General features: G+C 46.4%; 1 long non-coding RNA gene across 2 annotated transcripts; it reads right to left on the bottom strand.

The window, feature by feature from the left end:
* Positions 1–45,458: 45,458 nt before the first annotated feature.
* On the bottom strand, positions 45,459–51,179 carry LOC149121252 (uncharacterized). 2 transcript variants are annotated; one of them, XR_016223984.1, is made up of 3 exons: positions 51,039–51,179; positions 48,147–48,318; positions 45,459–45,683 (listed from the first exon to the last, which is right to left on the bottom strand). It is a non-coding gene; the product is annotated as an uncharacterized LOC149121252 (long non-coding RNA). The 2 variants fall into 2 exon arrangements; XR_016223983.1 differs by having other exon boundaries at positions 48,147–48,201.
* Between the last annotated feature and the right edge of the window lie 20,689 nt (positions 51,180–71,868).

Raw genomic sequence — 71,868 nt, 5'->3', positions numbered from 1 at the left:
TGTAACTTTGTCTTTCAAATAAACAAATAAATCTTAAAAAAAAAAAAAAAAAAAAAAAAGGCCAGCGCCACGGCTCACTAGGCTAATCCTCTACCTGCGGTGCCAGCACACCGGGTTCTAGTCCCGGTCTGGGTGCCGGATTCTGTCCCGGTTGCTCCTCTTCCAGTCCAGCCCGGGAGTGCAGTGGAGGATGGCCCAAGTCCTTGGGCCCTGCACCCGCATGGGAGACCAGGAGGAAGCACCTGGCTCCTGGCTTCAGATCAGTGCGCCTGCCGTAGCGGCCATTTTGGGGGGTGAACCAGTGGAAGGAAGACCTTCCTCTCTGTCTCTCTCTCACTGTGTAACTCTGCCTGTCAAAAAAAGGGGGGGCAGTACTGAGAGCTGAGGAAAAGGAGGCCAGATGATGGGGTTCAGAACACACTGCCCCCCAAATAGGGCGCCTTGGCATTTGAGAACACTGCAGAAGCAGGAAAGCCAGTCTCATCTTCCCCTCCTGGTTGCTGGAGGCAAACAACATCCTTAGCTTTGAAGACACAGGAAGGATCTGAGTAGTTCCCCCTCCCCTGACCCCAACGGACATCCAAGGCAGGGCAAGGTTAGCTCATGGATACTTGCACATGCTCTGTCATCCTGGCTGTGGGCAGGGCTCATTCCAGCTGGTTCTTGTCGGTTGAAGCCGGGGCCTGAAAAACAATTTGGGGGACTCTTTTAGGCTGATCACCCAGCGGGATGAGGTTCCTCAGACTTTTGTTATGTGGGTCACAAAACCAAGCATTTTAAAAAGTCAGATCATCTGTTTATCTGGTGAGGGGGAACAGAAGCCCTCATTTCTGGTGGTTTCCATGTCTTGTGAATCGTGTGTGAAATAAATGTATGTGATTGAGGGCCAGCGCTGTAGCACCGCAGGTTAAGGCTCTGCCTGCAGTGCCGGCATCCCATATGGGTGTCGGTTTGAGTCCCAGCTGCTCCACTTCCAATCCAGCTCCCAGCTGATGGGCCCAAAAAAGCAGCAAAGCATGGCCCAAGTCCCTGGGTCCCTGCTACCCATGTGGGAAACACAAAGAAGCTCCTGGGCCGGCGCCGCGGCTCACTAGGCTAATCCTCCACCTGGCGGCGCCGGCACACCGGGTTCTAGTCCCGGTCGGGGCGCCGGATTCTGTCCCGGTTGCCCCTCTTCCAGGCCAGCTCTCTGCTGTGGCCAGGGAGTGCAGTGGAGGATGGCCCAAGTCCTTGGGCCCTGCACCCCATGGGAGACCAGGAGAAGTACCTGGCTCCTGTCATTGGATCAGCACAGTGCGCCGGCCGCAGTGTGCCAGCTGCGGCAGCCATTGGAGGGTGAACCAACGGCAAAGGAAGACCTTTCGCTCTGTCTCTCTCTCTCACTGTCCACTCTGCCTGTCAAAAAAAGAAGAAGAAGAAGAAGAAGAAGAAGAAGAAGAAGAAGAAGCAGCAGCTCCTGGCTCCCAGCATCAGCCTGGCCCAGCCCTAGACATGGAGCCATTTAGGGAGTAAACCAGCAGATGGAAGTCTGTGTGTGTGTGTGTGTGTGTGTCTCCTTCTCTCTGTGTAACTCTGACTTTCAAATAAGTAAATAATTTTTTAAAATCTTTTTAAAAATTAAATAAATGTATAAGATTTTGTCTTGTTAATCTGCCTTTCGTTACGGGGTCTAGTAATGAGTGAGCAAAGATTTATTTTTCTCCTAAGATTTATTTATTTACTTACTTATTTATTTATTTGAAAGGTAGATTCAGGGCTGGCGCTGAGGCATAGTGGGGTAAAGCCACCGCCTGAAGTGCCAGCATCCCATATGGGTGCCAGTTCAAGTCCCGGTGCTCCACTTCCAATCCAGCTCTCTGCTATGAACTGGGAAAGCAGTAGAAGATGGCCCAAGTCCTTGGGCCCCTTTACCTGCATGGGAGACCTGGAAGAGGCTCCTGGCTCCTGGCTTCGGATTGGCGAGGCTCCGGCCGTTGCGGCCAATTGGGGAGTGAACCAGCGGATGGAAGACCTCTCTCTGTCTCTCTCTCTCTCTCTCTCTCTCACTGCCTCTGCCTCTCTGTAACTCTGCCTTTCAAATAAATAAATAAATATTTTTTTAAAAATGGCTGCAAAAGCCAGGAAGGCCTAACTGCCTCCCCTCAGCACACACTACTTCTGTGTGCACCCTGCCTGCCTCCCTCTCGCCCTCAGCACAAGGCCTTTCGGTTTGCAGGCGGCTCAGTGTTCTGCGCAGGCGCTGTTGGCCTTTCGAGGGTTTCCTTGTTTTGTTTCTTTTGCCTACATCTCAAAATGGCAGCATTGCTTCCATCACCCCAGAAAAGTCCCGGGTTGTCACTTTGGGCTATTCTGGGCATGGATGCACATTGGAGACGTCCGTAACAAGGTAGGATGTGGACTTTTGTGATTAGGGTCCAAATGCTCCTTGCTCCCGGTTGGTTTGGAGCTGGAGCTGGACACACAGGTTGGAAGCTGGAGACATGGCAGGTTGGGAGGGGCCTGAGTTAGCAAGTCCTGTTTCCATCCTGCCCTTTCTCGCTCTGCTTTGGAGCTGCTTGTTCAGAATATAGGACGCAAAGGTCATGAGTCCACTGTGTTCTCCAACCAGGAGTTTAATCTGGTCACTGGTTTGGAATTCCCTGACGTTATCTTTCATTTGGAAACAAAAGTTCAAAGAAAAAATCTTAGCTTGCATGGAACAGAAGTTGAGCAGGAATAATTCATGAAGGAGGCAGCTCTCAGAGCCAGCAGGAGTACCGAGAGCTCCAGCCAGCAGCGTGAGCCCTGAGCTTTTATGAACTATAGGCAGAAGCAAGGTAGAAAAGTTGTCTCAGAGGCTGCAGCTCTGCATCTGCCTTCCTGGGCATAGTGGGATCGCTTGGCTCCTGTGGCCAGCCAAAAGGTGATCATGTATTACCAAAATGTATTCCTACTTTAGAGTTGTTTGTGTATTTTGAATTTAGGTTATGATTTATTATGCAGGAACTCAAAGTCTAGAGATAGTCTCAGGCAACTGACATCCTGCTAATTTATTTAACAAAGCTTAGGAAACAATCTTTTTTTAAAAAAAAAAAGATTGATTGATTGATTGATTTGAAAGTCAGAGTTACAGAGAGAGAGAGAGAGAGAGAGAGAGAGAGGTCTTCCATCCGATGGTTCACTCCCCAATTGGCTGCAACAGTCAGAGCTGTTACCAGGTTTCTCTCTCTCTCTCTCTCTCTCTCTCTCTCTCTCTCTCTCTCTCTCCCTCTCCCTCCCTCCCTCCCTTCCTCCCTCCCTCCCCTCCTCCAACCCCTTCTCCTTCAGACAATTCTCTGACCCACTCATAACAAATATTTCTCCATGTGTGGCATTGGTTCACATCCCAGTGGCTCCACTTTCGATGCAGCTTCTTGCTGATGGCCTGGGAAAAAGCAGCAGCAGATGGTCCAAGTGCCTGAGCCCTGCCACCCACATGGGAGACCCAGAAGAAGCTCCTGGCTCTTGGCTTCAGCCTGGGCCAGCCCTGGCCATTGCAGCCATCTGGGGAGTGAACCAGTAAAAGGAAGACCTCTCTCCTCTCTCCCTCTCTCTCTGTAACTCTGACTTTCAAATGATTTTCAAATAAATATATTCTTTAAAAAAAAAAAAAAAGCTTAGATTCAGTTTGAGAGCATTAGCATGAGTGACTTCATTGAGGTTTTCAGTGCTGGGGCCTAATCCAAAGCAATGGCCTTCTGCCATTTTTGCTGAACACCACAGAAAGGACGCTGGAGTGTTGACAGGTGGAGCAGGCACAGCAGTGAGCAGCTGAGAGCGGCAGCTTGGCACACGGTAAGGGAGTCGAGAGAGAAGAAAGGAGACCACCTGCACGATGTAACCCCTGAGAGCAGAAGGGGAGTTGGAGGAAGCGATGCCAGAAACCCAGGGCTGCACTGAAACTCTGCATCTGGTGGGTCTGCTGGCTCCAGCATCCCTCACTTCATACCCCGAGCTCAGACAGCTGATACGTATCCCAAGGCCAAGGAAACCTGAACGGTTCTTTTTTAAAAAGGTACTTGTTAAAAACATTAAATGTAGTCAACAGTCCCTTTAGACAAATTGACTTTTAAAATTTCCTTAAGCACCCCAAATTTGTCTTGCTCCCCTGGTGGGCAGAGGGGAAGGGCAGTGGAAGCTAGAATTGCAAATTCCCTCAAAAGGGGGATTGGATTTTAAACAAATCAATCTATGTTCAGGGAAATTAGCTTCATGAGGCTTACTCTGTTATTCCTGGTTTCTGCTTTGAGTCTAGGCACGTCCAAGCATGCCTAACACAGTTCAGGGGCTGCTGGTCAGAAATCTGTTTTTCAGAAAGGCTGAAGGTCCAGGCAGATTTGAGAGAGGGGAAAGGTGTCGGGCAGGCATTGTGGCCCAACAGAGGCGATGCTTGTGTGTGTAGAAGCAAGCTGCAAACACAGCCCACCCTTCCAGACTCATGTCTGATTTTCAAAGGGACAGACTAGGGGCTGGCGCTGTGGCATAGCAGGTAAAGCCGCCACCTGCAGTGCCAGCATCCCATATGGGTGCCGGTACAAATCTTGGCTGCTCCACTTCCAATCCAGCTCTTTGCTGTCGCCTGGAAAAACAGTAGAAGATGGCCCAAGTCTGTCTTTGGGCCCCTGCACCTGCGTGGGAGACCCGGAAGAAGCTCCTGGCTCCTGGCTTTGGATCAGTGCAGCTCCGACTGTTGCAGCCAATTGGGGAGTGAACCAGCGGATGGAAGACCTCTCTGTCTCTTTCTCTCTCTCTCTCTCTCTCTCTGCCTTTCCTTCTCTCTCTGTGTAACTCTGCCTTTCAAATAAATAAACAAATCTTTAAAAAAAAAATCTCCAAGCTCTAGTTTTGCTGAAAACTCCCAGCACTCTGATAGAGGAAACCCTGTCATATGACCTGCCTAAGAAAGGGCAGTTATCACAGAGTTGGGGGGTGGGATGGAGGTTTCTCTCTGCCTGGGCCCCTCAGGAACCTGGATGTAACAGTGACTGTGGTATCCAGGGGAACACTTTTATTGGAGCACCTAGCTCAGGAAGCTGCGGTTGGAAAGTGCCAGGAGAGCACAGCAAAGAACAAATGCAGCAGGTGCCTCCCCTGAGTACAAACGCCTCCAAGGGCTGGGACCAGTCTGCCACATGAACATAGCTTAGAGACCCCTAGGAACAACATCTGCTATTGCAGGTGGGGGCAAACCCAGAACATAGAGGTAATGAGTTAAACTAATAGCAGCAAGAATCAATGAGTTGATTGATCACTTTTAAGCAACGGAGAAAACAACCTTGTCCAAGCCAAACCTGATGGCCCACTTAGCTCAAGCAAAATTATCTGTAATCAAATTCTCATGCAACAAGAGAACTTTAATAGCCCTTTGGGGTCTTGTTATTTTTGTAAGAAACTAATTCCTTTGCTAAGGAATTGTACAGGATTCAAGTCTCTCAACTAGGTGAATATTTTCCAAAGAGAAGAAAATGGTATGTACTTTTACAGAATAAATATTTGCTACTGATTTGTTAGTGATAAAAGATTGTAACTCATCGCATTACTTCTCATCTCTATTACGTCTTCATCAAATGAGCAGTGAGTGTACAAAGGTTCTTTGCTTGGTCAAACTTTAGGGAAGTTCTTAAACCTTCTCACCTCTGTACTTTGCTGCAAAATCCAGACACAGGGCAGCACTGTGGCACAGCGGGTTAAAACCCCAGCCTGCAGCACTGATAACCCACATGACCACCGATTCCAGTCCCAGCTGCTCCACTTCTGATGCAGCTCCTTGCTAATGTGCCTGGGAAAGCAGCAGAGGATGGGCCCAGTCCTTGGGCCTCTGCACCAATGTGGAAGACCTGGAAGAAGTTCCTGACTCCTGGCTTCCGGTCAGCTCAGCTCCAGCCATTAAGACCATTTGGGGAGTGAACCAGATGGTGGAAGACCTCTCTTTCTCTGTCTCTACCTCTCTCTCTCTGTAACTCTGTCTTTCAAATAAATAGAATAAACCTTTTGTTTAAAAAAAATCCAGATCCAGAGCCTGCCAAGTCAGTTTAGCAAGGACCATTCCCTTAATATCTGATCAGGTCTATTATGGTTTAGGTGTGGCTGGCCCACCAAAGGCTCATGTGTTGGAATCATGGTCCTCAATGTGGCGATGTTGGCAGCTGGTGGAACCTTTAAGGGGTGGAGTCCAGTGGGAGGCTGATGAGGTCATTAGGGGTGCTGCCCTGGGAATAAGTTGATGTTCTCATGGGAACCTGGTTAGTTCTCAGGACAGGGCTGTTATCCAAGAGCAAGATTTGTCCCTCCCACTTCTCCCTGGCTTCTTGTCTCTCTGTGATCTCTCCCTCTCACCCTTATTCCCACCATGATACCATCCAGCAAACCAATTGGGCCATCCAATCTTGGATGTTCAACCTCCAAAACTGTGAGCTAAATAACCCTCTTTTCTTTAGAAAGCCTCTGATGTTTTCTTACAGTAACAGAAAATGAACTAAGACAAGGTTCTTCATCCCCTCCCTTCCCCCAGGTGATATCTGGTCACCCTGGCCTTCGTTCAGCAAAAACCCTATTAGGTCAGTTTAGCCAAAATCCTTCTTATCCCTGATATTTCCTCTTAGTAGTGTTTCAACCATTGAAATGTTTCTTGACTATAAATTCCCATTTGCCTATGCTGTCTCCCTCTCTCTCTCTCTCTCTCTCTCTCTCTCTCTCTCTCTCTCTCTCGTGCACACACACACACACACACACACACCCCTATTATAACACCCCACTGCAATTCTCCCCATGTCTATGCCTGAATAACATCTTCCTGATCATACCTTAATAAGGGCTATCACCTCTTTCTTTCTTTAGCAAGTGTCGTGGTGAAGAGCAAAGGTGAGAATCCCATCTCTGCAAAGTGAACGTAGAAGTTTCTGATTATTCTGGCCTTCAATTCTCACTTGCAAAATGGCGGTGAAAATACTACTTTTACCAAAGCATTGCTGAGCAGAGAAAATGAGTTTATCCCAGGAAACTACTTAAAACAAGACCCTGCCCGAAGCACAGTGAATGGGTTATCATGTTTACAAATTATCAGCATCCTGTAAAGTCATAACTGATAAGGACGTTAAGGGGCCATCAAATCTCTTTGTCCATCACCTGAGAGATCTCAATTTCAAAGAACTGCTGGAAGCCAGAGCCTGGACTTCAAATCAAGTTTCCTTTCATGCGTAACTGAGAATCTCTTTGACACAAAGGACGCCCAAATGAAAGCAAGAGTTGTTTATTCGATGAATACTTTAAAGATGATCTTGAAAAAAAATTCCTAGACAACTGACTTCAATATGTTAAGCTTTCAGGAAACAGGACACAAACAAATCTCTTCACCAGATCTATGGTTCTGTGGGGAGCGGTTTCAGGAGCCGGGAGGTTAGGGGATTTGCTGGTCTCTGAATGTTACAAACCCACAAAGATCTGATCTCTCTCCAAGTAGAGTCCAAGCTGAGTCATCCCGAAGGAACTTGTGGCTTTCACAGAGCCCCAGAATAATCTCTTCTTATGAATAATGCCATTTCTTACAGAGCCTGGGTAAACTTTTTCAAGTTTATGAATTTGAAAAAAGTAAAAGGGAGAGAAAGTAAGTTCTGTCATCTCATTTGCACCCCCAGATAACCACAATGCCTAAGGCTGGTTCTGCCAAACCTGAGAGCTGGGAACTCAGTCCAGGTCTTTATATGAGTAGCTGGGACCCAAGTCCTTGAGCTATCACAATTCTATCTCAGGGTCTGCATTGCCAGGCAGCCGGAGTCAGGAGTGGGGCTGGGCATGGAACCCAGCCACTCCAATACCACCAAATGTCCACCCTCTCGTTTTAAAAAAGAAATGCTTTCAATTCTCTTGTTTGAGATGCTGAGAAAGACAGAAAATCAAATAGAGACCTTGTTGGAAACACTGCAGCCCCTACCAACACCACCTGCTTGAAACAGAAGCTAACCCAGTATTTATCATTAAGATAATAAAATACTTAATTTAAATACCTAAGTTGAAAATTTACTCTTTTCAATCCTTCGAGAAAAATCTCAAGTTTTCCCAGTGTACATATTGTCTTCACTCATCTGCATTCTGGTGTGTCGTTTCCACCAGGAGGCACAGGGCAAGAGTGCGGCTGACAGAGCCAGGTCTGAGCTCATTTGCCAGTTGTTTGTTACACACATCCCCGCCTCCTCTGGCTTGCACTGATAGCCAACACCTGTGACTTTGCAGGTGCGTCATCCTGCTCTTGTTTCTCAAGAAAACCAGTAAAATAGCTGGAGGTGTCTAGAACCAAATTCTGAAATTTTTAGGGAAAGACACGAATGTTCTTCCTGACCTGTTGGAGTCCTGCCTCCAGGCTGGTTGGTGAGGATTCTAGTCTTTGTTTGCAAAGTGCTAGACAAAGGAGTAGCTCCCTATCTTTAAAAGACAAGCAAACAGGGGCCAGTGCTGTGGTGGGTAAGGCCACCACCTGCAGTGCCAGCATCCCATAGAGGTGCCAGTTCAAGTCCCAGCTGCTCCACTTCTGATTCAGCTCTCTGCTATGGCCTGGGAAAGCAGTAGAAGATGTCCCAGGTGCTTGGGCCCCGGCACCCATGTTGGGGACCAGAAGCTCCTGTCTCCTGGCTTCGGATCGGCCCAGCTCTGGCCATTGCAGCCAACTGGGGAGTGAACCAGTGAACGGAAGACCTCTCTCTCTCTCTCTCTCTCTCTCTCTCTCTCCCTTCCAAGTCCTTGGGCCCCTGCACCCACATGGGAGACCTAGAAGAAGCTCTTGGCTCCTGGCTTCAGATCGGCCCAGCTCTGGTCATTGTGGCCAACTGGGGAGTGAATCAGCGGATGTAAAGCCTCTCTCTCTCTCTCTCTCTCTCTCTCTCTCTCTCTCTCTCTGCCTCTGTCTCTCTGTAACGCTGCCTTTCAAATAAATAAATAAATCTTAAAAAAAAATAAAAGACAGAAACAAACAAGCCTGTAAAGTGAGTAGAACGAGAGCAACGCCTCCACTCACAGAGGTTGGGTGACACCAAGATCGTGGACCCCATGAGCAATGGAGCCAGACTCAGTGCTGTAGGCTTCAAGGACTCAAAGCCATAGACTCCCCAAAAAAACCCGAGGGGTCTGGGACGGTGGCATAGGTAAGGACAGCGCCAGACTAGCTCAGATATCTCAAAGACTTCTAGAGAAGAGGTGATAATGTGGCTGGTAATGGAGACTCCATCTTTGCTGCCTAAAACAAGAGGCTTCATGGTTGCACTGTATGGAGGCGAGGGGTGAATAAAGGCATGGAATTCCCACCCCCAAGGACTTCCATGGAAATTGCCTGATCATCCACAATCTGCCATCCTAAGCAGATCCTACAGGAACCTGTGGTTTGGAGGGACCCCCCCCAACAAAGCTCTCCCCTTTAAATGAAACTTCTGCCTTGGTGGCTCAAACCTCAAAGCCTTCATTCCCTCAACTGGCTCTCAACTTCAGCCGTAAACAAACACACCACAAGAAGGGAACGAAGAAGGTGCAAAACCTGAAAGATGCAGACAAGTTAGCGTTTGGTAATCCAAGCAGGAGTCCCACCCTCCAGCAGCCCCTATTTCTAAATCTGTTTGCAGAGCAGGGAGTGGGAAGAGAGAGTTATTGGTGAGCTCAGTAGATGGATTAGAGAACCCTTTTCCTCTTTGGCAAGTTTTTGCCAATTAGCTACTCTTCTGTTTTTTTCCCCAGGGGGACATTTCAGGGGTTTAAGCATTTTTCTGATACCACTGAGCTCTCTGATTTTGCAAAGTTCTTCATCGAGGCACTTAGTCAAGGTTGATTAGGTTTTCATCAGTATCAGGAATGTGGAGCAAGGGCAAGTTCAAGGGGGCCTTTTTTCCCTGTAGCCAAGTAGGGAGAGGAAGTTTGAACTCTCCTAGGGTTCCCAGCCAGGTCCAAACACAAAACTGACAAAGATGAATTAGCAGGAAAAAAGCATGAAACGTTATTTAACTGCAGCTTTCCATGATGCAGTAGCCTTCGGAATTGAAGAGCCAAAGACCTAGTGAAAACTGACTTTTTTAATGCTTAGGTTCGATGAAGTATGGGCAGTCATGCGGAAATGCAGTTGCACAAAGCATGTGATCTCTTGGTGACGGGCTGGGTGGCGGGCACCTAGCACTTCCGCTTCGTTCAGATTATCCTTGGCCTCTCTCTGTAGCATTCCGTTTCCCCAAATACAGAGCAGGGCCCATCTAGAATGAAGATCTCATGACTGACTTTCAGAAGACAGGGTGGGTCGCAGAATATTTTTAAGGTCAGATCTTATACAAAAAGACCGCGAAAAGTCGGACTAATATTTCTAGGTTTCTTGATGTGCTATGGGAAGGGGGCATTCTAGTTTCTGTGGGAGAGAAGAGGGAACAGAGGTCATGGACACCTTGCTCCCAGACCTTTCCAATCTCCGTCAGTTCAGAGTACTCAGCATTCTGAGGCCCCATAGCCACATGGGCAATCGCATGATCAGTCACTTCCTCTCCTTGCAAAAAAATTCTTTTTTTTTTTAAAGAGTTTTTTATTTATTTGAAAGGCATAGTTACAGAGAGGCAGAGAGAGAGAGAAAGAAAGAGAGGTCTTCCATCCACTGGTTTACTCCCAAAATGGCCGCAACAGCCGGAGCTGTGCCTATCAGAAGCCAGGAGCCTGGAGCTTCTTCTGGGTCTGGTGCAGCAGCCCAACGACTTGGGCCATCTTCTACTGCTTTCCCAGGCCATAGCAGAGAGCTGGATTGGAAGTAGAGCAGCTGGGACTTGAACAAGTGCTCATAAGGGATGCTGGCACTGCAGGTGGCGGTCCTACCCATAACACCGCAGCGTTGGCCCCTCACCAACTCTCTCTGAATCTTTATTTCACTACTTAGCAAAATATAATACAATCTTAAAGATGTATTTGTTTATTTGAAAGCAAAGTTACCAAGAAAGAGAGAGACAGAAAGAGATCTTCTGCCCACAGTTTCACTCCCCAAATGGCCGCAATGGTTGGGGCTGGCCCAGGCTGACGCTGGGAACCAGACACTTCTTCTGGGCCTCCCACGTGGGTGTCAGGGGCCCAAACACTTGAGCCATCTTCCGCTGCTTTCCCAGGCCATTAGTAGGGAGCTGGATCAGAAGTGGAGTTGCCGAGACACAAGCCAGTACCTATATTGGATGCCACTGTCAAAGGGGCGAGCTTTAACCTGCTGTGCCACAATGCTGGCTCCAAAATGCATTGCATATCACTGTTGAAATCATGCAAATAAGTTAGTAATTATGTAATAAATTAGGACATCTTCTAAAAAAGCAAACTCCCAAGGAAGGTTTGGTTCATTTTCTGCTGCGCTGAGTCTAGTGTAGTTTATCGTTTATGAAAAAATGACCCTGCCACCTTCGAGATCCTACTGGAGGGAAAAAATAATTACCCCCATAGGTTCTCTCTGCTACAGAATATTGATTAACAAGAAAAAAACAAATTGATTTACTGGGATATTTTATTTACACCTGAGAGACATTCAAAGAATAAGTAACTCAAGGAGATGCCTCTGAATTCCAACTTCTGTAGCAACTCCAACCAAGAACAGTGACTTTTTAGAGAAGTGACAAGACAAAGGAAAAGGACTTTGAGTCTCCTTAGGTGATGAGTGGGGAAAAGGCCAATGGCAGATAAGGGCTTGTTAGTGAAGCTTGTTGATTCCTCTGGGTAACATCTCCAGGCAAATAAGGGTGTGGAGCTGCCTCCAGTAGCCAGTCTTTGTTCTCCCTGGCAGAGAGTGGCCTGCTTACCTTTTGTCTTTGTTAAGTCTCCTTCCTGCATTTAGGAAAATGGAGGAAGGGCAAAGAGCTTTCCTGCACCTGTACCTGCACCTGCCCCACTCGGCCACCCTATTGTTCCACCTTCCCTCTCAGCCCCTCCTCCTGAGGATTGGCCATACTCTCTCCACTTTCTCACTTCTACACACTTGCCCTCTTCAGTCTGGCTTTTATCTCCATCAACTACAAAAACTACTCTTGACCATATTGCCTCTATGTGGGCAAATGCAAGGGACAGGTCTTTCCTCTGTTCTTTTTTAAATGATATTCTTTAAGATTTATCATAGAGAGAGAAAGAGACAGACACACAAAGAGAAGGAGAGAGAGAAAGAGAGAGAGAGCTCTTCCACCTGCTGGTTCATTCCCCCAGATGGCTACAACAACAGGAACTGGACTAGGGCAAAGCCAGGAACCAGGAGTCCCCTCCAGGTATCCCAAGTGGGTGGCAGGGACCCAAGCACCTGACCCATCCTCCACTGCTTTTCCCAGGCCACCAGCAAAGAGCTGGATCAGAAGTGGAACAGCCAAGACTTGAACCTGCACTCATATGGGATGCTGATGTTGCAGCCAGTGGCTTTACCCACTATGCCACAATGCCAGCTCCTCCCCTCTGTTCTTCTCTTGATCTGTGAGACACACTGAGGACACTTAACCACTCTTGCCGCCTGTTGGTTTCCCTGCCCCATTTTAACCTTGTTTTTTCTCCTATCCCTCCATGGAGTTGGCTGATCCTTCTCGATGCAGCCTCCAGGCGTATACTGCCTTCTCCTTTCTACGTCCGTACTCTCTCTAGATGGTTTCATCAGCTCTCCTGGTTGAGATGATCCGTGTGCTGATAATGCCTAAAATACATCCTTGTCTTTCAGGTCGCTCCTCTGAGATTCAGACTTTAATAACTAACTACTTGTCATCTCCACTTTGATGTATCACGAAATGAAATTTCCCCTTCTGGCCCTGCAACCAGCAAACTTATCCATCCCTGTCAATGTCATCACATTCTCCCTGCAAGTACTGGAGGTTCTACTCCAAAAGGCACCTTGGATCTATTCATTTGTCTCTACTTCTGCTGCCCCCTACAGGCCAAGATTGGTCTTCTGGGTTCCACCCTTGACCTCTTCCATCCTTTCTTCAGGGAAGAAAGAGTGACCTTAAATGCAAGTCAGCAATAAATATTCTACCTGCTTAACTCTTCAGTGGCTTCCTGTTTTAGGCTGTTCAGGATGGTATAACAAAAATACCTTAGACCAGGTATTTAATAAGCAACAGAAATTTAATAACAGTTCTAGAGTCAGGGAACTCCAAGACGCCAGCAGCGTGGGTGTCTGGTAAGTGGCCATTCCTCATAGACAGCACTTTGTATGCATCCGCACGTGTCAGAAGGGACAAACAAGCTTCCCTGGCCCCCTTTATAAGGGCACTCATCCTCTTCAGAGACCCCACCTCTAACTTTGGATATTGGGTGTCAACATGGGAAATTGGAGGACACCAACATTCATAGCATAGCACCCCTCCCCATGATTCTTGGAATACACCATCAGCCCCTAACCATGGTCCTTCCTCACCTGGTTTCCCCTCACCCCCTCTGTCCAGCAGCATCCCATTCCACTCTCCCCCAGCCCAAAAGGCTCAGCTCCCAGGCTTGTTCAATCCAACTCCCCGATTCTCTCTCCCAGCTGTGGAAATAGATGAAAACCAACAAAATGCAAGCAAGCAAAGTCCATGTAATGGGGCTTATGATAGCAAGGGAGTCAGCCACCATCACTTATATTTTGGCAGGCGATCCAAGGCAGGCAGAGGAGGAGGAAAGCGTTACAATGGGTAAGGGGAAGGCTTTTGCCTTCATTAGAGGCTGTTGGTGCAGGGAAGCTGTAGGAAGGATCATTAGAAATGAGACATCCCTTGGGGGCTGGCGCTGTGGCATAGTTGGTTGATCCCATATGGGTGCCAGTTCTAGTCTCAGCTGCTCTCCTTCTGATCCAGCTCTCTGCTGTGGCCTGGGAGGGCGATGGAAGATGGCCCAAGTACTTGGGCCCCTGCACTCACATGGGAGACTCAGAAGAAGCTCCTGGCTCCTGGCTTCAGATCAGCACATTTCCAACTATTGTGGCCATATGGGGAGTGAACCAGTGGATGGAAGACTTTCTCTCTGTCTCTCCCTTTCAAATAAAAATAGAAACTAAAAAAAAAAAAAAAAGGAAAGAAAAGAAAAGAAATGAGACATCCCAAGTGATTGGTTAGGGGATCATGTTTGGCTTTCTCTGGTTGGTCCTAAACTGGGAGCAGAAACAAAACTTAAGGAAGCTGTCAGTTACCAATCAAGTTCTGGCTATTTTATGTCAGATGATATAGGGATATTGATTGACTTCCTAAATCATTTGGTAGAGAAAACACCTGGTCTGACATCCTGCAAGTCTAATCTAGAGACAGCAGGTGGGCTTCCTACACTGGGAACTGTAGGTGATAGATTGATTTTCTGAGAAGTTTGCTGCAGATTATAGCCCAAAGCTCTATTTTTATATAGAGTGTGGTCACTGGCCATTGTCCATTTGTGTATTCAGTTTCTCGTGCCTCAGTTCCTTTACTGATGTTGCTTTCTCTGAGTGAAGATCTTTTCTTTCTTTGCTTGTTGTCATCTTTCAGACTTCAACTTAAATGTCACTTTTTTTAAATTCATTTTCCTTGAAAGTCAGAGTTACACAGAGAGAGAAGGAGAGTCAGAGAGAGAGACAGAGGTCTTCCATCTGATGGTTCACTCCCCAGATGACCGCAAGGGCCAGAGCTGCGCCTTTCTGAAGCCAGGAGCCAGGAGCTTCTCCCGGATCTCCCACACAGATGCAGGAGCCCAAGGACCTGGGCCATCTTCCACTGCTATTCCAGGCCATGACAGAGAGCTGGATTGGAAGAGGAGCAGCCAGGACTCGAACCGGTGCCCATATGGGATGCTGGCGCTTCAGGCCAGGGTGTTAACCTACTGCACCACAGCACTGGTCCCAATGTCACTTTTTTGGGGGGCTGGCACCGTGGTGCACTAGGTTGATCCTCCACCTGCAGAGCTGTCATCCCATATGGGCACTGGTTCTAGTCCTGGTTGCTCCTCTTCCAGTCCAGCTCTCTGCTATGGCCTGGGAGGACAGTGGAGGATGGCCCAGGTCCTTGGGCCCCTGCACCCGCATGGGAGACCAGATAGAGGCACCTGGCTCCTCTTTGGATCAGCGCAGCTCCGGCCGTTGCAGCCGTTTAGGGAGTGAACCAACAGAGAGATGACCTTTCTCTCTGTTTCTCTCTCTGTAACTCTACCTGTCAAATAAATAAATAAAATCTAAAACAAATAAATAAAAATAAATGTCACTTTTTCAGAGAGAGATCTTCCCAGACCACCCTATAAAGAACACCCCTTGTCTTGTCCTCCACCTATCCTTCGTATTGTTGTAATTGAAAGTCTTGACAAAATTTGTAATTATTTCATTTATCTATCTTCCCTGCCATTTTTATCCATCTTCCTGAGAACTGAAGTAGACCAGAATATACCTCTCCAAAATATGCTACTCGGCATAAGAATTATTTGGAACTATAGGATGCTAAGAATCAATAAATTCAGGAAGAGTTCTCTCCCCTCCCATTATTTGCCTAAATCTCCCTTGAGGAAAGTGACCTTCTGTACCAGGGAGAGAAGAGTAACTCTTTATCCTCAAAGACAGGGAGTGGACACCAAGAAAAGTTTGCATAAACAGACCTCACTAAAATTGCCCTTATCTCCCATTCATTAGTCCTTTAATATCTTTCCCAACCACTTCTCCACATGTTATCGCCCCTTGAAGCCCAAACACTCATTCTTTTGTTGAAAGTGCATATTATCCCCCAAGTCTAATCTCTACTTTCAGTTTCATTTCTTTTCTGTGAACTTCCGTGAACATAAGCTCATGTCTATTTTCTCCTGTTAATCCTTCTGTTGGTTTAATTCACAGGCACTTGAGAACACAACCTAAGAGGGTCGTGGCAAAGCTTTTCTTCTCTGACAGAAATAAGATTGTCTTAAAAAGTGGTGTGTGTTGGGGATTCAAAGCAAGTGCGTAAGATAAGATAGATAAGAGAGTCAAGAGACAAATAGATCATAGAGAATCTTGTATGTCATGCTTATGAGTGTCACCCTTATCCTGTGGAAAGCCTTTCTCAAAGTGTGGCCCATGGGTTACTTGCATCAGAATTACCTAACCGGGGCCGGCGCTGTGGCAGGTTAATTCCCTGGCCTGAAGCACCAGCATCCCATATGGGCACCAGTTCTAATCCTTCTAGTCCTAGCTGCTCCTCTTCCTATCCAGCTCTCTGCTCTGGCCTGGGAAAGCAGTAGAAGATGGTCCAAAACCATTGGGCCCCTGCACTCACATGGAAGACCCGGAGGAAGCTCCTGGATCCTGGCTTTGGATCGGTGCAACTTTGGCTGTTGTGGCCAGTTGGGGAGTGAACCATCGGATGGAAGACCTCTCTTTCTCTCTCTCTCTCTCTCTCTCTGCCTCTCCTCTCTCTGTGTAACTCTGACTTTCAAATAAATACATAAATCTTAAAAAAAAATAATTACCTAACCAAGGTTTATTTAGGACGTGGCTTCCTGGGCTTCCTTCCAGATCCATTAAATCTAAATCAGTACACAATGGAGAACCATCAAAGCCACTTAACATGAGATGGTCATATTCAGGATGGACTTTTAATCAACTTCACCCCTAGTTGTAAGTGTTCTGACCAGTGGAAACAGAGAGAAAAATCTCTAAAACACAATTAAATACAAAGAAAAAACACCTGCAGAGGGGAGTTTGGTTTCTTTCTAGCAGAGGTTACTACTTGGCATATTCAGTTGAAATTGTTAGCACAATATTAACTCTGACCTCTGTTCTACTGGTCACCCTCAGATTTTGCCCTGGAGAAGACAATGTTTAGCCATCATCCCTTGGCTTAGCTTCATTCTCCTTTGATTTGGGAGATCTCTCCTCTCCACCTAACTTAGAGAGGAAACTTCCTTGTGAAGCCAAAAGGATTTCACTCTCACATTCTTTCTATCTGCTCTCAGCCTGACACGCCCTTTGTTTAAGACCAAGAACACAGAGTTCTCATTTGTGCCAGAATATGTGATCATATATCTTCTACCCGAAAAGGACAAACTTAGAGGCTGCTGTTGTGGTGCAGTGGCTTGAACTGCTAATTGTGACGCCTGCATCACCTATTACAGGGCCAGTTCAAGTCCTGGCTGCTCTGCCTTGACCGGCTTCCTGCTATTGTACCTAAAAAAGCAGCAGAGGATGGCCCAAGTACTTGGGGCCTTGCCACCCATTTTTTGTGGGAGACCAGTACAGAATTCCTGGCTCCTGTCTATAACCTCGCCCAACTTAACTGTCATGGCAATTTGGGGAGTGAATCAGTGAACTGAAGATCTCTTTCTCTCTCTGCTTTTCAAATGAATCCTTTTCTAAGAAAAAGTACAAATTTATTCATTTCTTTCAATAAAGATTTACTGAATGTCAGCCAGGTGATAGGCTTGGTTTAGGCATTGAGAATATAAAGAAAGTTTTATTCTGCTGTTGCCAAAATAAGTTCGGAGTCATTTATGTAGTGGGTTGTTAATTGTCCACTCCCTAAAAAGATCATGAAGAAGGCTCATTGATTAAGCAAAGCAAGGTTATTATCTCTGCTGCAGTCCTGGTAGTATCTCAGAATGAAGAAAAGGGTGAAGTTCGGATCCAGTAATTTGGGGAATCTTGCAAGGCAGGGGACTGGGCAGAGATTGGACAGAGCTCTGGAGTGATGGGTTATGGCAAAGGGAAAGATTTGGAGTTATTTCTGGTGAGTTCATCATTACTGTAAATAAGGACAGAAATACAATATAGACTTGGTTCTCAGTATTATTTTACAGGAGCAGTCATTTGTAGAGTGGTTAAGTCACTTATGGATTGGTTGCTGTCTCAGGATTATTTGAAAGGAAGAGAAAAATATGCTTGGTCCCAATATTCTTTTAGCATAGGAATACAACATGGTCTTCATTTTCAGTCCAATGAAGTAAATTAGAAAAAGCTCCAAACAGTACTATGGGAACAAACCAGACCTATGTTTGGAGGTGTCACCATTATATTGACAGTCCTGTTTTTCACCCCTCCTGTGCCTGCACCTTTGCCATGTCACTTCGTGGTGACCTTCCACTGTGTGGGGAACACAATTCCCCAGCTCTGAGCCCAGCCACAGGACTTCGTTTGCCCACAGGATGTTTGCACTGTGCCATTTTTCTGCTGTTTCCTAACCTCTGCTTGGGGGGTGGGGGTTCCCAAGAGCTGGCCTCATTCTTTCCAGATGTTGAACTAAGAGCTACCGAGACTGTGGGAACCCTCCAAGAGGATAGTCCATGATGTCTTAATGTACAGCTTCCTAGAGCTACTTATGCTGAGGTTATTGGAGTTTCTGAAACCTACACTCTCTGAATAAAACTCTCTCGCATGCAAACTAATGTTAAGCGTTCAAAGAAACCTTGACACTTCTGCTGTTTTCTCTAATGCAAGGCACTGTATTTTGGGGTGGCAGGCCCTGAACCCCATTAGTTGGGATGATAACATCTTACCATATTGGGAAACATGGAAAAAAATTGTTGTCGGAACCAGAATGCCCATCTCAAGTTACAAAATGGTATCAGGCGTGAGAGATCCCTCTACAAAGCCAACACACAGAGACTGCTAGAATCCACATTTAAAATGCATCTGTCCTGTTCCTCAAAACTCACTGACTAAATAATAACTACAGCAGGATTCCTCTTTGGTAGGCTTTTAGGAGTGCATTTTCAAAACCAGAGAGGGAGGCCAGCACCGTGGCTCAATAGGCTAATCCTCCGCCTGCGGCACAGGCACCCCAGGGTCTAATCCCGGTCGGGGCGCTGGATTCTGTCCCGGTTGCTCCTCTTCCAGTCCATCTCCCTGCTGTGGCCCAGCAAGGCAGTGGAGGATGGCCCAAGTGCTTGGGCCCTGCACCCGCATGGGAGACCAGAAGGAAGCACCTGGCTCCTGGCTTCAGATCAGCGTGGTGCGCCGGCTGCAGCGGCCATTGGGGGTGAACCAAAAGAAAAGGAAGACCTTTCTCTCTGTCTCTCTCTCTCTCTCACTGTCCACTCTGCCTGTCCAAAAAAAAAAAAAAAAAAACAAAACCAGAGAGGGAGTGTCTTTTAGGAAGAAGAGACTCTGATCTTAAACTTCATCCTAAGCACTTTTCACTATACCCTCTTTGGCCTGATTTGACTTCTCCTATCACTACGATGCCATTATAGGCCAAACTCTGTCCACTAAAAAATTCTGGGTTAGAGTCTTAACCCCAAGTTCCTCAGAATCTCATTTTAGTTGAAGAAGGGGGCTTTTAGAAAGTTTATCTTTTGGGGGTCGGCGCTGTGGCACACTTAGTTAATTCTCTGCCTGCGGCGCAGGCATCCTGTATGGACGCTGGTTCTAGTCCAGGTTGCTCCTCTTCCAGTCCAGCTCTCTGCTGTGGCCTGGGAATACAGTAGATGGCCCAAGTGCTTGGGTCCCTGCACCCGCATGGGAGATCAGGAAGAAGCTCCTGGCTCCTGGTTTCAGATCAGCACAGCTCTAGCCGTTGCAGCCATTTGGGGAGTGAACCAGTGGATGGAAGACCTTTCTCTCCTCTCTCTCTCTCTCTGTAACTCTACCTGTCAAAAAAATAATAAAATCTTTTAAAAAAAAGTTTATCTTTTCATTTGAAAGGCAGAGTTAGAGAAACAGAAGGGAACACAGAGAGAGAGAGAGAGAGAGAGAGAGAGAGAGAGATTTGATCTGCTGGTTTACTCACCAAATGGCTGCAATAGCCAAGGCTAGACCAGACCAAAGCCAGGAACCAGGAGCTTCTTCCAGGTCTCCCACATTGGCGCAGAGGCCCAAGTACTTTGGCCATTTTCCATTGCTTTCCAAGGCATATTAAGAAGGGAGCCAGATCAGTAGTGGAGCAGCCAGGACTTGAGCTGGCACCCATACATAGTGCTGGCATCACAAGCAGTAGCTTTACCTGCTACAATAAAGCACTGGCCCGGTAGATAGGGTCTTTATAGAGATAACACAGTTACAAAGAAGTGATGAAAGTGGGCTTTAATTCTGTAGGACTCGTGTCCCTGTACAAAGGGGAAATATGGAGCCACATGCAAGTGGAGATGAAAACAGATGCAGGTGATGCTTCCACAGGGCAAGCGATGACAGAGGTTGCCAGGTAACCACTGATGTTAGAATGCGGGCATGGCATAGATTCTTCCCCTCTGCCCTCTCGAGAAGACAACTCTGCCTGCATCTTGACTTTGGATTTCCAGTCTACAGAACTGACACAATTAGTTCCAGTTCCTGAAGCTACCCGCTTGGTGGCACTTTGTTATGGCAGCCCTAGGACCTACCAGAGCACTGACACTGGATCTTCAGAGTAGCCTGAAAACAGCATGGCAGCTAGTAGAAACTTGTGAATGAATAAGTAAATCCATGAATGAGGAACCTCAGGCTCTGGTTCACGCAAGTCACAGAACCTTTGTAAATACTCTGTAATGAATATACAATAGTGCTTCCTTTCCTTTGGGAAACAGTCCCTTCCCTTCTGGTTCTGTTCTCAATAAGATGAAATTCATCAGACCCACTGTTCTCCCACAGAGTCAGGGGTGTGACCCAGGCTGGGGGTGAGTTCAGAGCTGAGCATGTGATTCAATCCAAGTCATTCATGTGCCCATCAAAACCTTTGTGTTGGAACTGGCAAGAAGGTAAGTCTTAGCTTTGGAATCTTGTTATTGGAAACATGGGCAGTTAGAACTGATGATGTCTACCTAGCCCAATGTGGGTATGCAGAGCATTCATCTCCAGAATACAGGAAATTGGCCAACACAGAATGGGGAAGGGGAGAGAGAAAGAGAAAGAACGTGAAATGAATTAAGGTCTCCGTTCTTTGTGTTCCAGCAAGATCAATGACCACTTCCTCTTTTTCAAAGCCAATAAACTTTCTGTTCCTATCTAAGCTACTTTATGGAGCTTAGCAAAAGAATACTGGAGAATTCAATGTTATTGCTTTTGAGAACAGCTGTCAATAAGCTTTGCATGTGTTTAGCTACTCAGTGAATCCTTTCAGAGGAACCTAGGGTACCTGCATTACTAACATTTATTCCCATCTCACACACCATTCACATGAGATACTGAAATGCTCTGGACAGCACACTTCACTTTAACCTCTTCTACCATTGAACTAACTGTCATGCATTGGGTTTCATACAAACTTGTGATCAGAGCCGGGGGGGTCCAGAAAGTTTGAAGAAGACCCAACTACTGCTGCTGTTGTCACCCTTCTTAGCCCTTCTTGGAGTGCAGCATCAGCACCTTCTAGATAGACAAGGATCTGGAGATGTCAACACATTGCCTAATGGCTTTGTTTGGCAAATGGCTCAGCAGAAAGTAGGGGCACAGAATTTACCATTCCTTTCGGTCTCTCAAGGTAAGTGCTGTGCCGCTTTTCTGTTCAACAAAGTAGATTCTGTTTTGAATAACTTTTTCTATTGGAATATATGTATGCTTTATTATTTTAATTTTTAAAATTCATTCTTAACTATTTGAGAGACAGATATTTCATCTGCTGGTCCATTTCCCAAATACCCACAACAGTGGGGGCTAGGCCATGCCAAAGTCAGAATCCCAGAACTCCATCTGGGATTACACCAGTGATAGGGGCCCAAGCACATAGGTTATCATCATTGCCTCCAAGGGTGCACATTAGTGGAAAGCTGGAATTGGAAGTAGAGATAAGACTCAAACCCAGACACTCTGATGTGGGATGCAGGCATTCCAAGCAGTGCCTTAACCACTGAACCAAATGACCAAATGCCCATCACCCCACAAAAATCCGTACTTTATATATTGGAATACAGGTAGAACATCCCTAATCTGAAAATCCAAAATCTGAAACTTTGTGAGCATCAGTGTGACACCACAAATGGAAAATTGCACACCGTGGAAGTTTGTTTCATACACAAAAAATATTTAAAATACTATATGTAACCTTCTACTTGGGTGCATAAGATGTATATAAAACATAAATTAATTTCATATATATACCTTGCTCCCATCTCCAAGGTATCTCATTATGGATATAAGCAAATATTCCAAAAACCAAAAAAGTCAGAAATCTTAAACACTTTTGGTCTGAAGCATTTCAGATAAGGGGTACTCAACCTGTACATAATTACATGTTGAGATATGCTTTGATATATTAGGAGAAACTAATGCTTAAAAAAAGTGAGACCCTCTAGGGCAGTAGCCCCTGGGTAATTGTCAACTGCATTAATAAATGAATGAGTAGGTATTTGGAGCTAATGCCACTATCTCAACATCTCCTGCCCCACAGTTACTGCTGAGTTGCTCTGACAATGGGGCTGGAACACAGGCATCAGAGTAGGTGGTTAAGGGCCCTACCAGGCTTAATAGTGATGCTCAACTTTGCCCTCAACTAGTTAACTGACCTCAGATGAATCACTCAAGTACTTGAGCTTGAGCTATCAAGTGGGGATCATAGTAATTGCTCCCTCATAAGACTATAATAAAGATTGAATCCCTGTAAACATTCCCAAAAACAGACAACAGTGCCTGGTACCCACAAAGACGAGGAGAGGTCTTGGTCTGCCCCTTGCATTCTACCAAAAGTCACTCAGCACATAGAAGGCATTTGGAGAGGGGCGGAAGGGTCAGAGGGCTGGCAAAACCAACAAGGAATGCTTATCACACACATCTGCATTGTGCAGTGTGGGAAGGGTGAGTTACACATTTTCCACTAAAAAAAAAAAAAGAAAAAGAAAAAAGAAAAGAAAGAAAAGAAAAACCCCTGGCACCATCCCGTGTATGCATCCCCTGGGTTTTGTGCAGGAACAGCTAGCAATGACTAATCCGATATCAGAAGTAGCTTGACAGCCAAGGACTTAATTTATGAAGTGTTTAGTACATTCCTGACAAAAATCAGCTCCGAGGTATGGACACTCATTCATTCATGCCTTATGGTTCCCAGCTGCAGCACAGAGCCGTAAACGCTCACCGTTGGAAGCCTGGTGGCTGCTAGGAGTGGATTTCCAGGAAGGACTATTTTATTTTTTTCAGAGCAGGTCGTCAAGGAGGGGCCCTGCAGGACCCAGAGGTTTAGAAGAATTGGGGGCACCAGCCAGCCCCAGGATGGGATAGAAGGAGGGATGAGGACTGGGCTTTGCGTGTTGGAAGGGCTAAGCAGCTCCGGGCTCCTCTCTGGAATTCACCTTCTCTCGAATTCTTCTGCTGCTGCCGAAGGGGAAGAGGCAGAGGTGATTCTCTTCTCTGATTTGTAGATAGAGATGCAAAGCTCCAAGATTCAGTGAAGTGAGTTTGCTTGATTAAAAGTGTTAACCCTCCCTCTATCTGTCTCTTCTCTCTCTCTCTCTCTCTCTCTGGCTCTCAACCTCTCAAATAAAAAGGGGTCGGCAGAGCATGTGGACCAATAGTTAGAGGCCAGTTACGACACCTGCCTCCTGCATTGGTGTGGACTTGACGTCCACCTCCGGCTCCTCAGCCCAGCTTTCTGCCAATGCAGATTCTGCGGGGCAGCAGGTTGGGTGGCTCCGGCAGCTGCGTCTGTGCCACTCAAGTAGGAGGTCTGCGCTGAGTTCCTGGCTCCTGGCCTTGGCTCAGCCCTGTCCCAGCTGTTGAAGGCACTTGAGAAGTAAACCAGCAGATGGCAACTTCCTCTCTGTCTCTCTCCGTCTGTCTGTATCACTCTCTCTGTCTCTCACATAATAACAAAACAAAGAGCCAACCATCTAACAGAAGGCAAAAACTATACGTATATGTTTGGAAGGCACTTTGGGACAGAGCCTTTTGTAGGTGGAGAAAATGTCATTTAGCTGAGTAAGTTGAGTTGGAATGACTGCTGAATGCCTGGGGAATGAATGAGTATTTGACATTTCTTTGTTTTGTGACTTTGGTGACATTATTTGCTTTCTCTAAGCTTCCATTTCCTGAAAGTAGAGAATAGAGCAACAGGCCCTATTTCACAGGGTTGTTATTCAATTCTAGAAAAATAACATCTATGGGGTTAGTGCCGTGGCACAGTGGGTTAAAGCCCTAGCCTGCAGCCAGCATCCTATATGGGTGCCAGTTCGAGTACTGGCTGCTCCACTTCTGACCCAGCTCTCTGCTCTGGCCTGGGAAAGCAGTGGAAGAAGGCCCAAGTCCTTGGGCCCCTGCACCCACGTGGGAGACCCAGAAGAAGCTCCTGGCTCCTGGCTTTGGATCAACTCAGTTCTGGCCGTTGCAGTCATTTGGGGAGTGAACCAGCAGAATGGAAGACCGACCTCTCTCTATCTCTACTTCTCTCTGTAACTCTGCCTTTCAAATAAATAAAATAATTCTTTAAAAAATAACATATATGGAAGTCCATCTTCTATTATCAAGCCAAGTCCAAACACAAGATGTGATGATGCATGCAGTGACATAGTCTCATGTCTGTGTGAGGTTCTGTACTGGGAATGACAGAGTTGGAGGAACTCAGGGTACTCAAGACTGTGGAAGCACCACTGGTCACCCACAGGCCAACAGCACTCAGGACAATGCCCAGGTCGTGTGCAGTTCACAAAGTTCCCAAAGGCACCAGCATGATGGCACAGCGGGTTAAGCTGCCACCTGTGACGATGGCATCCCATATGAGTGCTGGTTCAAATCCTGGTTGCTCTACTTCCTAGGCGGCTCCCTGCTAATGTGCCTCAGAAAACAGTGAAAGATGGCCCAAGCTCTTGGGCCCCTGTTACAGCCCATGTAGGAGACCTGGATGGAGTTCCAGGCTCCTGGCTTCAGCCTGGCCCAGCTCCAGCCATACAACCATTTGGGGAGTAAACCAGCAGATGGGAGATCTTTCAGTCTCTCCCTCTCTTTCTATAACTCTGCCTTTCAAGTAAATAAATAAATCTTTTTTTAAAATTTATGGAAAAAATAGAATTGAAAGATAATTTATTTTGGTGCAAATGAATTTCAAAATCCATGCATTATTTTTTTTTAACAGGTGTTCCTATGAACTTTTTAATGACCCAGTGTAATGGACTCTTGCCTAGCTTCCATGGAATGTGAATGAATTGCTTTAATAAAGAAATCCTGTTGGTCTGGTGCGTGCGATCTTGGTTGAGTGGGAGGTTTGAATTCTAAGACAAATACCTATAGCAGGTGAAGAGCTTGTGGCATTGTATTAAATTTCCCTTTGTTTCTCACCTTGTTTTTCTTTCTGACACCGGAAAGCAATTTCTGTCATGCTCTGACTTTTGGTTGCAGTTGAGTTCAAGACATGATACTTCCCAATACGACACCTTGGCATTTGGGAAAACAGCAGAAACAGGCTGGTCCCACTCACCTTCTTCCACCCTCCTCCACTGAAGTAGACCATCAGTTCTAGGGAGAATTCCCTGAACTTCCCCTACAACAGGTCATAAGAGCCCCTCATTCACAGGTGTCCTCCCTATACCCGCAGGAAAAAAAATGTGCTTACCTCAAAAGGCACAGCGTCACCGAGAAGCATCTGAACACCCAGTCCTTGTATAAGGTGTCCCTGCAGTATTATCATTTTACCATACCCACTTGGTCTAATTCTATTTTTCCACAACTGTCCACCTGTCACCAAACACAGCCTACAAACACATAAGTTGAGCTGTTTGGATTTTTATTTCTATGTGAAGCTTCCTATGTCACATAAGACTTACATTAAATCCCCTTGTATGCTTTTCTCTTGTTTTGTTTTTTTTTTTGTTTTGTTTTGTTTTGACAGGCAGAGTGGACAGTGAGAGAGAGAGAGAAAGATCTTCCTTTGCCGTTGGCTCACCCTCCAATGGCCGCTGCGGCCAGCGCACCACGCTGATCCAAAGCCAGGAGCCAGGTGCTTCTCCTGGTCTCCCATGCAGGTGCAGGACCCAAGGACTTGGGCAATCCTCCACTGCCTTCCCGGGCCACAGTAGAGAACTGGCCTGGAAGAGGGGCAACCGGGACAGAATCCAGCACCCCGACCGGGACTAGAACCCCGTGTGCTGGCGCCGCTAGGTGGAGGATTAGCCTATTGAGCCATGGCGCAAGCAGTTTTTCTCTTGTTAATCTGTCTCTTGTTTTAGGGACCTAAGTCGTGAACCTAGGAATGGATACAGAAAAGATATTTTTTCTTCTCCTTCAGATGTGTTTGTGAATTTACACAAGGCTACAAGGAGTAACACAAAAATGTAAAAAGACCCAGTGTCTTAGTGTGGGGTCTTTCCCCCAAACCAAGCAGGTCCAGAAATAATAATTTGGGTGAAAGTTGTCTATTTGAGATGTGATTCTGAGGGTGAAAGATACGTGAGTAGCAAAGAAGAAAAGCTGATCATGATACTCTGATATCATGATACTGATAACAGAGTATGTGACTGCATTGGCAGCTGGGGCTCAACCCTGCTGAGAGGCAGAGGAGAATGTGCCCCAGAATTGTCCCTGCAGGAGGTGAGGGAGCAGGAGTATTAATTCATCAATGCAGCCAGGGTCCCTCCCAAGACGCCACCTCCTTCTGCATGCCCCGAGCACCTTCAGCCGGACAGGCTTCGGTGCCAGCACCTCTCATCTGGCCAATCCCAGTACTACACACCTCAGAGTCCTTTGCCCCATCCGGGATCGAGTTCCCTTCACTACCTATGATGGCTTCCACAGAAGACCCAGGGGAGGGTATAGCGCCGTGCAGAGCTCAGGCGGGGGGCTCTCTCCACCATGGTTAGGAGGACCAAAAGCTGGGTCTCTGTGCACCTCTGACATCCTAGCCTTTGTTTCCTGTCTCCGTCTCTCTTCCCACTCTCTGCCTCCTCTCCACCACCTTCCCCTTTCTAGAATGTTCCTCCTGCTTGTAACTCCCCTCATCCCATCCCTCTTCTGTCTTTTTTATGTGGCTGTGCTAGCGAGTTAAATTATATGGTTTTATTATCTTATTCATCATAATCATATCTTTCTTAAATGTGCAAAGCATGTAAGATTTGTCATGTTTATGTCTTTGCCTCAAACTAGTTGCTTTAAAAATTCTTTGTTTTACAATGTCTCTTTCTAGCATATGGAGGATTTGTCTTATTTTTTTTCCCCAGTCATTGGGCGTTAGGATAAAAGAAAACCTGTCGTGGAGCAGGCCCTGTCCTGCAGCGGAGTAAGCCAGCTCTTGGGGATGCCCACATCTCATACTGGAGCACTCCTTCAAGTCCTGCTTGTTTCACTTCCGATCCTGCTCCCTGCAAAGGAGTACAGGGAGCAACAGAAGGTGATCCAAGTGCTTGGGTCCCTGAATTTTTTTTTTTGACAGGCAGAGTGGACAGTGAGAGAGAGAGAGAGAGAGAGACCGAGAGAAAGGTCTTCCTTTGCATTGGTTCACCCTCCAATGGCTGCCACGGCGGCGCATCGCACTGATCCCAAGCCAGGAGCCAGGTGCTTCTCCAGGTCTCCCATGGGGTGCAGGGCCCAAGCACTTGGGCCATCCTCCACTGCACTCCCTGGACACAGCAGAGAGCTGGCCTGGAAGAGGGGCAACCGGGACAGAATCCAGCGCCCCAACCGGGACTAGAACCCGGTGTGCCGGCGCCGCTAGGTGGAAGATTAGCCTACTGAGCCACGGCGCCGGCCAGGTCCCTGACTTCTATGTGGGAGACCCGGATGAAGTTCCTGGCTCCTGTTAGCCTGGCCCAGTACTGATTCTTACATCATTAGGGGAGTGAATCTCTCTCTCTCTCTCTCTCTCTCTCTCTCTCTCTCTCTCTCTCTCCCTCTCCCTCTCCTCTCCCTCCCTCCCTCCTTCTCTCTCTCTGTCTCTTTCTCTTCTCTCTCTGTCTCTCCTCTCTCTGTCACTCTGCCTTTCAAATTAATAAATATTTTTTTAACAACAACAACAACCAAAAAGCTTGTGGAGGCCGCTGTGACCGGGTGCCGGTTCAAGACCCGGATGCTCTACTTCCAATCCAGCTCTCTGCTATGGCCTGGGAAAGCAGTAGAAGATGGCCCAAGTCCTTGGGTCCCTTCACCTGCGTGGGAAACCCAGAAGAAGCTCCTGGCTCCTGGCTTCGAGTAGGCACAGCTAAGGCTATTGTGGCCATCTGGTGAGTGAACCAGCAGATGGAAGACCTCTCTCTCTCTGCCTCTGCCTCTCTGTAACTCTGCCTTTCAAATAAATAAATAAATCTTAAAAACATTTGTGAACACACACGCCAAAGGATGTTAATTTAAGGTCAGGGCCTACCTTGATTTGAGGTTGAGAACCATGAACTTTTTTTTTTTTTAAGATTTATTTATTTGAGAGGCAGAGTTACAGACAGAGAGAGGGAGAGACAGAGAGAGGTCCTCCGTCCACTTGCTCACTCCCCAAATGGCTGCAATGGACTGGGTTGGGCCAATCAAAGCAGGAGCTTCCTCCGGGTCTCCCACACGAGTACAGGGGCCCAAGCACTTAGGCTGTCCTCCACTGCTTTCCCAGGCCATTAGCAGGAAGCTGGGTCTGAAATAGAGCAGCCGGGACTCGAACCGGCAGCCACATGGGATGCCAGTGCTGCAGTCAGAGGCTTAGCCCACTACTACATTCAATGGCCTGAGAATGATGGACTCTTGGTCTCACCAACCTCTTATTGTTTTGTCATTCACCCTCCAATTTCATACGTAGCTGAAGATGATTAAGGTAAGAGATTTCTGTTTAAACCCAAGATGAAACGGATGTTGCCCTTAAATTACACAGGGAGGCCGAGGAGGGAGAATGAGGATCAAATCTGATTCCATGTTACAAGCTTAATCTCCCCTGAAACCCATCCTGCGTCTCCATGGAGGCAGAGTTATCCTTTACTCGTGCACTCGTGCTTAAGCCCGGCACTTGATTTAAAGACGCTAACATCAGTCAGCCATGTCAGTTTGTTTATAGCTCTCTTTACATAAAAGTCTATAAATTAAGGAAGAGTTAAGGAGGAAAGGGAGGATCTGGATGAGGGCACCATGGGTGAGTTGGGATGTCTAAAAGGAGCAAGTGCTGAGTCTCTGATGATTTACAGCTCATAGCACGAGAAAAGAACAGAGCCTGATGGGGAATTCAAAAGTCTACTGACCCAGGGCCAGTGGTGCTGGGTGCTTGGAAACCCAGGAATACTGTGGATGGCACACAGGTTCTCCTGGGCCCCTCTTCCTGTTCCTGGGTGTACCAAGGGGCATTTTTATTTCAGAGTTGAGAAAGTTAAGGATTGGGAATGACCATGGGAGCTATTAAGGGGAGATCTCCTTGGCTTGAGGTTTTTCTGGGCTAAGTCCAGTCCTTAGTGGAGCTTGGGTAGTCAACTTATAAGGAGCAGTGAAAGAGACAGAAATTGAAAAAAGAAGGTCAGGAAGAAATGGGAGGTGATATGGCGATTTGAACAGGGAGGGGAATTCATTAAGAATTTCTAACCTCCCCCACCCCGTCCTCTGGCCAGACCTCAACACTGGGGAGGCACCGCAGGTCTTGTTTATATGCTTCCCTCTTTCCTGTGCAAAGTCAGAGAGGAGGAGATGGGAAGGGGAGGGCTTTGTGGGACAAGCAGTGGTTACCTGCCAATCTGCCACACTGCACCAGCAAAGAGGGGGAAGGAGTCAGTCATGGCTGAAAGCGTGTCTGTCTCTCCACTCAACTGTCAGGAGAATAGGATGTTTCAGATGCAATTGCATGGGTTTTTATACTGTCCACTCAATTCAGCCCTCAAAGCCACATTGAGAGCACGCGTGCACACACACACACACACACACACGCACACACACACCACACTGTGTAACATACACACTCACTATTCACATGTGCAGCACATTGGGACAAGGAAATGGGGAGACACAAACAGCGGCATGGAGCTGAGTTTCCAGGCCATGAGGCCCCATGAACACTTGGTGTAAATTAGAAAAAGACATTCTGTGCCCTATGAGCAGGTGCACAGCTGGCGAATGGCATTGTCCTTGTGTATACATGGCCTGTGTAGAGCAAATGTGTCAAGAACAGCATAGGCTGACTTTTAATCTTGATTCGGCCAGTCTGCTGGCACAGATGCAGGATCCAATCTGCACATTCATGCTGGGCAGCCTCAGGTTTCTGGGAGCTAGGCCCAAACTTGACCCACTACCTGGGCTTCATCTTCTCATCTCCTTTCTGTTTCTGCCATAACTCAGCCTGAGACATCTTTGTATGAAATCAAGTCAGGCATTGGTCTGCCATTTGTAATGAGCCTGAGAGCTCCATTGCATCAGTGAGTGTGTGGATGGGAGAAACCGCGAAGAGGAAAAAGGATTTTTGTAACCCAAGAGAGGTAAGAAACCTTCTATCCTGCCCCACAATCAAACTCTCCAAAGGGGGGCAGGCATCCAGTGTAGCACTTTAGAGAGCTACTTGGAGCATCCACCCACATCCCACATGGGAGTGCCTTGGTTTACTTCCCAGCCCCACTTCTAATCCACCTCGGAAGGCATTGGTGATGGCTCCAGTACTTGGGTTCCTGCCAACCACATGGAAGACTTGAATTGAGTTCCAGTCTCCTGGTTTCATCTTGGCTCAATCCCACCTGTTGTGGGCATTTGGGAAGTGAACCAGCAGGTGGACAAGTTCTCTGTATGTCTCTCTCTTCTTTCTCTCTCTCTTCAAGTAAATTAAGTAAATGGAGATTTTTTTAAATCCTCCAATGTTTAACACACTATAAATTAAACACATGTGTATGTGCCTACACCAATGAACCAAGAAGGCCCATATACACTGAAGCAAACCATGCTCCAAGCCATTTACTCATTCATTCAACAAATATTTATTGAACCTCTGATGTGTGTCCAGAGCTGTGATAAGCACCATGGAAATAAAGAAACACTGACACCATTCCTGCCTGGAGAATTGACCTCAGGGCTTAATGTGACCTAAAGTTGAGCAAAAGAACACTCCAGGATCCTGAAAGGAAGCCATCACCAATGCTCTTCCCAACATGATGTCCAGTGTGAAGGCTCAACAGCATCCTCCCAGCCACACAGTTCAGGTTGGCTTGGGAATGGACGGGTCAGCCATGGCTAAGGATTATTTTTTGCCAAACAATTTCCTGTTCTGTTAATAATATCTCAGTCCTGAAGTAGAAGATGGTGGAGGAACAAGATGGATATGTTAGGCTGTGGGAAGGTTTTCTATGAAACATCAAAAAATTTTTTAAGCCAAAAACAAGAACAGCGCTCTGAGGCCCTTTGCTGTGATGTGGTGATGTGTGCCTGCAGGAGAGGAAAAAGAAATTTTCCCCAGAATTAAAAGTAGAGGCATCTTGGGAGCTCCACCCCCTGTTATGTTTCATGGAATATTGGATTCTGTTCAAATCCAACACACAACCAAGAAGGACACCCAGGGAGGAGCCAGGAAATGCACCTTGGTTCCTGTCTGGGGGCCAATTGGATGGTGCCCCAGTTCCTGGGTCTGGTTTGGGTGTAGTAGCTTACTGGTCTACCCCACTGCCGAGAAGGCTGCTCAGATCAGAGACCTAGATTTCTTGCTGCTTACTACCAAGAATCTTTCAAAAACATGCAGTCACCACATGGCAACAAGTTCTATTGGAAACATCAGTCGAGACTAGGAAATAATTTATACAGTTCCCAGCCTAGTCCTCTGTCAAGGCCACGTGAGCTGCAGGGTCACAGTTGTGGTGCAGAGAAATCCGTGTCATTTGGAGCTGCACATGCACATTACACCAAGCTGCCTACAGGGCTCAGTCCCTGCGTGTGCACAAGTGTAGATGCACGTGCATCCCATGACCTGTGCCTTTGGCCAACTTCTGGCTTTCTTGGCTGTCCTGTAATGGAAAGAATGGGCACTAAATTGGATCGTCGTTTCCTTTCCATTTTATCCTTGATATATACCATGAGATAGGATAGAGAGGGAGTAGTGTAAGCCAGAAGACATAAATGCTCATAGTAGCAATGCCCCACTGCCTTCTCTCCAATTTGTCTTCCTTCTGCTGGATGGCTGTCCCAAAACTCTGTGTGCAACTGTGAGAAGTGCATTAGGACTCACCTGGCAATGAGCTCACTGGGACGCGAAGGCTTGAGTTGAGAATCTAAGATCCCTTCCGACTCTGATATTTTAAGAATCTGTGATTACCTTAGATTTAAAACCAACATAGCGTCTTGTAGGCACACAAAAAGAAACAGAGATTTTAACTCAGCAATTCCACTCCCAACAATTTATCCTACAATGATAATCCAACATGTGCACAAAGATATAGGTACAGGAATGTTCCCTGCAGTATAATTTATGATTGCAGTGATTGGAAAAGCCCCCATCTTCAACAAGAAAGGACCCATTAACTTAGCAGTTCCCCAAGTGAGTCCTGTGATATAAATGGGTATTACTAGAGAGAAAAAGAAGAGTTTGTGACATTCCCAGTCAGAAGTTGAAAAAAAAAATCAACAACATCTTCACGACGGGACTTCTTTGGCCTTCTATGCAGCATAGATTAAGTAAGCACTCAGTAAAAGTTCTTGAGTGAAAACAGATGAGTGAATTCTTGCATTCAGGTATAAAAAGCTAATGATTTCATATTTTTAAGTCACGGAATATTATGCCTCCTAGTATAGTATAGTGGTCAAATATAAAACAGAGGATGGGACTTAGATATTTACTTCTATCTTTATTTTCAACCTTTTTCAAAAGGAAGACTGAAGATGTAGACATTTGGCAAAGTGATTACAAAGCCCACATTCCATATCAGTAGGTGGATTTGAGTCCCAGCTCCACTCTTGATTCCAGCTCCTTGCTGATGTGCACCCTGGGAGGCAGTAGGTGAGGGTTCAAATAGTTGAGTCCCTGCAGTTCATAGATTGAGTTCTTGGCTCCTGGCTTTGGCCTGGCCCCCAGTCCCAGGTGCTGTGGGTATTTGGGGAGTAAACCAGCAGATAGAAGATCTGTGTGGGTGTGTGTGTGTGTGTGTCTTTGTCTCCCTTTCAAATAAATAAAAATAAATAAATTTATTGCTAAAATATTTAAGATAGATGAACAGGGTTAGACCTTACCTTACAATATGCCTGGAGGTTGAGAGACGCTGTCTCGGGCACTCCTGGGACACAGGACACAGGCCTAGAGAACCAGCGAGCTGCAGAAGTCCCTGTTCTTGCTTCTCTCCAACAAGCCCCTTCTGTTTTCTATAAAAGCATGAAGCTCAGAATGGAGACATACATGTGTTTGGAATCCCAAGTCTCTGAGTCTTCAACTCTCACCTCCTGACACTGCAACTTCTCACGGACAAGGCCTGCATTCTAAATAAGACGAGGGATATTTATGTTATTTATGACCGCAAGCCTTTTCCACCAGGCTCTTCTCCACAATCAGATTCCTGGTGAGCGGAACTCAACCATATGTGGGTTTAAAAGACTTCTTTGTGCTCCTGGCCTAAAACTTACCCTAAATGTAAACGTAATATATGGCAGAAGCAAGATTTTATAAACATCTGCCAGGCTGAGACATAAGACTCAAAGCAAAAATCATTGGCTACAATCATAATAGCTAACACATATAGAGTGCTTTATCCTCAGTAACTGTATACAGATTAACTTGTAGTTCTTACACTTATGCCATGAGGCAAGTGCCATTGTCACCCCTGTTTTACAGTTGAAGAAAATAGAGAGGGAAGCAACTTGCCCAAGACCACACACCTAATGACAGAACTGGGATTAAAAAAAAAAAAAAGATTTGTTTATTTGAAAGGTAAAGTAACAGAGAGAGAGAGGGAGATACAGAGACAAAGAGATTTTCCATCTGCTATTCACTCTCCAAAAGTCAACAACAGTCAGAGTGGGGCCAGACCAAAGCCAGGGGCCAGGAACTCCATCCTAGTCTCCCATGTGGTGGCAGAGGCACTACATAGGCTGGGGCTGGCGCTGTGGCATAGCAGGTAAAGCTGATGTCCACGGTGCCAGCATCCCATATGGGCGGCAGTTCGAGACCCGGCTGCTCCACTTCCAATCCAGCTCACGTCTATGGCCTGGGAAAGCAGTAGAAGATAGCCCAAGTCCTTGGGCCCTACACCCACGTGGGAGACCTGGAAGAACCTCCTGGCTCCTGGCTTTGGGTCTGCACAGGTCCCGCCATTGTGGCCATCTGGGGAGTGAACTAGCGGATGGAAGATCTCTCTCACTTTCTCTCTCATTCAGTCTCTCTGTAACTCTTTATTTCAAATGAAATAAATAAATCTTTTTAAAAAGAAAAACTACTAGGGCCATCTTCTGCTTTCCCGGGCACATTAACAGAGAGTAAGATTGGAGGCAGAGTAGCTGGAACTCAAACTAGTGCTCTGTTATGGTATGCCAGTGACACAGGTGGTGGCTTAACCCACTGTGTCGTATTGCCTGCCCCAGAACCAAGATTTAGACCCAGCACTTGATCTAAAGAATCCATGCTCTTGGCCAACACACACTCCTAGCTCTTAAAGAGGCCCTAGATAGATGAAAACAAACAGTAATAATAACAGCAATGACAACAAACAGCAATGTTCTATGAAAACACAAGTGCTCCTTAATTTATAGGGGGATTACCTCCAAATAAATCCGTTGGAAGTTGACAACATGCAATCCTGTAAGTTAAAAGTGCATGTCAAAAATCCACTCAACATGGATTAAAGACCTAAATCTATGACCCAACACCATCAAATTATTAGAGAACATTGGAGGCTGGTGCCGCAGCTCACTAGGCTAATCCTCCGCCTTGCGGTGCCGGCACACCGGGTCTAGTCCCAGTCGGGGTGCCGGATTCTGTCCCGGTTGCCCCTCTTCCAGGCCAGCTCTCTGCTGTGGCCAGGGAGTGCAGTGGAGGATGGCCCAAGTCCTTGGGCCCTGCACCCCATGGGAGACCAGGATAAGTACCTGGCTCCTGCCATCGAATCAGCACGGTGCGCCGGCCACAGCGCTCTGGCTGCAGTGGCCATTGGAGGGTGAACCAACGGCAAAGGAAGACCTTTCTGTCCACTCTGCCTGTCAAAAAAAAAAAAAGAGAGAGAGAGAGAGAGAGAACATTGGAGAAACCCTTCAAGATATTGGCACCAGCAAAGACTTCCTGGAAAACACCCAGGAGGCGCAGGCAATCAAAGACAAAATTAACTATTGGGATTGCATCAAATTGAGAGGTTTCTGTACTGCAAAAGAAACAGTCAGGAAAGTGAAGAGGCAACTGACAGAATGTGAAAAAATATTTGCAAACTATGCAACAGATAAGGGGTTAATAACCAGAATCTACAAAGAGATCAAGAAACTCCACAACAACAAAACAAACAACCCACTTAAGAGATGGGCCAAGGACCTCAAGAGACATTTTTCAAAAGAGGAAATCCAAATGGCCAACAGGCACATGAAAAAATGTTCAAGATCACTAGCAATCAGGGAAATGCAAATCAAAACCACAGTGAGGTTTCACCTCACCCCAGTTAGAATGGCTCACATTCAGAAATCTACCAACAACAGATGCTGGCGAGGATGTGGGGAAAAAGGGACACTAAACCACTGTTGGTGGGAATGCAAACTGGTCAAGCCACTATGGAAGTCAGTCTGGAGATTCCTTTTGAAGTGAAATGGACACTATGAGAAACAGTGACTTGATCAGCCATGGCCCTGACTGTTGATGAACAACTTAATACGTTATCCCACTTAGTATTTTTTTTGTCTGTTCTACTTAATACTATTGGTTTAGTTCTGTAATTAATACACAGTTATTCTTAAGTGTTGAAACTTAACTGAAAAGTGATCCCTGTTAAATATAAGAGTGGGAATAAGAGAGGGAAGGGATGTACAATTTGGGACATGCTCAAGCTGACTTGCCCCAAACGGTAGAGTTAGAAACATACCAGGGGATTCCAATTCAATCCCATCAAGGTGGCATGTACCAATGCCATCTCACTAGTCCCAGTGACCAATTTCCATTCACAATTGATCATAATGATAGGACTAAGAATAAGAGAGATCACATAATCAAGACTAGTGTCTGAATAATACTAAGTGATAGAACAAAAAAGGAAGAGAACGATCCAACATGGGAAGCGGGATGCACAGCAGACTCATAGAATGGCGGATGTCCTAAACAGCACTCTGGCCTCAGAAACAGCCCTAACAGCATTCGGATCCGGCCCATGAGAGTATTTCAGGCATGGAAAGCCAAGACACTCTGTCAAAAAAAAAAATGACCTAAATGAAAGATCTCCGTGAGTGAGATCCCAGTGAAAAGAACAGGTCATCAAAGAAGGAGGTACCTTTCTCTGAAGGGAGGAGAGAGCTTCCACTTTGACTATGACCTTGTCTAAATAAGATCGAAGTCGGTGAACTCAAAAGGCTTCCATAGCCTTGGCAACTCATGACTGGAGCCTAGGGAGATTACTGACACCATAAACAAGAGTGTCAATTTGTAAAGTCAACAACAGGAGTCACTGTGCTCTTACTCCACATGTAGGATCTCTGTCCTTAATGTGCTGTACATTGTGATTTCACTTTGTGTTTCTATGTGGGTGCAAACTGTTGAAATCTTTACTTAATATATACTAAATGGATCTTCTGCATATAAAGAGAATTGAAAATGAATCTTGATGTGAATGGAAGGGGAGAGGGAGCAGGAAAGGGGAGAGTTGCCGGTGGGAGGGAAGTTATGGGGAGGGAAGCCATTGTAATATATAAGCTGTACTTTGGAAATTTATATTCATTAAATAAAAGTTTAAAAAGTGCATGAAATACCCTGATAAATCTATCAAAAAGTAAAAATAATCATAACTTTAAGACCCTCTGTAGAATAAATATGTAGGGCGGCATGAGGAACTTTTGCAAAGTGACCTCCTGATTGCCAGCCACTACCCAGACCACAGAAAAGAACGTTAGCCACATTGCCCAAGTCGGCCTGATTATTACCTCCCCAAAGGAAAACATTGTTTCGACCTTTATCACTATTGGCTAGTTTTCCCTGTTGTTAGACTTTCTATCGGTTTAATCAGAAATTATTTGCTTTTTTTAGTCTAATTATTCTTTCACTCACCATTATATACGCGAGGCCTAGCTATGCTGTTGAGTACATAGTCATTAATTTTTCTTCATTTTCCCCCCCTCAGTTTGCTTTTTGAACAGCTAACAGGTTTTTATATTTTCAATAGTTAGCAAACATTAACAGAAGAAGACTATTTTGTGATATGAAAATTATATGAAACTCAAATTTCACTGTCCAGAAGTAAAATTCTAGGGACATAGCTTGCTCATTTGTTTATATATTATCTGTGGCTGCTTTCAGGCTGTGCTCCAGTTTGAGATGATTTGACCCCTGAGCTCACACAACACTGTAAGCCCCAATGCCATAAGTTAACAGCACTAAGGGGGAAAGCTTAATCCAATGGTGGTGTTTAGAGATGAGGCCTAGTGGGAGGGTATTAGGTCACTGGGGAGTGCCCTTGGAAGGCAACTGTCATGAAAGGGTTGGTTATAAAGGCCTAAGTCTGGTCCCACCTGCTCTCTACTTCATGGCTCACCAAGTGATAATCCCTGCATAACTGTCCCCCACTCCATCACCAAGGGCCCCTTGCCAGGGCCAAAGCCTGCACTTCCAAAACTGTTAGTTTCTCTTGATAAGTTAGCTTGCATCAGGTGTTTTATTGGAGGAATTAAAAGCTAACTAATACAAGGTACAACCACAGAGATGAGTTGTGAGAGACTGTATGTCCCGCAGAGCTTAAAATATTTACTATTTGACCTTATTACTATCTGATCAAAACAGTTCACTTAACCCTCATATGTAGTGTTCAATTGTATGAATGAAATAGAACTTATTATCCATTTCATTATTGATAGATATTTAGGTGGTTTCTAACAAAGGTCTATAATAAATGGTGACGTAATGCATGCTCTCAGACATGTCTTCTCATTAACAAATATACATATTTCATTTAAATAGTGAAATACGGAACTACTGAATTACAGAATATTCACATTTCCCATTTATATTTCCATGAATTTATACTAATGTAATTGGCAATTTTGTCATCAGTTGGCCAAATAGCTGTGAGTCTGTTTCTTGGTCCTCTGTTCCATTTCATTGGTCATTTTGCCTCTTCTTAAAGTAGTAAGCCACAATCTTGATTCCTATAACTTAAAAATACATCTTAAAATTTTGTCAGTGTTCACAAAACTAAAATCTGCTGAAATTTTGATTGGAATTAAATACTCATATATAGGTGGATTTCAAGAAAGCAAGATATCATAACAATATGGAATCTTTCAATCCATGAACATGGTATTTCTTTACACTTATTGCCAGTACTTTTGGGTAATTTCTATGTAGAAGTCTTGAATATTGTTCATTGGTATTTTCCTAGGTAGTTTCTGACACTCATTTGAATGGTATTTCTCCACAAATTTCCCCAAATTAACAATTTTGTTCTGTTCATTGGGCCTTTTTAGGACATTCTTCACCAAGTCCTCTTCTTAGCCCTCTCTTGTGAGATGTGCTCTTGGTTTTTTCCACCTGATAGCATTCTAATGATATTTGAAACCCAGCAAAAAGTTGCAAATTCCTAGACTCCTCTACTCCTGCAGCAATGCCCATTGCCCTGTTATTGGCCACTGTTAGTTGTATTTCCTGTTTATCAAATGCGATCCTTCACTGTTCTTACTGTCTTTGAAGTAAATTATGAAAGAGGTCTTCAATGTCAATGCACATCTTTTTAGTACCTTGTCTCCCCAAATATAGTGCATATTCACAGAAGACAAATGTATATTATTTTTTATAGTTAGTGTCCCACAAATATTCTCCCAGAGTAGTGTATACAGAAGGAACTTAATGCTAGCTCCTTGTGTGAATGCTAAATTCATCTTCCTGAACAGAGCTGAGGCTGGAGGTTGGCACATTTTCCTATTCTTTTTGAAATCATCTCAGACACACAGAAATCCATGGATTTAAAATCTTTCAGTGCTTTAAAGCTAAACTTTTCAGTGAATTTAGAGAAAAAAAATTAGTTTTCTCTCTTTCTATTTGGTAGGAAGGGAGGCAGTTAGTTAAAAAAAATGCTTTGAGTGGGGAAAAACACTGTAATTTAGCATCTTTTTCTTAGCTCATTAAGTTCTTTTGAATGTGGCCATGAAATCATAGAAGATGCAAATCTGTTATCCATAATTTGCAGTTGTTGACATGCAAGACCCTGTGTGTGTTAATAACTCAGTTTTCCAAATGCCAAGCAATATATTTTTTTTGGCTCATAAATAGCAATGGTGGCCTGTATGACCAAATAATTTGTTTCCTCAATTGGAAAGCCCTTAGATGTAGCCAGGCAACTTGAGAAAAAAAAGAAAAGAAAAAAAAGAAGGCATCCATAGAGAAGCAAGAGGGAAATGGCCAGATTGAGATTGAGTCTATTTTGTTCCCTCACCGGCTGGCATGATTGGGATCAGGCCCAAGGATGAGAGAATAAAAATTAGAAAGATTGGGTTTTTGACAAAGGGAACTCCATGGAGAGTCTATGCACAGATCATTGAGGGTTTATGTTTTGTTTGAAAACATCACAGCACAGCCACCAGCCTGATTCCTCAAAGTGCCCCCAGCAGCTGCTTCCCCGAGATAAGGCAGAAGTATTTCACAGTTTAATACTAATCATATTCAGGCATTGCAAGGGAGATTGGACCACACATTTTTTTTCTCTTTCATAATGTTTATTTTTAAGTTCAAAGCAAGAACTTGTTGTGTATATGAAAGATCCCCTTGAATCTAAAATACAAAACAGAGGGGAGGAACCTGAGCATGTCATATGCATGGGGGATGGAGTTTCAGGAAGAAACACCTCTTCAGTCGTTGGTGCTGGAATTCAGATCCAACGCCAGTCTGCCCCATCAGATTTCTGCAGGAGACTCCAGGCTATCCAAGCTCAAGCAGTGGAGTAGAATTCAAATATCATCAGTGGCCTAGAATATTCTGGGATATCACCAAAAGGAGGACCCAAGGGGAAGCAGACACACTCTGGATAATGATGACCATGTTTAATTTTTTTGGCAGCCCCCTATGGCACACCCCCAGTTCAGTAAACAATCTTGGAATTCCACACTCTCTGTGCATCCTGTCCTTGGACTGTTAGAAACTGTAGTCCATGCCAGAAAAGCTCCAGTATTGTTCACCTGCCTTTTCTTCCCAGTCTTGCCCACCCTATAAATCTCACATGTCCTGCTTCATTGATATTAAACTGCATGGGAGTCAATGACTTCATACTAAAAACAAACTCCCTTCCTTACGTTAAGTAGCTATCATCTGGCCATCTTTAATCCTGCTCTTTTTTGAATAATCCAACTTTTTCTTTCAAACTGTCCCACTAAATCCTTTTCCATAATTCCAAAACCACAGGGTATAGGAGAAACAAACCCTCATCGGTGAAGCTCATTTGTTGTAACCAAGATATAACTTCCTGTATCTGTGTCTTTGTCTATGCTCTTCTCTTTGCTGGTTGTAGAACTTTTGGTTGCTGTTCAAGAGCTGGACTATAACCTTGTCAGTGAAAATTCTCCTAAAATTCCTAAACAGAAAGTCCTCCTTGTCCATTGTGTTCTCTTAGCCTTCTTCGTATATTGCCATTGTGATACATGGCAAATAAATAACTAAGAGACAATTAAATGTCCACTCCTACTAGACAGGACAACAAGTGGGACAGTAATATTTCATGTACACCACTGAATCCATTGTGTCTAACACTGCCTCCAGCACACAGAGGATATTTGATAAAATATTGGATGGATGCATGGATGCTGCTTAGAGGTAAATTTGGACGTTGGTTTTCTGTCACTGCTGTATAATTGTCTGACTTTGCTTCTTGGTGTTTGACTGCTAATAGTATGTAAGCATTCCTCCATCCTATTTCCTTACTGCACACACCTGGACAAGCTGTTAAGGAACTCTGGGTATCGTTTCCCATGGAGAATGAGAAGATTAAGCCATGCAGGAGAACTTTCATCCTTTCTTGACCTCTTAATCATTGTAAAATTTCCAAATCTATCTCTTAGACCTGCGTGGTAGCCACCCTGAAAGTCCCATTATGTGAATAATCAACTTTTTCATACCCTTTGGCTATGTGGGTGGTAGGGTGGTGGTGATGTGTGTGTGATTATTGATTTTTACATCTGAACTAAAGTTTGTGTGGGGAGTGGCTGTAGCAGGCTGTGACAAACTACAACAAACGCAGCAGTAATTTATCTTATAGTTCTGTAGGTCAGAAGTCCAACAGAGGTTTCACCATGCTAACACCAAGGCATCAGTCATTTGAGCCATCACCTCTGTCTCCCAGGGTTTACTTCAACAGGAAGTAGAATCCAAAATATAGCTAGGACACAAATCTGATATGAGATGCATGCTTTCACACTAGTGTCTTAACTATGAGACCAAATGCCTGCCCCCTCAGTCACTTCATTTATGAGATCTTGGGCCATACTTTTTCTTTGCCTGCTACACCAGCATCCCATCCCATATGAGCACTAGTTCAAGCCCTGGCTGCTCCACTTCCTATCCAGCTCCCTGCTAATGCACCTGCAAAAGCAGCAGCAGATCACCCAGTGCCTGGGCCCCTACCACCTACCCAGGAGACCCAAATGGAGTTCCAGAGGTTCCTGGCTTCCGCCTGGACCAGCCCCAGCCTTGGTGACCATCTGGGGAGCGAACCAGCAAATGGAATCTGTCTCTGTCTCTCTCTTTCTCTGAATATCTTTCTTTTTTAAGATTTATTTATTTATTTATTTGAAAGTCTGAGTTACACAGAGAGAGGAGAAGCAGAGAGAGAGAGAGAGAGAGAGAGAGGTCTTCCATCTGATGGTTCACTCCCCAATTGGCCGCAATAGCCAGAGCTGTGCCAATCCAAAGTCAGGAGCCAGGAGCCTCTCTGGGTCTCCCACGTGGGTGCAGGGGCCCAAGGACCTGGGCCATCTTCTACTGCTTTCTCAGGCCACAGCAGAGAGCTGGATCAGAAGAGGAGCAGCCAGGACTAGAACCAGTGCCCATATGGGATGCAGGCACCGCAGACAGAGGATTAACCTACTGCACCACGGTGCTGGCCCCTGAATATCTTTCAAAAATTAGGAAAATCTATAGCTACATAACTTGGTTTTTTGGTTTTGTTTTTGTGGTTTTTTTTTTTTTAAAAAAAAAATGAGGTTTAAAACCTACCAGAGTGCAGACAGCACGAGAGTAGAAGCCAACAACCTCCAGGTCTAAGTCTCCTGTCCATCCCTCTCCAGCTGTGTATCCTTGGTAGCTCACCTACACTCTCCGTGTGCCTCAGCTGTACTATCTGTAATAAGGGGGGATAATATTTGCCTGACATCTTTTAAATATAAAGCTTGGCTGGCGCCGCGGCTCAATAGGCTAATCCTCCACCTAGAGGCGCTGGCACACCGGGTTCTAGTCCCGGTCAGGGCGCCGGATTCTGTCCCGGTCGCTCCTCTTCCAGGCCAGCTCTCTACTGTGGCCCGGGAGTACAGTGGAGGATGGCCCAAGTGCTTGGGCCCTGCACCCCATGGGAGACCAGGATAAGTACCTGGCTCCTGCCTTCGGATCAGCGCAGTGCGCCGGCTGCAGCGCGCCAGCCATGGCGGCCATTGGAGGGTGAACCAACGGCAAAGGAAGACCTTTCTCTCTGTCTCTCTCTCTCTCTCACTATCCATTCTGCCTGTCAAAAAATAAATAAATAAATAAATAAATAAATAAATAAATATAAAGCTCATTTTTCAACTACAAAGAGTCCTACAAGTGGCAGCGATTGCCATTACAGCGATTAGAATCAGAACAATGTACTTGAATAGGAGTTCTGGGCCAGGCAGGAGAAACCAATCCTACAGATAACTAACTGAATGGACTTAGACGAATCGGCTGGCCTCTCTGGTCCGTGTTCTCCATGCCCAAATGGGAGGTTAGATGATGTGATTCTCGCAGCCCTTTTTTGTTCTAAAAGTTTAGTCTTCGGCACAGAATGCGTTATTTTCAGCAGATGTGGTTGCCCATCCAAAGAGCCGGTTCTTGATCTTGTGGCTGCATGTATTTTATGTTCCCTTTATTTTTAGCTCTGGTGGTCTTTTTGATGTGATAGCCTCAGCAGAAACACATGTTAGCAGCAGTTGCTTTATTCTGGGCCCGGTTGCCTGGTTGGATGAGCGCATTTGGTGTGTGGTGACCTCTGCAGCCACCGTTCTATTGCACTGAACACTTGCGTTCAGGAAAGCAGACGTTGTCACTCACATAGAATGGGCTAAGAACTTCAGCATAGTGTGCAGAGGAGAGGATGGGATTTGAATTCTGCCACCGCTATACTGCGTAGGAGCTATGTGACCTTGAACCTTGTTCTTGGTCTCCACTGTATTGCGACAACACAATATCTGAGTCTGAGTACCTTATTAGAAAAACAGGGCTGTTTTTGACTCAGAAAGCCCAAGCTGTATGGCACTGGGATCTGACAAAGGCCCCCTGACTGCAACACAGCATGGCAGAGAAGCCCAAAGGGACCCAGCTGTGTAAACAAGGGGCCAAGCCTGCACGATGGCTTCACTCAATAATGCACTCTTTCGAGAACTCACCTGGTACTGTGATAACCGCATCAATCCCTTGCAAGCTTGGTTTCCCATGATTTAACCATCTTCTGCTAGTCTTCCCCTCCTAAATCTCTGCTCTCTTTTAGTACTATTATCCTGGGGATCAGGGCTCCAGCCCATGAAGCTTTGGAGGACAAACCATATCCACATCACAGCAAACCTCAGTGAAATTCGGGGCCCCCGCTGAAAGATGTATATAGTGATGCTACCTTATACACTTTCTTTTTTCTCCTTTAATCATGCCATACCTCTGTGCGGGGTCTACAAACTTTCATGTGCTATCAAGATGAAGGAGAGAAAGGAGAGGGAAAAGAAGAGAAAGAAGAAAGCAGAAACAGGGAGTGGCGTTGTGGTGTAGGGAGTTGGGCCGTGGCCTGTGAAGCCAGCATCCCATATGGGCACTGGTTCAAGATCCCACTGCTCCACTTCCAATGCAGCTCCCTATTAATGTACCTGGGAAAGCAGCGGAGGATGGCGCAAGTGGGAGAACTGGGAGGAACTTCTGGCTCCTGGTTTCAGCCTGGCACAGTCTCAGCCATTTCAACCATTTGGGGAGTGAACCAGCAGGTGGAAGATCGATCAATCGATCAATCTATCGATCTTGCTCTGTAACTCTGACTTTCAAATAAATAAAAAATAAATCTTTAAAGAAAAAAAAAAGCAGAAGGCCACATTCCACTGTTGTCAGAAATGGGCCTGGTGTGAGCCCTTCTGATAGGCTCCATTCCATTACCAAGTATTTCTGCTGTGTATTGAGCCTACACACCATAACTACAAACGCTCTTCACAGCACAAACCTGTGGCTCACCATTAGACACAATGTCCCAGATTGACCGAATATTTGCTATCTTTTAGCTCCAGGGGCTCAACACCATACAATTCATCCTCATTGTGTTAGCATTCAATCTGCAGTCTTCTATCTTACATACAGAGAGAGATTTTGTATGCATAGCTCAAAAGCCTTATTCAAATGTAATCAGTTAAGAAAGATATTGGTTAAGATACATCAGGATCACTCCCCAAATGGCCACAAGGGCAGGGGCTGGGCCAGGCCAAAGCCAGGAGCCAGGAGCTTCTCCTGGGTCTCCCACCTGAGTGTGGGGGCCCATGCTCTTGGGCCATCCTCGGCAGCCATCCCAGGTGCAATGGGAGGGAGCTGGATCAGAAGTGGAGCAGCTGTGACTCAAACCAGAGCACACATGGGATGCATGTGCTGCAGGCCATGGCTTTAACCCACTGTGGCATGGTGCTGGCTGTTTCAGCACTTTCTTGACAGAACTAGTCTAGTAATTCCTTGAGAGAAGGAACAGGTCCAATATGAAACACTGTCATAACTAACCCATGGCCATTAATTGACTGGCTAAATTTTTATTTATTTAAGGTGCAAAGACAGATGGATTTATAGAGGGGGCTACCATCCACTGGTTCACTCCCCAAATGCCCATTACAGCCCCCAGATCAGGGGGGCGAAGCTGGGAGCTGGGAATTCCATCCAGGTTTCCCATATAGGTACCAGGAACATCGCTATTGCTGCATCTGCATTGGTAGGAAGCTGGAGTTAGGAGCTGGAACCAGTTATTGACCAGGGTACTCCAAGATGGGATGCAGGCATCTCAAGTGCTTGGCCAAATGCCCATCACAACAAAGGCCACTTTTATCTGTAAATGCTCACAAATCCATCAACACTCTGCTTAGCAGACCTCATCAAGGATCAAAGGAGGAACCCTCAGGTTAGAGACCTGGCCCTGGCATAGTCAGACAGGGATTGCTATCTGGTTCACAGGCGCAGTTGCTCCTCCCTACGCCTCTCAATACACCCTACTTGTAGTTCCAGCCCAAACACCTCTAGGGATTCCAGCAGCCCGGGCGGAAATTCCAGATGACCAGAGCGAGACCAGTCTTAACACAATCAGGAATTTTTGTATAGAAAACAAGGATTAAACTCATCAATCTAGAGGAGGAAAAGATGGCAATGGAATTTTTAAGAGATTGATTTGGTATTTATTTGGTACAGAATGCTTTGCACAGATGTAAACATGAATCGAGCTCACATATTAATTAGCCAGCTTTCCACTTCCCTTCTCTTGAGTCTTCTCAAGCTGTCTCTGGTCCCAGGCACGGAGACAGAAACGCCTGCAGCTTGGCAGGAGGGAAGTCCAGCTCCTAGGACGGCGCTGGGTGTGGCCAGTTTCTTGATGATGTTAACCAGAGTTGGCTGCTGGGATGTTAGAGAGGATCAAAAGGAATTTTTTAAAACTGTACATGAGCCCAGAAGAGAGCCCATAAAATCACTTCCTTGTGTCTCTGGGTCCCACCCATTAAGAGCTTGCCAAACTCAAATACCTGGAAGGAAGCAGGGTGCAGAGAGAGAGAGGAGATTCTGGGGGAAAAATAAATCAGTCCCCACATTCCGTGTTCATGAGCGCATAACAGAAGCCAGGGGGCCAATTCTTTCTATGTATACATTTGCATATGATTTTAGAGTTTAAACGATCTTCTATACTCCTTATTAATATTTCTCATCAGTGTTGTAAGATCCATATTGGAGAGTGAGGTGTGGAAAGAGAGGACATGGATAGGAAGTGAAGTTGAGAAACAGTGCTAATTAGAAGGAAATTGGTTCTTCTTTCACTCGCACCCAAAGCATTCGATGCTTGCAGCCTCTCATTTGGTCTCCAATCTCCCCCTGGTGAAAGCGATCTCAAGTTTATTTCTGTTTTGCCAAAGTAAATATAACAAAGAATATTCACAAGACACAGTGGGGCTTCCCTCCCCTCCTCTGCTGGCACCTTTTAACCACTTGAGAAAAAAGTTCTGAATTGTAGCCAGCTTACTTCACATGGGTCTCAATCACAAAGTCCACCCACTGGTACTTTGAGTTCAACTCCACTGTAGAACAGGCTGTATGCTGGCAGGTAAAGCAATCCGCTGCGTCCTGTCTCTGTGTCTGTGTGTGAGCCGTTCCCACCACAGGTTGCCTTTTCTAGAAGACCCATCAAGAAAATTCTTGCCAGTCCCTCACGGCTGACTTCAAACAACAGAGCACTGTGAGGCCAGTTGCATTTTCCCTCATCTCTACAGCTCTGCAGCTCCATCCTACAGCAAGCCCTCAAACTCCCTGAACCATCACCTGTCTCTCTCTCTCTCTCTCATCTCATAAGCTTTGTGTGTTCATTCTACACTTCTACTTTTGTAATCTGTGAATGACTCAAGTGATCCTTTAATTATTCACACCGATAACTGATGATGGAATGAATGAATGATCTGTCATCAAAGTCCATCCCATTACAAACCTTGAAATTCGCTGTTTGCTTACAGTGAGGCCACCTAGTCCAGGGATAACGGGGAGGGAGGACCGCAGGAAATGGGCAACACAATAATAGATGCACATGTGTGGTTCTCTACAGGGCCTATATGTGGCTTGCCCAATGCCGCTAGCTCCCATTGTCTGCTTGTGTGTCTGTTTCTTCCCTCTCTCCCATAATAGGATCAACATAGCCAGAATGGTTAGAGTAAGCACTGAGGCATGTTAAGTGAAATCTTACGCAGATGCTCAACAAATGATTGTAGAACAAATAAACGATGGGATGAATGAATAAAAGCAATACTACAGCTGGCGCCGCAGCTCACTAGGCTAATTCTCCACCTGCGGCGCCGGCGCACCGGGTTCTAGTCCCAGTCGGGGCGCCGGATTCTGTCCTGGTTGCTCCTCTTCCAGGCCAGCTCTCTGCTATGGCCCAGGAGTGCAGTGGAGGATGGCCCAAGTGCTTTGGCCCTGCACCCCATGGGAGACCAGGAGATGCACCTGGCTCCTGCCATCGGATCAGCGCGGTATGCCGGCCACGGCAGCCATTGGAGGATGAACCATCAGCAAAGGAAGACCTTTCTCTCTGTCTCTCTCTCTCACTGTCCACTCTGCCTGTCAAAAAAAAGAAAAGAAAAGAAAAGAAAAGAAAAGAAAAGAAAAGAAGCAATACTACTAGGAGGAAGTTTGCAAGATTGGGGAATTTTCTGCAATTGTTTTTGTGATGAATGCGCTGAATGGAGCGCAGATGCTTAATAAATGTGTCATCATCATCATCCTCAACAGTGCCTGCTACTTCCATTGAGAAATGAATCCATTACCATTAAAGCCGCGATGTCCACGAATACCATGATTATTTAACCTTCTGAGCGTTTCAGCCAACGCAGTCAGACGAGCAGTAATGGCCACTGTATGTGCCAGGCACTCAACTCTGGGCTATATAAGCAATTTTTCATTCAATCCTCAAAAGATCCCTTTAAAGTGGGTATCATTATTTCTCTTTGAGGAAACTGAACCTCCGAGATTGGGTAAATTGCAGAGGATATGGTAGGAATTTACCCAAAGTCTGTCTTGCTCAAAAATCCATGCTTTTAGCACAATACCATGTTGATCTATAAGAAAAAGAAGTAATATTCTAAATACGGACAAACATTTCTGGCAAATAATAGGATTATCTTTTTGCCAAGTCCAAGATATCCAACCTAAAAACTATTACAGCTAATGTAAGACTGTGAACCATTAAAGTTAATTATAAAATAAACACCCCAAATTTATAGCTTGTCTATGTAGTCCTCATAATTTATTAAAAAGCATAGTGGCATTACAAGATTCTGTTTACGATACCAGTAAAAACAATTTTTAAAATATATTACCCACCTCTATTCACTGCCTTATGTTTTTCTCTTTAGGCTCCCAGCCCAAGTTCCTGCTCCTAGGAACCAGAGTCAGGTACATGTTAATAAAGAAACTTCTCCAAGTTTTTGGTCAAGGGGAGGTGAAATTCATAAATAATATTCAGGGCCTTGTTGAAGAAAACAGAACATCTTTACTGCAAAGCATAAAAGAATGAGAGTAAACAATAAAAAGTATACCATATTGATAGCAATCATGTATTTTTCATAAATTCAGTTTTTCATTTAGCAATTCTGATAAAACATCTGATGGGCGTATTTTCTGAAATTTCCTGAAATGACTGTAGCACTCATATGGGAGAACATACACACCAAGAAAAACCAAAACTATCTTGGAAAAGAAGAGTTACCAGGAGGACTTACCACACAAATGTTAACACGTAATATACAGTACAATAATTAAAGCAAGATGTTTCTTATTCCAGATTAGAAAGAAATGGACCCAAGTATGTGAGTGTATGTGTGCATGTGTGGGTGTGGGTGAGAGAGAGAGAGTAGTATTAGATCAGGGTGAAATTTAAAATCAGTAAAAAAAAAAAAAAAAGAATAAATAAGTCAACCAATGGGTTGGTAAAAACTAGCTAGCCATTTAGAAAGTAATTGTAAATACCAAACTCATACCACATGCCAAATAAATGCCAGATGTACTGAAGTTTTAGGTGTTAAAAAAAAGTAAACCATAAAACAGTAAATATTTATGTACAATTTTTAGCAGGGTAGAACTAAAATATTTTATCAAAGGCAGAATTCTAAAAGGAAAAGACTGAGGGATTTGACTAAATATAATTTTATAATGTTTGTAAGTTAAAAAAAATGAAAGCAAGTGGTAACCCAGAAATAGACTAAGATGTAGTAAAGGCTTGATCGCTCCACATACAAGGATCTTGTATTAATCCATTAGGAAGGGACTTGCAAAATTAAGTCACAAAAGACATACAAATTGTTACTAACCCTGGGAGAAGGACAGGTGGTAACAATTTAGTAACACAGGGTTTCAAACCACCATCCCCATGCCCACATTTCATACTGGAGCTCTGGTCTGCATCCTGCCAGCTCCACTCCTGATCCAGCTTCTTGCTTATGTGCCTGTGAATGCAGTAGATGATGACCCAAATATGTTGGTCCCTACCAACAATGTGAGAGACTTGGATGGAGTTTGTGGGTCCCGGCTTCCACCTGGCATAATCCTGGCTGTTGTAGTCATCCGGGGAGTGAACTTGTGGATCGAGGATCTCTCTCTCTCTCTCTCTCTCTCTCTCTCTCTCTCCCCCTCTGTGTGTCATTCTTTCAAATAGGTAAATAAATCCTTAAAAAATCATTGCTAAAAACCTAAGAATTGCAAAGCAAAACATTTTTGAGATAATACTGCTTGAACTAACAAATTGGCCATCATTTCATAAATTGTTGACTAAGTTAAGACAAGAGACACTTGCATGCTCTTTTTGTGAGCAGTATATAAATCTATGCAGTCTTTCTGGAAGATAATTTTTACTAGGTATGAAAAATACATAAAAATGGTATTGTCAGGGTGGGCACTGTGGCGTAGCAGGTAAAGCTGCTGCCTGCATTTCATATAGGCACTGGTTCGAGATTTGGCTGCTCCATTTCCGATCCAGCTCTCTGCTATGGTTTAGGAAAGCAGTAGAAGATGGCCCAAGTCCTTGAGCCCCTGCACCCACCTGGAAGAAGCTCCCGGCTCCTGGCTATGGATCGGCTCAGCTCCAGCCATTGCAGCCATTTGGGGAGTGAATCAGTGGACGGAATATCTCTCTCTCGCTCACTCACTCACTCTCTGTCTCTCTCTTTCTCTCTGCATGCGCTCTCTCTCTCTCTCTCTCTGTATCTGTCTTTCAAATACATAAAATAAATCTTCAAAAAAAAAAAAAAGATTATAGGGCTGGATCTACAGTGGCTCTTCTCTGCTGGTGAGAATGTTCCAGATCTGTATTTCCCGACAGGCACACACAACTTTCAAGTGCTTGAAATGGGGCTGGTGTAATTGAGAAAACATTTTTTAATTTCATTACCTTTAACTTGAATAGCTTACATGTGGCTAACCCTTTGAACTGTGCGTATCTATAGTGTGAGCTATTTTTATCTGCACATCTAACGAACAAGATCAGAAAGTTGTTACACCAACATGTGAATAATCTCTGGGGAGTGGGACTACGGTTGTTTGATTTTTAGAATTTGTCTAAATATAAAGAGGTTATTTTTTTTTCCCAAGGCGGGGGACAAAGTACTACAAAGTGCTCTGAAAAGACTTTTCTGTGTGGAGAGTGGTGAAACCCATAGGCCTGTCACCTAAGCCCCTGGTGGTCCTGCCTGACCACCCACACTGAGTCATATTTAATTGGAGCCCCAAATTCTCTCCCAAGGACCCTTCCAGATGTCACGGCCCCCACGTCTCGGGACACCAGGGATCACTTGTCCAGAGTCACAGCACTGGGCTTTGGTCAGTGTTGTTTTCCCAACAGTTTTCTTAACTGAAGGGCAGAGGGAAAGAAAAGCTTCGTGTGAGTGATGGGCAGGAGGCCTGTTTTTAATAGAAGCCGTGCTCTAAGTTAAGGGATCAGCCAAGCATGCTTCTACCCAGCACCCCTTTACTCAACCACTGCCAAACCCTTTCATCACATCGTGTGCCCCAGTCCGGGGAGATCTGCTCCCCACCATGGCTCCCAGCCCAGTTCTCCCTCCCAAGGAGCCAGGCCCAGGCGTGCGTCAAGGATGAAAAATCATCCAAGCTTCTGGTCCAGAGGAAGACGTGTTCCTCCCACTGTGGGGTAGTTCAAGGGACTTAAGAATTTCTCTGATATGGCAGGAATCCCCATAAGAGCATTTGCCCAGGAGCCCATACCTGGGGCTCTGCTGTAGTAACGCTGGACCATCACATCACACTTCTTTTGTCTCCATCTGCCTCTGCTTCACCCCAAGACCCATGTGGAGTAAATCAGGTGTGAACTCAACACACAGCTCCCCTTATTTCCCCAATGTTGCATATATCAATCACATGCACTACTCTCATTGGCTGAGTCCGATGAGGGCTCAACATCCTCCTCAACACAAAACAGACATTGCTCGTTGAATTGATCCACCAAAGCAAAGCCACCTGGGCCCTGGAGACTGACGTGTTTTGCATGATTGGGCAGTGATAGGAAAGTCCCAACAGTAGTCAGGATCTGTATCTCTAGACATTTGAGAACAGGTAACAACAGCTTTGTATACTTGTTGACCACATCTTAGTTTTTTTATTTTATTTTATTTTTAACTCTGACAGGCAGAGTTAGACAGTGAGAGAGAGAGACAGAGAGAAAGGTCTTCCTTCCGTTGGTTCTCCCCCCAGATGGCCGCTACTCTGATCTGAAGCCAGGAGCCAGGTGCTTCCTCCTGGTCTCTCATGCGGGTGCAGGGCCCAAGCACTTGGCCATCTTCCACTGCCTTCCCAGGCCACAGCAGAGAGCTGGACTGGAAGAGGAGCAACCGGGACAGAATCCAGCGCCCCAACCAGGACTAGAACCTAGAGTGCTGGTGCCACAGGCGGAGGATTAGCCAGGTGAGCCGCGGCACCAGCCGACCATGTCTTGGTTTACAAGGCACTTCCGAGAATGTTTGAACATCCCAATAACCCTGAGAAGTAGGAAGGAGTGGTGTTGGTATCCTGACCTACAAGGAGGGTACTTGTTCCCTAGGTAACATAGGTTGGGACATTGTCCTAGCTTATCTGACTCCAACACAGTAGTACAGCTCCATTCAGCTGGCAGCAGGTGAACCTAAAGAAACCTATGGCATTCAAGCCCAGTATACTAGGGAAGTGATAAAAGCCTTAGTTAACCTCTAGCACTGGCCTCTAATGCGTGACCTTAGAAAATTTCTTTGCCTCCTAAGCCTCAGTTCTCCCAACCATGAGATGTGGATGACTGATAACATTATATCTTTTATAGAATTGTGACAATGACATAGCACTTAGTAAACAGCCTGATATACAGTAAGCACTCAATAAAGGGAAGCTGTCACCATTAGTGTGTTTTTTAATATGCTTTTGAGAACATTGTCATGAAAGTAGTCCATCTTCCAGGTGAGCAGAGGATCTCTGTACCCTAAATCACCAACTGTAATCCATAAAAAGCTGATAAATTACCCAGGAGAGGACTGAGGGCTTGAGCATAGTTGCAGATAGAAGCAGCTTCCTACACGAAGTTGTCTCCGAAGTTGGAACTATGGTGGATGGGTTTGCCTGCTGCCTTTGTGAGACCAAGTCAAGGGCTCCAACAGCGAACAGGGACCCAATGTGTTCCGGGGTGTGTGTGATGCGCAGTTACTACCTCAACCAAGCCATCAGGGTAGCTTCGGTTGGCTTGTGGCAATGACCTGTTGCCTTGTCTTACAGCTTCTACATTTTTTCAGGAAGGGCACATTTGACTTTTGAAAATATGACACCCCAGAGCCGCACGTGGCCTTTTCAGTCTTGTAGTTAGTCACACCGTTGTTTTTCGAGAGGAAAGTGTGCAGGCTTCAGGGTGGGAAGAAAATGGGGTCTCCAGATTATAATCTTATAATGAGAAAGCTTTTAGAAATACTTTGTGGTGAAGAGTAGAACTTATTTCTATCCTAGTTAGTGTCTAACTGTATTCTCCATTATTTCTATATAGAAATGTATTGTATATTATTTCTATATAGAAATATATTGTTGAGCCAATCATCCTCACCATGGACACTGGTGTGTTCTCCCTGGGTAAGCCAAGAAGGCAGGATCCTGACCACTGTTAACTGGGTCCACTTTTCAGGATTTTGTTTGCAGTAAGCAACCTTGAGAGATGCAGTGTCTTATGTCCCAACCACTCACTCAGTATGCTGATCACGCACTCTAAGAACTGTGGACCCCCAGTGCAACCCACTGTTTGTAAAGGCATCCCTCTAGGTTCATCTGCATCACTACACCCATGGGATTTGGGGAGCTTGAAGAATGACACAGCAGGATGCTTATGCTGTCTGCTGCTATGTTATGACAAATTTCTTCGTCTCTGACCCAGGAGTCTCATGTCATCTGCCAACATTGAATAACTGTGAAACTACGATAGATTAGCTTACTAGCTTGTAGGCAGAACAACCAACCAGAATTTCCAGTCTTTGGAACTTACATGTTGCTTCTTAAGCAAAATGTATCATTTTGTTGTGTCTCATAGGTTTTACTAATTGTGGAATATTGTACTGCCTACAATTCCCACAGTGCCTCCAAATCATGACCTCTTCCATGCGTGACTGTCCCTTAAAGATGTACATGCTACAAGAGGACTTCAAAAATTCATGGAAAATGGAATTTAAATATGTTTATTTTTGCACAAAGTAATTTTGAAGTTCACACATAGTTTTTCCATGAGCGTTTTGAAGTACTCTTGTTAGGTACCAGGTGACTTCGGTCACACAGATTTCATCAGACCTGGAGTGAGCACTCGAACTAAGGATAGCCCACTCACAACCTGAGATGCCGCCTGCATAGAAATAGGCTCTGGGGTGTGGTGGGGGGAGTGCGGGGTTGTGGTGCAGTGGATAAAGCTGCTGCCTGCAACACTGGCATCCCGTATGGACACCCGTTCAAGTCCTGGCTGTGCCACTTCTGATCCAACGCCCTGCTAATGTGCCTGGGAAAGCAGCAGGGGATGGCCCAAGTGCTTGGGTCCCTACACCCAAGTGGGAGACCTGAATGATGTTCCTGGCTCCTGGCTCCTGGCTTTGGCCTGGCTCTGTCCCAGCCATTGTGGCCATTTGGGGAGTGAACAAGCAGATGGAAGATCTCTCTCTCTCTCTCTCTCTCTCTCTCTGTCTCTCTCTCTATCTCCCCATCTGTCTCTTTCTCTCTCTATGTAACTCTGACTTTCAAATAAATAAAATAAATCTTTCAAAAAAAGATTTATAAATAGGCAGGGCCAGCACTGTGGTATAGTGGGTAAAGCTACCACCTTCAGTGCCGGCAACCCATGTGGACACTTGTTTGAGTCCCAGCTGCTCCACTTCCGATGCAGCTCTCTGCTACTGCCTGGGAAAGCAGTAGAAGATGGCCCAAGTCCTTTGGCCCCTGTGCCCACCTGGGAGACCTGGAAGAAGCTCCTGGCACAGCTCCAGCCGTTGCTGCCATCTGCGGAGCAGATGGAAGACCTCTCTCACTCTCTCTGCCTCTGCCTCTCTGTAATTCTGTCTTTCAAATAAATAAATAAATCTTTAAAAAAATTTTTAATAAAAAGAAATAGGCACTGGGCCAGATGCCAACAACATCAGTTGACAGTGACCACTCAAGAGAGGTACAGTTGCAGCTGTGAACTGAAGTTTAAAGAAGTAGATTCTGTGAGTCACCAAAAGCGATGGATAAAGGATATGAAGAATCGAGGTAATAAATAAATAAATAAATAAAACCATTAGGAGTGAGACAGGAAGAAGAAGCAAGAGGAGATGAACTGAGTCATGGGCCCTACAGCGGAGACTCACCAGCTCCAACCAGGGAAGCCCACGGTGCCATCCTGGTTTCATCACCAATCCCAGCTCCCTACTCTTCGGGAAGCATTGTGTCTGGCTTTTCCTGGGTCTGTGCTAGTGTACACATTTTGATTAGCCCCCATCACTGAGGTAGCAAACTCTCAAGAAAACATACCACTCCATTCCTTTGCATGGTGCTTGGTGCTTCTTCACTGGGTGGAGATACAGTCCACGGAGAACTGGGCTGAATGAGCCAAAAGTCTGGCTTCCTTAGGAGTGATTTCCCCAGATCAGTCAGACCTCCCAGCTGAGACTTGCTAGTGTACCCGTCCTGGAGCTGCATCAACAGAGTTCCCCAGAAGAATCAACAGCCCCACTGCTTCCTTTGTTGGTTCATGGCAAACCCTATGCAATTCTTACACACAAAATAACATGTCTCAACATCAACTTAACAGAAACGTGGTAGACCTTTGAGATATTGTTTCAAACAAGAACTAGAATGGAAATGTGGAAATGCTACCTCTTGATACTTGTTTCTCAAATTAACATGTAGTACTTGTCAGGATTTTTTTTTTTTTTTTGGTGTGTATACAAGTCTGTGAGTTTTAACATAAGTAAACAGCTGTGCAAACAATGCCACGGCCATGATCAGAATAAAACAGAAACTCAGTTATATCCTCACAGTATATTACTGTATACTATTGCACTAACCATTGATTGGCGACTGCTGATCCATTCTTCGTCATAGTTTTGCCTGCTTTGGAATGTCATATAAATGGAACTCTATAAAAGGTTACCTTTTGGGAACGGCTTCTTATACTAAGCCAAAGGCTTTTTTTTTTTTTTCTTTTTGACAGGCAGGGTTAGACAGTGAGAGAGAGAGAGAAAAAGGTCTTCCTTCTGTTGGTTCACACCCCAAATGGCCGCTACGGCTGGTGCGCTGCGCCGACCCAAAGCCAGGAGCCAGATGCTTCTCCTGGTCTCCCATGCGGGTGCAGGGCCCAAGCACTTGGGCCATCCTCTACTGCCTTCCTGGGCCACAGCAGAGAGCTGGCCTGGAAGAGGGGCAACCAGGACAGAACCAGTGCCCCAACCAGGACTAGAACCCGGGGTGCCGGCACCACAGGTGGAGGATTAGCCTAGTGAGCCATGGCGCCGGCCAGCCAAAGGCCTTTTAAGTCTATCCACCGGCCGGCGCCGCGGCTCACTAGGCTAGTCCTCTGCCTTGCGGCGCTGGCACACCGGGTTCTAGTCCCGGTTGGGGCGCCGGATTCTGTCCCAGTTGCCCCTCTTCCAGGCCAGCTCTCTGCTGTGGCCAGGGAGTACAGTGGAGGATGGCCCGAGTACTTGGGCCCTGCACCCCATGGGAGACCAGGAGAAGCACCTGGCTCCTGCCATCAGGTCAGTGCGGTGTGCCGGCCGCAGCGCACTAGCTGCAGTGGCAATTGGAGGGTGAACCAATGGCAAAGGAAGACCTTTCTCTCTGTCTCTCTCTCTCTCACTGTCTACTCTGCCTGTCAAAAAATAAAAAAATAAAAAATAAAATAAAAAGTCTATCCACCTTGTCTTGTGTATCAATATGTTCCTTCCTCTTGGTGGGTAGCCCTCCGTTGTACGGATGTAGCACACTTTACAAAGACTCCAGGACACCTTGGCAATACAGGTGCTGTTTCCTGCCATCTCCCTTTCCCCTTATCAGCTCAAGGAAAGGAAGAAATCAGACCAGAACGCTCAGTGTGTCTGGTCCTCAGAGTTCTGCTGCCCCTGCCCCTAGAGTGTGCTTCTTTTCCAAGTCACGACTGTTCCCACAGCGAAGGCTAATGCTCGCAGTCTCCCATTAGCCACTACATCACTGTGCACAGTTACCAAGTCAACAAGAAGAAGCGTGAGCACAATACAGAAAGAAATTTTGAGGCAGAAAGAGGGTGAACATTCATTTGACTTTTACTGTAGTATATTGTTATAGTTGTTCTATGTTATTATTGATCTCTTTATGAGTCTAAGTTATAAAGCAAACTTTACCATGGGTAAGAATATGTAGGAAAAAACACTATATGTGTGTGTATATATATTATATATGCATATATAAAAGGCTGTCTGTTATCTGTGGTTTGGGGCATCCACTGGGGATATTGTAATGCATCCCTTATGGATAAGGAAGGGCTACTGTATACTATTGCACATTTTCCTTTTTTCTTCTGGTTGTTAAAGCCCATAGTGGCTTTCCCAATTTCTTTATGTTATTTTCCACCTTTTGGATCACATCATCTTCTAAAAAAAAAAAAAAAGACAGTATCAGTCCAAATAGTAGCAACCCATGACATACTGTTCACAGCTACAATAATATGAACTGACATTTTTTCCTTTTCCATTCTCGTTTTCCTTCTTTCCAAGCTTCTGTCCTGGATTTAGCATCCTATATGACAAACCACATCAGCACGCTCCAGCCCAAACCACACATCACTCCAGGGCAAATTAATAACAGCTTTCAGTAATATAATAGCAGCATTGAGCAAACAGTTAAGTTTAAAATAAATTTCAGTCATTCCAATCGATGGATTCAGTAAACCATCATGTGGAATCAAACCCAGGAGTCAGTGAGGAACCCGAGCAGATGATTTTGAGATGATTTTTGCAGAAATGTGGAAACATCTTCCAAGCCAATCATAGCCCTGCTCAGTCCATAACTTCGGTAGCATTCGTTGAGCATGAAGCATCCTTCCAGTCACCAAAGAGCACAGTCAACATGTCAGGGCTGATGCCAATGCTACCTTGCATTATTTTGTAGCCACCTCAGTTTGAGATTTCTGTTACCTTCCAGACAACCCAACCCTTGCTCAACAAGCCATTTCCAAGTGCTGCGGTGTGGCTCTTATCTCCTTGTGTCCAAAACTGTGAATTTCCCTCTGCAACACATTGACTTTTCCAAAGGAGTTGTTAGAAGGCTTGACTGATTGTGCAACCAAAGCAACCACTAATGGACTGCTATGTAATTACAAAACAGAAACAGTTACAGACATTAAACACACACTGACAAAGAAGGAGCAAGATGATTCCTCCTGACTCAGGCTGGCTCCTTTGCATTTTTATTAGGCTTAAACATTCTGGTTTAGTATCAATTTTCTGATTAATACCATCCTACTCCTAGAGGCATGAGTCTGTGTTTTAGAAGGTCTCCTTCCCCCAAGAATAACACAAATTATTTTTTATTAGTATGCTTATTATGACTACCCAGTATTAGCATGGTAATACTCCATTTGAAAGCAGTTAATCAGGAGCTGGGATTAAGAGTTAACTTCTGAAGCTAAGAAGTTCTTGTGTTTAGATCCTGTCTCTACCACTAACCCACCATGTAACCTGGGATGAATTATTGAATCTCTCTGGGTCTCAGGTTCTTCAATTCTTTTTTTTTTTTTTAAGATTTATTTGTTTATTTGAAAGTCAGCATTACACAGAGAAAGGAGAGACAGAGAGAAAGAGGGAGAGAGTGGTCTTCCACCCGCTGTTTCACTCCCCAGTTGACTGCAACAGCTGGAGCTGCACTGATCCGAAACCAGTAGCCTGGAGTTGCTTCTGGGTCTCCCACACAGGTACAGGGCCCAAGGACTTGGGCCATCTTCTACTGCTTTCCTAGGCCATAGCAGAGAGCTGGATCAGAAGTGGAGCAGCCAGGACTCTAACTGGCGTCTGTATGGTATGCTGGCACTGCAGGCGGAAGCTTAACCTGCTATGCCATAGTGCCAGCACCCTTCAATTATAAAATAGGGATGGGTGGGCATTGTGGCACTGTGAATGCAGCTGCTGCTTGGATGCCTGCATCCCGTATCAGAGTGCTGGCTGGAGTCGAGTTCCTTCACTTCCAATCGGGCTTCCTGCTGATACATCCTGGGAAGCAGTAGGCTATGGCTAAGTGGTTAGGAGCTGCCACCCATGTGGGAGACTCAGGTAGCTGTTATGGGCATTTCAGGAGAGAACCAACAGATGGAAGATCTTTCTTCTCTTCTCTGTCGTTCTGTCTTTCAAGAAATGAAAACAAATAAACATGTAATAAATAAATAAGTAGATTAAAGGTAATGCCCATGCTATTTGCCTCATAGGGTTGTTGTGAGAGCTAAGTGAGCTAGTCCATGTGAATCACTCAGCTCAGTCCGAGCTCATAGAAAGCATTCAGTAACTGTTAGCTACAAAAAAAATTCCCAGAACATTCCTTGCTGGCTTTAGCTCCTTGCATTCAGGAGCATCCATATCTTAAGGATGAGAAAGAACCACATGCCACTAAAAGAAAATGTTTCTCTGGTGGGTGTTGGGCAGGAGCAGGTAATAATACATAGCGTGGGACACCCATGACCATGCCAGAATCTCTGAGTTTGAGTCCTAGCTCTGCTTCTGATGTCTGCCTCCTGCTAATGCACATGTTGGAAGGCAGCTAGGAATGGCTCAAGGACTTGGGTATCTATGGCCCATGTGGGAGACCTGGTGTGAGTTCCTGGTTCCGGGCTTCAGGCTGGTCCAGCCCTGGCTGTTGCAGGCATTTTGGAAGAGAACCAGCAGATGGAAGATCTCTGTCTCTATTTCTCTCTGACCCTCTGCCCTGAAAGAAAGAATGAAAGAAAGAAAGAGAGAAAGAAAGAAAGAGAGAGAGAAAGAGAAAAAGAAAGAAAGAAAGAAAGAAAGAGAGAAAGAGAGAGAGAGAGAGAGAGAAAGAAAGAAAGAGAGAGAGAAAGAAAGAAATGAAAGAAGAAAGGAAGAGAAAGAGAGAAAGAGAGAGAGAAAGAGAGGAAGGAAGGAAGGAAGGAAGGAAGGAAGGAAGGAAGGAAGGAAGGAAGGAAGGAAGGAAGGAAGGAAGGAAGGAAGGAAGGGAGAAAGGAAGGAAGAAAGGAAGGAAGAAAGGAAGAAAGAATAAAACCTAACAGGAAAAGGGTTTCTCACCATCTGGAGAGATGTCTCCCTCTCCCACTCACTCCCATGATGATGTCATCTGCCCTCTTGTGATGCAAACAAGGAGACTTTCACCAGAGCCTGAACAGCTGTCAGCCCCTAGCCCTTGAACCTCCAGAACTGTGAGCTAAATAAGATGGCTTTCTTTAGAGGAGGGAACTTAAAAAATTCTTGGAAAATAGAATTAAAGGGTAAGTTTATTTTTTATTTTTTTAAAGATTTATTTTATTTATTTGAAAGACAAAGTTACAGAGAGAGGTAGAGAGAGAGAGAGAGACAGAGATCTTCCAACCACCGATTCACTCTTCAGATGGCCGCAACAGCCGGAGCTGCACTGATCTGAAGCCAGGAGCTTCTTCCAGGTCTCCCATGTAGGTGCAGGGGCCCAAGGACTTGGGCCATCTTCTACTGATTTCCCAGGCCATAGCAGAGAGCTGAATCAGAAGAGGAGCAGCCAGGACTAGTACCGGCGCCCATATGGGATGCCGGCACTTCAGGCCAGGGCTTTAACCTGCAGCGCCACAGCACCAGACCTGGGTAAGTTTATTTTGATGCAAAAAAAAAAAAAAAAAAAAAAAAAAAAGTTGAAATCCATCCTAGATTTTTCATACTCCGTATCTTCCATGGACTTTTTGAAAGTCCCTCATGTATTACCTAGCCTTGGGGATTTTGTTATAGTAACAGAAAACAGACCATGCACCATTGCTTTCAGATGCACCCACCCAAGACCAGCTTCAGAACTCTGCCCTAGCCGGTTTCCAGTCCTGCCCACTGCGGAAACATCCTTCTTCAGACTGGCCAGATACCACGGTGCCGCCAACTCCATTTAACCTGACCTCTTGCACACTCTATTTTTAATTAACCTTGGATCAGCAAAGCAATATCTGTTCTCCAAATATAGTCATATTTTATGCAGGCGGTGACAAGCTAATTAAGTTAATTATTATAACACCTATCTGTGTAATGAAACCAAGGTTGGATGATTCCAGCTGCTTCTCCTTAAAGTGCATCCCAGTGATGATTAAAAAATAATTAATATTTCACCAAAGACAGGAACAAGAAGTTAATTAAAAGACGCGACCGCGGTCTTAATGAAACAGATCCAATTGTGTTCTCCACAGCCAAATCCCTTCTTAGAATATAGATGAGCACCAATGAACACTGGCCTTTCTTGAGAGCATTTAGAAAACATTAACATCTCCCATTAACCTAGTGTGGTACACATCTCGAGAATTCTATTCATGCCTTTTAACAAGATAAAAGATGCTGCTGTTTATATGTGCAAAGTCAGCTGGCGGAAATGAATTCCAAATTTGGTCGAGTGCTATTACTTTTCTTAGGGTCTGCATCATCAAAACTGTCACTTCCCTGACAGTACCACTGATATTCAGACAGGGCTCAGCTTAGTTGCAAAGCTCTAAACCGTCTTGTTTTTGTCTAACGAATTGTCCTGTTTTGTCTTAGTTTTCTTTGGGCTGTTTTAACTAAATACCATGACCAAGAAACCTGTAAGCAACAAATATTGAGTGCTCAAGTCATTGTTCTGGAAGCTGGAAAGGCCCTGGGTAAGGCACTGGCAGGTGCGGTATGTGCTGAGGGCCTGATTCCTGATTCAAGACAGCTGTCTGTCTCTCATGGCGGAAGGGGCAGGGGACGTCTCATGGCTCTCTTCTTCCAAGGGCCCTCATCCCAAGACCTCACAATACCTAATCAATCTACCTCCCAATACCATCACCTTGGGCAGTGAGTATTCTGGGATCGGGGTGTTGTCCCACACAGAGCTAAGCCACAGCTTGGAACAACTGCATCCCATATTGGAGTGCTGGTTCCAGTCCCAGCTACTCAGCTTCTGACCCAGTTTCCAGCGATGCATCCTGGGAGGCAGCAGATAGCAACTCAAGTGCTTGGGCCCCTGCACCCATGTGGGAGACCCGGATGGAGTCCTGGGCCCTTCATTTTAGCCTGACCGGGCCCTGGCTGTTGCAGGCATTTGAGGAGGAATCAGCGGATGGAAGATCTCTCTGTGTCTTTTTCTCTGTCTCTCTTTCTCTCTGCCTTTAAAAATAAAAAGAAAATAAATAGTTAAATTTTTTTTAAATGAAGTGGTTGTACTTTAATTCTAACTAGAATTTCCTTTGAGGCTGCCATTTTCTGAAGTTATGAACCACTTCAGAGAATTTGGGGGGGGGGGGAACATGAGACAGGACAAGTGTTCTCTCTCTCTTTTTTTTTTTTTTTTTTTTCTTAAAGATTTATCTATGGGGCCAGCGCTGTGGCATAGCGGGTGAAGCCACCGCCTGCAGTGCTGGCATCCCATATGGGTGCTGGTTCGAGTCCCGGCTGCTCCACTTCCTATCCAGCTCTCTACTATGGCCTGGGAAAGCAGTAGAAGATGGTGCAAGTCCTTGGCCCCTGCACCCACGTGGGCAACCTGGAAGAAGCTCCTGGCTCTTGGCTTTAGATCAGCCTAGCTCCGGGTGTTGCAGCTATCTGGGGAGTGAACCAGTGGATGGAAGATCTCTTTCTCTCTCTCTGCCTCTGCCTCTCTGTAACTCTTCCTTTCAAATAAATAAATAAATCTTTAAAATATTTATCTTTATTTGAAAGGCAGGGTGACAGGAGAGATCTTCCAGGCTCTGTTCCACTCCCCAAATGACTGCAACGGTGGGAGCTGGGCCCATTTAGAGCTTCTTCCAGGTTTCCCATATGGGCGCAGGGGCCCAACAACTTGGGCCACACTCCACTGCTCTCCGGGGGAGCTGGATCGGAAGTGGGGCAGCCTCCACATGAGATGTCAGCGCTGCAAGCCGTGGCTTTAACCCACGGCACCACAGCGCCGGCCCCTGGCCAAGTATTCTTTTTTTTTAAATATGTATTTATTTATTTTAAAGAGTTACACAGCGAGAGGAGGGGCAGAGAGAGAGAGGTCCTCCATCTGATGGTTCACTCCCCAGTTGGCCACAATGGCCGGAACTGCACCGATCCGAAGCCAGGAGCCAGGAGCTTCCTTCAGGTCCCTCATGCGGGTGCGGGGCCCCAAGGACTTGGGCCATCTTCTGCTATCCCAGGCCACAGCAGAGAGCTGGATTGGAAGAGGAGCAGCCGGGTCTCAAACCCGTGCCCATATGGGATGCCGGCACTTCAGGCCAGGGCATTAACCCGATGCACCACAGCGTTGGCCCCCGGCCAAGTATTCTAAAGCCCATTTTACAGAGAGGAAAAACCTACTACTTAAATATCTTCCAGAACTTTGCTAAAGTGACTTAGTGCCCTGGAAACCTGAGCTTCCAGACCGCACCCCAGATATTCTGCGTCTTCAGGAAATGCATGCACTTAGCAAGGAATCAATCTCTTTTTCACAGAAGGAGCCGCCTGCCTGGACGAGGAAATCAAGTCGTTCAGCAGAGGAGAGGAGGGGCAGTGTTGGGGGGGGGGGGATTATTGTTTTGTTTTTGTTTTGTTTGGCTGCTCCCTAGCAAAGCCGAAGGCCCCACCCCCCCACCCCGCAATGGCCACACCCCCTGCACAGCGTGGTAATGCCATCAGCCCAGATGGGCCTCTGCAGAGTTACAATTCCTGGGGCGCTCATCATTAACACCTCATTTGGAAGAGGCTCTCTCCTCCTTCCTCTCAGGAAGCAATTACACACACATGCGCGCTTGCTCCACCTTCTGTCCTGGCTCCGGGTTGCCGAGGTGCAAACGAAACCTGGCGGAATGGAGTTTTTCCTCCTTTATTTGAAATGGGGGATTTGAGTCCCGGTGTCACGTGAAACGCGAAGACATTTTGGAAAGGACTTTGGGGCCTGATGAGGGATTGCTGAAGGGTGCGGGGTGGGGGGTAAGGCAGCTCAGCGAGGGTGGGAGTGGGGGGGGGGGGACGCAGGCGTCCACATGGCTTTCTGCAAATGCAAACAGAAACTTGCCGTCCTCTTGAGGGCTGGGAGGTGAAGCAGCATCGTGTTCCTTCCGGGGGTCTCCGCTAATGGTCTCTGGTGGGGAGGGGTATCTCGGGGGTCTTTCTCTTTAGAGAGTTCCTGTTTTAAAGGAGGAACCTGCATGTGCTGAGTACGTGCCGAGAAATCTCACCCATGTGTGTTAGCGCAGACGGGAACCTCATGCTAGAAACCAAGACCCGCGGTGGCGGGCGTCTCCCTACACTGTAGCCCCCAGGGGTCACAGCAAGGACACTCAACTGTCCACACAGCCTTCTGTGGGGCCGGACACTCACAGTTCAATAGGCAGGTCCTCAGGGCCCAGACTGTGACGTAGTATGTGAAGCCTCCGCCCAGGGCACTAGTAGCCCATGTGGGGTTCGAGTCCCAGCTTGCTCCACTTCCAATCCAGCCCCCTGCAAATATGCCAGGGAAGGCAGCAGAAGAAGACCCAAGTTCTTGGGCCCCTGCACCCATGTGGGAGACCCAGGTGGAGTTCCAGGCATCTGGCTTTGGCCGTTGTGACCATTGGGGAATGAATCAGCAAGTGGAAGATCTCTCTCCCTCTCTCTCTCTGTCTCTCTCTGCCTTTCAAATAAATAAACACATTGTTTAAAAAGGCACCCATCATGCCGGGTTCTAGTCCCAGTTGCTCCTCTTCCAGTCCAGCTCTCTGCTGTGGCCCAGGAAGGCAGTGGAGGATGGCCCAAGTGCTTGGGCACCTGCACCTGCATGGGAGACCAGGAAGAAGCTCCTGGCTTCAGATCGGCGTAGCTCCAGCCGTAGCGGCCATTTTGGGGGTGAACCAATGGAAGGAAGACCTTTCTCTCTGTCCCTCTCTCTCTCATTGTCTAACTCTGTCAAACAAATAAAAAAAAATTTTTTTAATTAAAAAAAAATAAAAATAAAAAGGCACCCATCGCAGGACACCACATCAGCAGCCAGCTCAGGGTAGAGAAGCGGCTCTCATGCTGGGGCGTGGGCCAGAATCCTCAACACAAACGACCAGGCTCTGGCCTCACAGTTTCTGTCTCTGTCAGTCTGGGGTGGTGCCTGAGAATCTACATGCGCAATAGGCTGGTTCCCAGGTGCTGCTACTACTGCTGGTCCAGGAGCCATACCCTGAGAACCTTCAGTACAGAGGAAAGGCTTTGGAAGCACCGGGTCTTGAGTTCAAATCCAGCCTCTTTCCTGGCTGCGAGACCCTGAGCAAAGCAGATGGAGCTGAACTCCGGTTTCTCAGATGAACAGAGACTGTCTTCGTCCCTGAGTGGTCTACCTGGAGGAAAGGAGGACCTTGCTGGGGGCTCAGCCTTGCTCCTGGTGTAGACAGACAGGTACTGGAGAGAGAGAGAGAAACAGCCCTCCACCCCAGCGGGGAGAGAGGGAGACCTGGAGGAAGCAGCTAAATTCTGGTAGAATCCCCAGCAGCTCAGGGTCACTGTGGAGGTGAGACAAATACCTGGACATCCTGCAGGAACCCCAGGAGTGCTGAGTAACGGAGGGAGGGAGGAGAAACACACGGAAGCATATTTTGATTGACAGGTGCAAGCGATGGCAGACGGCCAACAGGTCACCCCAACCTTCCCACCCAACATCTACACTAACAGGCTTCCACACACCCGGGCTTCCCACGGCCAGGTTTTGTGCTCTAATTAAAATACTGGTTACTGCTGCTCCCCACGCCCGCCACCCATTCCTGTCACTCACTCGCTGTTACGGCTCAACACTTTCTTCACTCACAGTCTGAAAATGTTGATGTAAAACGCGACAGGCACTTCCTGAGCATACCCACCAGCTGACAGCCCGCTCCCAAGACAGCCATTTCTAATGTCTCCACGTCTGTGCCCCACAGCATGAACCCCAGGGCCCTTCTTGGGGTTACATTTGCCTGCACCCCCAAAGCCACAGAAGAGGGGGCCCGATGGACATCTGGCAGCCCCTGCCAAGCAGAGACAGACAAGAGGAGCAGGGAAGGATGTGCCAGCTTCGGGTGCATGAATTCTGAGCTTGCAGACGGAGCTGAGTCAACGCCCCCTAGAGGGCAGGTCCTGACACTGCATCCGCTTGCAGAAGTTACAGTGGGCAGAGCCCACCCAGATGGAAAGGAGCAGAGAGGAGCCATCCCCATCGCCCTGCCAGTGCGTGCGTGTGTGTGGTGCCAGGGGCCCTCGCCATCCGGCGCTGGGAAGACTACATTTCAGCAAGTTCTTGACAGCAAGGCAGGCAGTTGGAGCGCCCCGTGTTTCCTGGCCACACAAACCAGATGCTTAACCAGTGGCCGTAGGCGAAGACTGCCCGTGGTTCCAAGCTGCTCCTCGGGCTCCTGCTTCCCTCTCTGTAAACGTGAGCACGTGGACAGGTGACAGGTCGCTGTCTCCTCCACCTCTCTTTTTTTTTTTTTTTTTTTTGACAGGCAGAGTGGACAGTGAGAGAGAGAGAGAGGAAGGTCTTCCTTTTGCCGTTGGTTCACCCTCCAATGGCCGCCGTGGCCAGCGCACTGCAGCGGCGCATCATGCTGATCCGAAGCCAGGAGCCAGGTGCTTCTCCTGGTCTCCCATGCGGGTGCACGGCCCAAGGACTTGGGCCATCCTCCACTGCACTCCCTGGCCACAGCAGAGAGCTGGCCTGGAAGAGGGGCAACCGGGACAGAATCCGGCGCCCCGACCGGGACTAGAACCCAGTGTGCTGGTGCCGCAAGGCAGAGGATTAGCCTATTGAGCCACGGCGCCGGCTCCACCTCTTTCCTTACATGTGAATGTAGACACCCAACCCTCCCCCGTTTAGGGGTGACCACAAGGCGGGCAGACCTGGAGTCAGGGGTCTGGGCTGGGCCTGGGCTTCTGCACTGGGGCAAGCTCCCAGCTCAGGCTGCTGCTCCTGCTGCTGATCTGTGGGCTGCACTTTGGGTGTGGATCCCAGGAAATTCCTGGAAGCCAGATCAGATGTGCCCTGTTACAGGGGAGCAGGGACCCTTTTAATCCGCCAAAGGCCAGCATGTGCGGGCCATACAGAATCATCAACCTGCTTTAGATTTAGTGAATCTCCAGCCCTGCCTGGGTGGGACCAGATCAAATGATTTCACAGACCTCATAGGAACCACAGACTGCATGTTCCCCCGTCCCTGAAGGGCATCCACTGAGACATGAGGGCAGGGATCTCCTCTTAGGATGGTTTGATGCAAAAGGCTTTTTAAAGAAATTGGGGGGGGGGGCTCTTCCATCCACTGGTTCACTCACCCAAATGCCTACACCAACCAGGACTGGGCCAGGGCAAAGCAAGGAACCAGGAATTTAACCTAGGTCTCCCATGTGGGTCGCAGGGACCTAAGTACCTGAGCCTCTGCCTCCTGCCTCCTAAGATACACCTTAGCAGGCAGCTGGAGATGAGAGCAGATTGGGGACTTGAACTCAGTCATTCTGGAATGGAATGCAGGTATCTCACGCAGCTGCCAACTACTGTGCAAATGCCTGTTCTGTTACACAGAGCAAAAGGGCAGTGTGGGAAATCATACCCAGGGTGGCAGAAACTCCCATGGGAGACAGACTTGTGGATGCCCAGCCGTTCCCACTGCTAGTTGTGTGTGCAAGGCAGGCTGCTGCACCAGCGAAAGAATGGAGCGGGATAAGAATTGCATGCACTTCGAAGCTCACAAGGCTGCTTTGAAGACTGAGCTAAAGGACGGGACATTTCAACATAATTTCCAGTGCTAACGTATCGCTAACCCCTCCTGGGCTCAGTGGAGTACAGGTACACGAGTGCAGCGTGACCGTCTGTTATAAAGGCAAGCTGCAGACATTGTCATGGTCACACCCAGCACCACTGCATCCTGCACTGCATTTCAGCCCATTTGCTCAGCCTCCTGCTCTTCCAGCCAGCGAAGGAGACCTGGTGTGATCAGAGCAGCATTCACGCGAAACGGAAAATGAGCAAAGATCCTGGCTTCTTTTCTCAATACGTTCATTAATGGTGAGACTTAACACTTAGCTCAGACTTGGCCACCTGTCCAGAGAATGGTCCCTCTGCAAAACGGTTCCCTTTGGTCTCACCTGAGTTCCTTTCTCACATCCACCCTCCTGGAAGTAATTACGGCGAGTGTCCCAGCCTGTGCATCCAAGTGTTGCCCTTTGTTGCACCAGGATGCCACGTTCTTGCAAATTTCCAGGAGGACCAGAAAGAACTGGAAGGGGTTAATGTGGGGGAATTGGAAAAAGAAGGCTGGCTTGATGAGACTGAAGTTGAGTCGGAGACTGTGTCTGGAGCAGAAGAATAATCCCCTCCTAGGCGTTTGCCAAAGGGCCCAAACTTCTGTGTCCAATTTGTATCACATTTAGACAAGTGATGTTACAATCCTGGGCCTGTACATTATACAATTACTGGAATGTGATTTTCATTATGTTATTCAAGTGCTAGCTGTTATTACACAGGCCATACCCTCTGCAGATGTTCCGCCTAGCAGCACAGTTGCAACTGCTGCAGAGGCTCCTGCTGCTATAAACAAACTCGCCTCCTCGCCTCCCCTCCCCCTCCAGCTAATATGATGTCCCATCAGAGCGAAAAGGAAGTGCCCCTCCACCCCTCCCCCTTCCCCAGATTGTTTTCTGTTGGGTTCAAGTTCTGGGAAAGACTGGACTCCTGCAAAGCCCAGCCTTGTAAACCGAACTCCGCTCCCCATTATCATTAACCCTTTGCTGGGCAGGCAGCATTCACACAAATTGAAACCAGATGGGTGAGGGAGCCTAGGCAAGCCGGAGGCAAACACGCTTGTGTCCGCTCTGCATGGAGCATGAACTGGAGGTGTGTTTCACGCGTGGGTCGTGTGTTTCGGGAAGGCTGCATGGAGTTTTCTGTGATGTTGGAATTGGCTGAAGGCTAGATGGAGGAAGGCGCCTTCTCCCAGGAACTTTGGGTAGAGCGGACCTTGCTGGCGCGGCACCTTGCAGTCTTTGGGTCCTGGATCCTCAGGCCGGACCGGGTCTGCCCCAAACCCCAGCTGTGTTTCATGACATCAGGTGAGTCACTGAGCAGCTCTTCTTTGGATGTATACAGTACATACAGAGGCTCCTGGGGCTTTGCAAAACTCCACCTCCAGAATTTTAGGACAAGGTCAGGAGTGGTTGCCTCCTCAAGGTGAAGCTAATAAAGAAGCCACATGAAATCGAAATCGGAGCCATCCGCCACCTGCAGGGGTGCGTTGCCTCTTAGAGAGGTGGTCACAGACACACTGGGAGGGTCCCTGAAGCCCCACCCCTAGCAGGCACGCCCATTGCTGTTGCAGAGAGCAGACTTGAAGGGGTCGCGAGCCAGCTGTTAAGGGGCAGCTTTCAAAACCGAGGAGTCGGGCGGCCCTCACAGATGGGGTCCTAGCTGAAACATCTCGAGCTAAGAAGAGTAATCCATTATGTTACCCCCACACACACACTTAAAGGGAACTAGGCCTGGAAGCAACCAATGTCCTTGAATTAATTTGCTATTCAAAAAGCAATCTTTCCCTACTGTCTGACACCAATTACCCCACCCAAAATGGTTCCTAGGGTGCAGGAACAAGTCAGCGAGACTTGCCAGAGTTTGAAGATCACCCTACAGACAATCCCTAATTTCTGGTGGCTCAGCTTAAGGAGTTTTGACTTTATAACGGCGGGCGTACAACTACTCCATTCTTCGCTTTCAGTACAGAATTCAATAAACTACATACTTTGCTGTCATACTTTGCTACGACATAGGCTTTACATAGGATGATTTTTGCCCAACTCCAGGCTAATAGAAAGGGTTCAGGACACATCTAAGGCAGGCTAGGTTAAAGCTGTGAGGTTCAGCATATAACATGTATCAAATGCATTTCTTTTTTACAGGCAGAGTGGACAGAGAGAGAGAGAAAGAGAGAAAGGTCTTCCTTTGCTGTTGGTTCACCCTGCAATGGCCACCATGGCCGGCGCGCTGTGGCCGGCGCACCGTGCTGATCCGAAGGCAGGAGCCAGGTGCTTGTCCTGGTCTCCCATGGGGTGCAGGGCCCAAGCACTTGGGCCATCCTCCACTGCACTCCCTGGCCACAGCAGAGAGCTGGCCTGGAAGAGGGGCAACCGGGACAGAATCCGGCGCCCCGACCGGAACTAGAACCCAGTGTGCTGGCACCACTAGGCGAATTAGCCTATTGAGCCGCGGCGCCAGCCAAATGCATTTTCAACTTAGATATTCTCACTTTAGCACAGGTTCAACAAGAAATAATCCCATTATAAATTGAAAAGCCTCTGTAATTAAGTCTGAATGCCCCTAGGTAGATTCCTAAAAGTGAATCTGAGGGGCGGGCGTTTGGTGTAGTGGTAGTGTAGTGCCTGGGTGTGAGTCTTTGCTGTGTTCCCAATTGCAGCTTCCTGTTAATGTGCACCCTGGAAGGCATCTGTGATGGCCAAGTCCATGCCACCCACATGGGAGACCCAGACTGAGTTCTTAATCCTGCCTTTGGCCTGGCCCAACCTCAGCTGTTGCAAGCATTTGAGGAGTGAAACAGTGCGTGAGAAATCCATCTCTCTCTCTCTCTCACTTTCTCTCTCTTTCAAATAAGCAAAATAAAATAAATGCCTTTAAAAAGTGAATCTTGATCCAGCATGAATAATATCAAAAATCAGACAATCTTGTTTATTCATTCACCCATGAATGCCATGCCATTATAATATTGACATCTATGTATTGAATGCTATGTTAGACATGGGGGATGCCAGGGTAAATTGTGTTGTTTCTTCTCTTAGAAAGTTTCTAGGATATGACAATATTTTTCTAGCTATGGGTTGTGGCCAACTAGAGAGTTACAAAATCAATTTTGTAAGTCGCAAATAGCATTTTAAAAATTTTGAGAGGCAAAGAGAAAAGAGAGAGAGCATGCATGCATTCGTCTGTTGGTTTCACTCTCTAAATGCCTGCAAGAGCCAGGATTGGACCAGGGCTGAAACCAGGAATTGGAAACTCAATCCAGGTCTCCCATGTGGGTGGCAGGGATCCAAGTACTGTAGCTATCACCACTGCCTCCCAGGGTCTGCCTTGGTGCAAAGCTGGAGCCAGGAGCCAGAACTGGGTATCAAACCCAGGTATTCTGATGTGGGACACTGACATCTCACCTAGTAGGCTACATGCCTCCTCCACAAACAACATCTCTTGAAAATGGGAATATAGCGGGGCCGGCACTGTGGTGGAGCAGGTTAAAGCCCTGGCCTGCAGCACTGGCATCCCATATGGGCGCCAGTTTGAATCCTGGCTGCCCACTTCTGATCCAGCCCTCTGCTATGGCCTGGGAAAGCAATAGAAGATGGCCCAAGTCTTTGGGCCCATGCACCCATGTGGGAGACTCAGAAGAAGCTCCTGGCTCCTGGCTTCAGATAGACACAGCTCCGGGCATTGCAGCCATTTAGGGAGTGAATCAGGGGATGGAAGATTCTCTCTCTCTCTCTCTCTGGCTCTACCTCTAACTCTGTCTTTCAAATAAATAGAAAAAAAAGAATATAGCAGAATAAGAACTGGAATGGAATGGAACAGAATAGAATAAGTATTGGTATACACTTTTGTTGTTTTTACGTCACCAATGTGAACTAATTCACCAGCCCTACTGGGCGTCCAATAATTCAACTCAGTTCTGATGCTAACTACCTGAAATGAACAGGCTCAATCCCCAGGATTGCCCCCACCTTGGATGGAGTCTCCAGGCTGCCTGCACTTCTGCTTGGCCAACTACAAGTTCAGGGGTTCCCACAGCTTCCCGTCAGGTCCAATTCTTTGCTAGAGTGGCTCACAGAGCTTGGGAAAATGCCATGCACTATTCCCGTTTCTTATCAGGGATGTAAGTGACCCACAGATGAAGACGTGCCTGGGGAGAGATGTGGAAAGGTGCTGTGCTCGGGGGAGTCTCTGTTCCTGGGGCCAGGGAGGACAGCGCTCTCAGCAGGTGGATGTGCCCCTACAGACCTCAGGGTCCAGAGCTCTTTCACAGAGGTTTCCTGAACTAGACACCATCAATCAGATCACCGTGACCAGCCCCTCGCCCTCACTGGAGGTTGGGGGTGTGGCTGAATGTTGTAACTCTCTCATCACAGGTTTTTATTTCTGGCAACCAGCCCCTATCCTGAAGCTGTCTCGGGGACTCCCGAGGAGTCGTCTTATTAGCATACAGGAGAAAAGTACTATCCCTCAGGTCATTCCTTGTGCCAACAAACAGAGATAAAGACCAAATATGTTCTTTTAATTTTTTTTTAATTTTTATTTATTTATTTTTTTGACAGGCAGAATTAGACAGTGAGAGATAGAGACAGAGAGAAAGGTCTTCCTTCTGTTGGTTCACTCCCTGAATGGCCGCTACGGC

Source organism: Oryctolagus cuniculus, chromosome 17 (genome assembly GCF_051225735.1).
Source record: "Oryctolagus cuniculus isolate XC-2025 breed Fujian yellow rabbit chromosome 17, ASM5122573v1, whole genome shotgun sequence".
NCBI lineage: Eukaryota > Metazoa > Chordata > Mammalia > Lagomorpha > Leporidae > Oryctolagus > Oryctolagus cuniculus.
The sequence above is the reverse complement of the archived record's forward strand: the minus strand, read 5'-3'. Positions and strand labels throughout refer to the sequence as shown.